The sequence below is a fragment of the Squalius cephalus genome (genome assembly GCF_949319135.1).
Source record: "Squalius cephalus genome assembly, chromosome: 17".
In the NCBI taxonomy this organism is placed as follows: domain Eukaryota; kingdom Metazoa; phylum Chordata; class Actinopteri; order Cypriniformes; family Leuciscidae; genus Squalius; species Squalius cephalus.
The window spans coordinates 7,973,681-8,045,769 of NC_137138.1; the positions used below are offsets into that span (position 1 = coordinate 7,973,681).

At 39.0% G+C, this 72,089-nt stretch overlaps 4 protein-coding genes and 1 pseudogene across 6 annotated transcripts in view; all 5 read right to left on the bottom strand.

Annotated features, from left to right (window-relative positions):
• Positions 1-1,026: 1,026 nt before the first annotated feature.
• LOC307144741 (proteinase-activated receptor 1-like) lies at positions 1,027-4,656 on the bottom strand (annotated as a pseudogene). The gene is made up of 3 exons: positions 4,578-4,656; positions 2,069-2,994; positions 1,027-1,132 (listed from the first exon to the last, which is right to left on the bottom strand). The product of its transcript is annotated as a proteinase-activated receptor 1-like (transcript).
• Positions 4,657-10,376: 5,720 nt separating this feature from the next.
• Positions 10,377-22,325, bottom strand: LOC307144796 (proteinase-activated receptor 1-like). 2 transcript variants are annotated; one of them, XM_079847357.1, is made up of 3 exons: positions 22,087-22,325; positions 15,135-15,227; positions 10,377-13,738 (listed from the first exon to the last, which is right to left on the bottom strand). In XM_079847357.1, exons 1-3 carry the CDS (start codon positions 22,151-22,153, stop codon positions 12,660-12,662), a joined length of 1,239 nt encoding a protein of 412 aa, XP_079703483.1. In that variant the 5' UTR covers positions 22,154-22,325; the 3' UTR covers positions 10,377-12,659. The 2 variants fall into 2 exon arrangements, with proteins under 2 accessions (XP_079703483.1, XP_079703482.1); XM_079847356.1 differs by having other exon boundaries at positions 15,135-15,233; positions 22,087-22,256.
• A 3,284-nt stretch (positions 22,326-25,609) lies between these two features.
• LOC307144795 (proteinase-activated receptor 1-like) lies at positions 25,610-29,864 on the bottom strand. The gene is made up of 3 exons (XM_079847355.1): positions 29,589-29,864; positions 28,357-28,476; positions 25,610-28,185 (listed from the first exon to the last, which is right to left on the bottom strand). The coding sequence occupies exons 1-3, from the start codon at positions 29,650-29,652 to the stop codon at positions 27,020-27,022; spliced, it is 1,350 nt and encodes a 449-aa protein (XP_079703481.1). The 5' UTR covers positions 29,653-29,864; the 3' UTR covers positions 25,610-27,019.
• Positions 29,865-44,730: 14,866 nt separating this feature from the next.
• On the bottom strand, positions 44,731-45,945 carry LOC307144742 (proteinase-activated receptor 1-like; the record flags this gene model as incomplete). The annotated part of the gene is made up of 2 exons (XM_079847303.1): positions 44,731-45,785; positions 45,930-45,945. The coding sequence occupies 2 exons, from the start codon at positions 45,943-45,945 to the stop codon at positions 44,731-44,733; spliced, it is 1,071 nt and encodes a 356-aa protein (XP_079703429.1).
• A 15,818-nt stretch (positions 45,946-61,763) lies between these two features.
• The window catches only part of LOC307144794 (proteinase-activated receptor 1-like), a 10,743-nt gene continuing 417 nt past the window's right edge, over positions 61,764-72,089 (bottom strand). The window contains exons 2-3 of the mRNA XM_079847354.1: positions 64,672-64,800; positions 61,764-64,495 (exon numbers count right to left, since the gene is read on the bottom strand). Coding sequence (XP_079703480.1) covers positions 63,330-64,495; positions 64,672-64,800 — 1,295 coding nt within the window. The 3' untranslated portion in view covers positions 61,764-63,329. The remainder of the gene's footprint in view (positions 64,496-64,671; positions 64,801-72,089) is intronic.

The window sequence follows — 72,089 nt, forward strand, 5'->3', positions numbered from 1 at the left end:
TTCATCATGTGGTGATTATTAAGTCACTCTTTATTTCAGGAATGCACATTTGAATGCGATGCATTACAGGTGGTGCGTCATAATCAAAGATTTCACACTTTCGAAAGAACAAAAAAATAATAAAGAAATGCAGCATAATAAAATGGCAAGCACTGTTAGTCTATCTAGACTGTGCTGATTATGTGTACACATTTACATTGTAATGTAAAGCATGTGAATCTCAGTCTATCAGTGGCAACACTGTTTGACCTTGTCTAGACATATGAATATACATCACCACCAAGAGGATTCATTTATCACAGCCTCTGTGATTATACTGTATAATAATGACCAATTGTAAGTTGAAATGAATATTTAATGTGTATTCTGTAAGAATTAGCCTACCTATTATCTATTCTGGAATTGCTTTTTTATTATTATTCTGGAATGTCTCCTAATTTTGCATTTGTTTTTCCCCCCTCATTTTTTTTTCTCTTGTAGATTTCTTTGAATGTTTTAAATTGAAATTTATCATCGTTAAAATAGTCCAAGTGACCTACAACCCAGAAGTGCTGCGCTGTTACACTACGTGAATTCACTCAGGCCCACACAGAAGAAAATTAATAGTTGAATAAAGTCGTTATTTTGTTTGTTTTTCCGCACACAAAATGTATTCTCGTCGCTTGATAAAATTATTAAACAATGTCTTTACTAACGTTTCTGGGCCGGCAAGTTTCAGTCCCATAGAAGCCAATGGAGGAGTGATCCAGCTCTCAGATTTAATCAAAAATATCTTAATTTGTGTTCCGAAGATGAACGAAAGTCTTACGGGTTGGAACAACATGAGGGTGAGTAATTATTGACAGAATATTCATTTTTGGGTGAACTATCCCTTTAAACTAGCAAAAGTGGATTTAGACACGCCCTAAGTGCACTTGCACAGTGTGCTTTATACCATACGCTTAGATCATTAAAATAGGGCCCGCAAGAACAGCTAAGGTCTCATAGATTCATTGCGCTTTTTGGCTTTCTTTTCCTTAGTACAGATCATAACTGCTTACTGTACTCAGATGATCTGTAGTAGTACAGAACAGCATATGATGAATCTCCCTCCCTGTTGTTCCCTCCAGTAGCTAAACGAACACAGTGGTAGGGGAGACCGGGGACAGTTGCAACAGGGGATGGTTGCAACATGTCATTTTTCTCCAATCAGAAACAAGCTAGAGTGATGACACTCACACTGCACATGCACAGTTAGACCCTCCACCTACCAAGAAAACAGTAGACATATTCAACATCTGCTGCTGCATTTATTGAACAAAACTTGTTTTGGAGGTATGAAAGTACATTTTTTCATGAGATGTATTTTTGTCATACTGTCCTGAAATTTTGTATGAATTAATCAAAACTTACTTTGTTTGAATTATTGTTTTGTTGACTTCTAAGTGACATGGTTAGCATGTGTCAAAGTCAGTGTGTCTAGCAGGCATGATGTTCTGTCATGGCTGATAGGGTTGGGGACGGTTGCAACAAGTTATAAATTGCATGTTTAATAAAAGTTTGTTGCATTGCAAATTGTTCTATTCTTCCTGTATGACACTTAAATATGGAGAGATTGAATAGCATCTGTAACACCTGCACACTGAATCTATGTAGGCCTATGTTCTACACATGAACAAACAAAACTCAATAACTGTTATTTGATAAATATGACTAAATAAATAAATAATAGGCTATAATAATATTATTGAAATAAATAATACTATAATATTATAGTAGGCCTAAAACAGTTAATATTTTCAGAATTCTTTGCTCATTGAGACAAAAAGCTTAAGTTAATTAATGAAATTTGAGGTATTTTTAATCATGTTGCAACTGTCCCCTGGGTCGGGGTCAGTTGCAACATCTGACTTCCATTCAAATAAATTCTGTGAACGATATGTCATATATAATCATCTTTAAATGGTATGGGTAATTAGCAGACAGATGCAAGTTTAATATATACAAATTTGGTTGGTCTAGTCCAAATAGTCTCTGAGTAATTGAGAGAAATGCAAAAAGTGTTGCAACTGTCCCCGGTCTCCCCTACAACAGGATGCCATTGGTTGGAGCAAAACACAAACTCCATCAGCACAGTGATAGCCATAATCACAGCTCTCCTTCGGTTGCCTGAAGATGATGATGTTGCTAAGTGTTCAGACTTTGCAATGAGCACATATATGATAGTAAAGTAACTCACTAAGGTGACAACCAGTGGCAAGAAGAAGTAGAGGCAGGAGAGGATGGAGAACAGGTACATGTATAGCTGATCTGTAGGGTCGTCATGGAACAATACATCATGACAAGTGACGCCCACATCCTTAATCTCTACCGTTTGTGTCATTGAGAGAAGTGGCACCGTACCAGCGAGCGCCAGCAGCCAGACCAGCACACATACACACGTGGCTTTCCTTGCACTCCTCCAGGTTCGATAGGCGACGGGAAGCGCCACAGCCAGCAGTCTGTCCACACTCATGCACATCATCAGCAGTATGGAGCAGTACATGTAGCAGTAGTAAGCAGCACTGAGCACACGACACGCCACCTCACCGAACACCCAATCTGAAGCGTTCAGCTGGTAGTGGATCTTCAGAGGCAGCAGCAGGGTGAAGAGCAGGTCCACACACGCCAGGTTAGACATGTAGATCACAGCTGGTTTCTTCACTCGAATCCTACAGGTGAACGTCACCAAGGCCAAAGCGTTCAGGGGCAAACTAATGAGGATGATGAAGATGTAGAACGAGGGCATGACACGTGTGACCATCAAGCCTTTGAGGAAGAGAACAGCCTCGTCTGAGACGCCGAATATCTCCAGGAATGTGATCCGGTTGCATTTTTCAGCATTCAGATCAGTGTCGTTACATAGATATACAACTTTGTCAGGCCAAGACTCCACTGTATGAGATGAGTAACAGCTGAGCTCTGCTTGGTCCCAAGTACAATTCTCATCTTTCTCATCAATAATTGGAATGAGGCCTGTATGAATATACAAAAGCACAACAACAAATGAAAGGTTACATAACCAGGGTGTTTCTCACCTTTTCTTAAAGTCAAGTGAACAATAAACACTTGATTTGGCCTTGTCCCACTCAAATGAGCAAAGATCCAGGGGATCTTGGATCTTACATTCTATGACATTCTCAGATCAAGTGTGCTCCTAATAGTTCATATTAATGTCAGACTGAGCTATTTTAGGTTTATCTTACTTGTCGCATTAGAAACCTCTCTTGTACTAGAGTAATATTTTATTAGTGTTTCTCTGCATTAACTTAAGTACAGCGTTTGTGTACACCATCCACCACAAATAAACATTTCATAATTAATTTATCTTGCCATTGCAGGATGTAGGCTAATGTTGTAGTGTCTATGCATTATAGTGAAGACAACTCCGAACATGTTTCCTATCATATGAAAGACCACTGAGCCTATCAGAATAAATATGGGGCAGAGCAACACATGTAGCCCCTCCCCAGGTGCAGCCTGTAGTGAAGTATAGGGAAGTATAGTGTTATTTGGGAGTGTGACCAGAGGGTTGTGACTGTGTTGTACAGCAGACAAGTGGAATTACACCAGAGGTTACAGTGTTTGAGACTTCATGTGTGGAGGAGCAGCCTGAGCTCAGAAGGTCCAAAAGGACGAGGAAGCTGCCCAGTTATTTCAAAGATTGCGCCCTAGAACTCATGGAGATGGATGCAGTCTACCCGAGGTCCCTACTGTGCCCTCTTCTATAATACTACGTTACCTTTGACAAGAAATACCACAAGCAAACATCAGAGTGAGAGTTATCATCAAAACTAAACAAAAAGTAATAAAATGCAAATCATCACACGATCAGTGTGTCATTTCAGCGGAATATATGGTGACAATTAGCCACAAAAGCAACAAAATTTCATGTAAGCTGACACATCATGACAGCAATCAGACCAAAGCATATTTGCCACATGCAGTTCCGCATGTTGATAATAAATCCTATCATTAGACTGGCATAGCAGCCGATTAAATGCATGTAATGGACAGTATTAAACTTGTGATTTGGGAAAAATGTAACTATTATGCAGAATTACAGCAAATGTGCATGGTGGCTAAGTTAGAAAATTTACTTAACTAAAGCTTAACATGTAAAATAGTGGCAGCCGCAGCCAGAATAAAATCAGTCATGTAATCTATTAGATTTTAAATGATTTACCCAAATAGCACACAATTCCGACAGTAAAACATTAGCTTCTTGATTGATGCTGTCATTCAGGGGTATCGCTTAATTTCTGTGTTTGAAATCTTCTAAAGAGCTTTGGCTTTCTGCACAAAATTAAGCTCCAGTGTGTCTTCTTTTGCCGATTAACTGCTTTTCTTTAAAAGTGAATCTTGAAAACGGCGTGGATGATAAATTTGCAAGGATGTCCTCCTCATTAATGCTGCTTGAGGTTTCCATAGCGAACTGAGCTAGCTATTTTATCTGCGTTTTTTTTTTCAAAAAGCTGACAAAATGTGAAGGTGATGTAGTGAATAATGTTATTTGGGAGTGTGAACATTAGAGGGTGTGCTTGTACAACAAGCCTTACCTGACATATCTATCTGAGTGACGTTGTAATCCGACTTGTTGTACGATAGGCCTACTATATCATCTGTAAATACAGACATGTCAAATATACAGAATCTCTCCTTCTCCATATTCTGCTGGCTGCACAAAAGCAGCCAGTGCTTGTACAACAAGCCTTACCTGTCAGATTTGTCACAGTGTAGTTGTAACCCGACTCGTCGTATTCTGTATCATCTGTAAATAAAAACATGTCAAATATACAGAATCTTTCCTTCTCCATATTCTGATGCACAAAAGAATATCACACTGTCCCGCCCCGCTCTGCAGGCTGCAGCCATGTCCGTCTCCTGTATAGTTTTTGTAAAAAAATCAAGACTTGATTTTGTCCAACGAGAATAGATTGGATCGTTGTAATTTGCTATTATTGCTTATTTGCTTGTGTTTTTATATAAAAATAAGTTTTTCAGGAAAAGCAACAATGTTTTCTTTTTGACAAAGATTTTGTTTGGTAAGCCTATAGAAGAAGAAAAAACTAATTATGATTAAACCATGTATGGTGTTCGGGTCTACAGGACCTAGAAACATGATACGATTAATTATTTTTCAACCTCAGACTCATTGGCCTTGGCTCATTTTCTGTGAAGAACATATATCAGAACACATTTTCAATGACCACACACTGTGTGACATCAGTGTCCTCATAAACCAAACGGCTTAAAAAAACATAGGCTACTAAATGGTGTTTTTTGAAATTCAAAAAAGGCCAAAAATTTTCTGTGATTGGTAGGTTTAGGGGTAGGGTTAGACTGTAGTGTAGAGGGATAGATAATACAGTTTGTAGGCTACTTTAGAAAAACCATTACGCCTATGGAGAGTCCCTGTAAACCACATATCTGAGTGAGTGAGTGAGTGAGTGTGTGTGTGTGTGTGTGCGCGTGCGTGAGTGAGTGCGTGCGTGCATGTGTGAGAGAGATTGTGTGTGTGAGAGACTGAGTGCAAAAGTGAATTTTGTTTCTACCCCTGCCGTTCCCGCACAAGGTTGCAATTCTTAAATGTGATCTAGCAAAGGTAAAGGGAAAATATTAATCATATATGCTGTTTATATTGCTTGTAATTGGGATGAAGTAAACATTTGTTGAGTATTTTAACATTAATTGTTTGATTATGTTGAATTAAATGCAGTGGGTCCACCAGACCCACAAACACTGGCTGAATAACAAAAATATGAACACCACAAAAGGCTTAAACTTTTTTATAAATTTTATAAATTTGTATGAAAACAAATTATGTAATAAATAAGTTCTGAAATAAATAAGATATATACAATGGTACAAAAACATTATAAATTGTGAAAGCAAATAAAAATTCCTTACACTCATAGGTTTCAGTCACACTGTAGGTTATTAAGTTTCGCATCAGCAAAATTTCAAGTCACTTTTTAATGCATATTGAATTGTTGATCTACTTACCGTCAATGGTGGCAGTGTGCATTTGTGCAATTACAACTGAAAGCAGATCTTTTTAATCCACATGACGATCAACTGTCTATATCTAACGCCAGACTTTTTACTCCAAATTATATAGGCGCGACTTCCGATTTGCTGCTCCAGACTAGTCGTTTATCACTGAATCAGATGAACTGAATGATCCGAGCCGACAGGTTTATAGCGTCTGGAAACTCCCCTGGTCGTTCAAACCTTAAAGTTACAAAAGTCAAAAGTCAAAAAAAAAAAAAAAAAAAATGTGGGCGTGTAAATCGGTGGACAAGTGGAAGAGAAGAAGGTAGGAAAAGGAGAGACACAATCAATAAAACACCTGGTAGCATCACACTCATTTATACAGACACATGAATATTAAAATATGAACATGAAGAAATAAAAAAAAATGTGTTTGGGGTTCATGACCCTTTAAAGCGGCTATGAGCTTGCATCATTTCTCAACTCTGACACTCAGCACAGGAGTCCAACAAGGCTGTGTGCTGAGCCCATTTCTCTATTCTCTGTATACTCATGACTGTATACCATATTATAACACACCATTATCCAATTCACGGATGACAAGACTGTGGTGGGGTTGATCACCAGAGGCAATGAGTCTTCCTACAGAGAGGAGGTACAAAGGCTGATGGTCTCTAAACCTCAAGAAAACAAATGAAATCATTATTGATTTCAGAAAGAAACAGGATGTTCACACATCACTGCACTTTAACAGGGAGATGGTGGAGATTGTCGAGCTTTAAATTTCTGGGCACACATATCTCATGGACGATAAACATCATGGCACTATCAAGAAGGCACAAAAGCGACTGTTCTTCTTAAGAACGCTCAGGAATGTAAACCTGTCACAACGGCTCTTCTCTTGGTGTCATTCTACCGCTGCTCCATTGAGAGAGTCCTCCTCACACATGGCATGCTGGTGTGGTACAGTATGGAGGCAGCTCTGCAGCTGATAAAAAGGCCTTGCAGGGAGTCATAAAGACTGCGAAGAAAATCATCACAAACCAACAGTTGCCTGCAGAAAACCTCCTGTTGCCTGCAGAAAACACAACATTCTGAAGGACTCATATCACCCTGCTCAACATTTATTTGAACTGTTGCATTCTGGAAAACACTACAGGTCAAAACTCGCAAGATTCATTTATCAGCATACTGAATACTGAACTAAAAACACAGCCTCCTCCAAACACAATGCATTCTTGACATGCAAGAACCATTCATGTGTAATAACATTATGAGCACTTTATTTCCTTTATCATTTATGTGCAATAACATATGAGCACTTTATTTAATTTACTTTATTTCAAAAATATGTGCAATCTCATTTGTAAAGTTTTTGTACAATGCTTTCTTAAGCTTGGTCTCCTAAACAAGATCGCTCCCACTAAAGGCATGTTATTATAAATGAAATGATAGTTTTGATGTACTTTGACTTACTGAAACCTGGCTTAAACCAAATGATTATCTCGGTTTTAATGAGTCCTACAACACTATACTGTTATAAGCACAGGCCCTGTACGATTGGCCATGGTGGCAACCATCTATAGAGATGTTGCAACAATATACAGTATATAGATATTCTTAAAGGAATAGTTCACTTAAAAATTAAAATTCTGTCATCATGTACTCACCCTCAAGTTGTTTCAAACCTGTATGAGTTTCTTTCTTCTGCTGAACACAAAAGAAGATATTTTGAAGAATGTCAGTAACTAAACAGTTGATGTACCCATTGACCTCCATGGTAGTTTTTTCCTACCATGGAAGCCAATGAGGTCCATCAACTGTCTGATTACCAACATTCTTCAAAATATCTTCCCAGTAAGCAATTCTGCTTTTAAAAGACGTCTAATAGCTGTCCACACACGGCCCACTTTGGGCTGTCAGTGAAGGTTTAATACACGTGTAACCAGAGGCCAAGAATACATCAATTAGAGAACAACTAAACGTATTGTAATCACTGTTGACTTTGCTTATATGGAATATCATACATCTCGCAAGTTATTTTGGCAAAAACGACATTTAACCAAATTCAAGGTTATTTTGTCTGGAAGTGTGTTACTCAAAGCCGGAGTTAACCTAGACACTGAAATGACGGATATTGCTTGCTGGGTTCCTTTGTGTTCAGCAGAAGAAAGAAACTCAGAGCCCTATGTTGATTTCCTAAAAAGAGTTTGCGGAATTTTCTCTCAGACCTATTGGTCAACGTCGATAAAGCATTGATTGTCTGAGGTTTTAACATTCACAGATAAAACAAAGGATGCGTTAGGGGTTTCTTTTACTAAGCTCCTTTGGGGTCAAGCAAAATGTCACTAGACCCATTCGTTTTAATCATACACTAGATTTATGGAACCAATCCTACTGATATACTGTAGATATTCTACCACAGTGATGATCACTACCTTGTAACATGCATACTGTGTACTGATGATATTTGCAGTATTTACATATTTACAGTGTAGTTGTAATGAACTTATGAATTTCTTCACTTAGAAAATCAAAAGCATCCGAAATACAATTGTAAATGTCCATTTTTTAAAAGTGTTTTATGATCCAGCCTCAATTATCGCCCCTTAAGAACAATTGCAGTGCTTTATAACGCGTGGGCTCATTGGCTCCATTCGGGTCTCCATCGTTAGTGGCTGAATCTCCGTCATTCGTCCCAAGGGTGCATACCATCAAGTCGGCTACACCATGGCTCCTCCCGCCTTCGACTCCGCCCTGGGGCCTCGTCCTGGCTGGTCTCTGGCCTAACATCTGGCTCCTCCTGCTCCTGGCTCCTCCCACCATCCACTCCTCCATGGACTTCTTTTATGTTTTCCCTGAACTCTTTTTGTTTTCTGCCTGCTCCACACCGTCCTCCAGAGCCCCCTCCCTCCTCAGTTGGACTATTTACGGCACAAGGACGCACCTTTTTGGGAGGGGGCGTACTGTTACATGTCTCCCTTATTTCATAGTATTTTTGGTTTAGTCCTGTGACCCAGTTAGTCATCTCCTTCACCTGTGTCCGTCCTGTTAATTATCTAATTTAGTTCCTTTTGTTTGCTCTGTGTATTTATACCCTGTGTTCTCCCTCAGTTTTTGTCCGTTCTAGTTAATGTTTAGTGTGGTTTTCTCCTGGTTCCTGAGTTTTGTCATTAAAGATCATCATCATCATCATCATCATTATTATTATTATCATCATCATCATCTTCCTTCGTGCTACTGTGTTTCCACTACCACGTTACGTAACAACCTCTAGACTAGATTACTGTAATGAATTACTAGTTGATTCTCCTGCATCCTCAATAAACAAGCTACAATTAGTCCAAAATGAAGCTGCTAGTTCTTACCAGTGAAGAGATGATTAGCTACAACTCCTTCGAAGACTACAGATGACGCAATCTCTGAATCAACATGAACAAATTTTCATTTAATTATGTTCACAACTTGTAATAATTACTTAACTGAGCTCATTGTTTCTGCCTTAAATTAATACATTGTTAGCTAACTGCGTGATTTGTATATTTAATTGGACATTTCTGAAATACATTACTTGGACACAGTCACATCTGATAACAGATCACTCTAAATTGTAACGTAGACATGCATTTTTGTAAAGCTGCATGCTTTGAAACAATATGTATTGTGAAAAGCTTTATACAAATAAATGTGAATTGAATTTGACCTTCACTCATTGTGTTTTGTGCTGGTCACAGATTCTGACTGCCTTCTACCTGCTCCATCTGGGTTTTTAGCCTCAAACACCAAATAAGGGCAATACTTCAGATGCAGCAGCATATAGTCACAACACTACACTAGTCACAGAGACACTGAACTGTGTACATGTAGCAGTAGTAAGCAGCACTGAGCACATGACACGCCACCTCACCGAACACCCAATCTGAAGCGTTCAGCTGGTAGTGGATCTTCAGAGGCAGCAGCAGGGTGAAGAGCAGGTCCACACACGCCAGGTTAGACATGTAGATCACAGCTGGTTTCTTCACTCGAATCCTACAGGTGAGTCACCAAGGCCAAAGCCATTAGGGGCTTCCAAAAGGTAAAGGGCCAAAGTTTTTTCCTTACCTCAACTGGAGGTGTGAATTTTAGATGAGCTGTTGGTACATGTACTGACTTTTTTATGAGCACTTTATCCCCTTTTTGGAAATAAGAATGACATACTCGATGCTTGTGCTCAAAGCGAGATTTCATGACATCCTGACGTGCTGAAACACACTTCTGCAGTTGTTTATGCTCATGACCAGACACAGTGAGGGTTTAAGGACATTGAGGAGGGTACGCATTTTCCTTCTATGAAGTAATTTGAAGGAGGAAACACCTGTCAATTCAATTCATTTCACATTTATTTGTTTAGCCCTTTTCACAATACAGATCGTTTCAAAGCAGCTTTACAGAAAATGCATGTCTACATTACAATTTAGAGTCATCTGTTATCAGAGGTGACTGTGTCCAAGTTATGTATTTCAGAAATGTACATATACAAATCACACAGTTAGCTAATAATGTATTAATGTAAACAATGTATTAACTTAAGGCATGGAATTAATGAATAAATGTTTGTTAACAAATGATTAGGATACATAGAAAAATGTAGCCTTGGTGCTTGATTCAGAGCTTGATTCATCTGAAGTCTTCGCATGGGTTGGCGCTCTGTCTTCACAGGTGTTGGGCATCATCATAAGAGGCTGGATCCAAACTGGAGCTGACAGTCTCTCTAGTTACCTCAGGATGGGCATCCCGAGATAAAACAGAAAAGCCAATGGAAAATAATTAGCATAGCTGCTGTTCATAACATTAAACAAAGATAATTATGTGGATTTGATCTGATATGACTGGAGTATAAGGTTATGAGATACATCATGTAAATGCTTGGCTAAAGAGATCTGTCTTTAATCTAGATTTAAACTAGTGAGTCTGAGCCCTGAACATTATCAGAAAGGCTATTCCCGAGTTTAGGAGCCAAATGTGAAAACTCTCTCCCTCCTTTAGTGGACTTGGATATTCTAGGTACTATCAGAAGCCCAGAGCTTTGTGATCTTAAAGAATGTGATGGATTGTAGGGCGACAGAAGATCAGTTAAATACGCAGTTTAGGGCCTTATAGGTCAGTAGCAAAACTTTGTAATTGATACAGAACTTAATAGGTAACAAATTAAAATTGGTAAAATTGGTGTTTTTCTTGACCTAGTAAGAACTCTAGCAGCTTCATTCTGGACTAATTGTAGCTTGTTTATTGAGGATGCTGTAATTCATTACAGTAATCTAGTTTAGAGGTCATGAATGCTTGAACTAGCTTTTCTGCATCTGAAACAGATAGTATGTTCTGGAGCTTATGTTTCTGAGGTAGAAGACAGCAGATATATGATTTTCGTAAGATAAGTTGCTGTCTAATATAATAACTGTAGAGGATGAAGTTACAGTACATCCTTCTTAATGCAAATGATTATATTCTAAGATATTCTGTGTACAGATTTTGGTCCAATAAGTAATACCTCAATCTGAATTTAATAGAAGAAAATTACAGGTCATCCAATATTTTATATCTTTAACACACTCTGTCAACTTGGATAATTTAGAGATTTCATCTGGTTGTGATGAAGGCTTGATCATGCTCCTTAGTGAGCGTCCCCACACGATGATGACGTAGATCATCTGCCTTGTTGGACGCCTCGCAGCCCCCATTTTCTTTTGGACCACAACAATCAGAGAAACCCATGGAGAGGAGCCAATCTTTTCAATTACATCTTTCCATGACCACATTTCTTTTTGGAATGAAGTGTTCTTCCAAAGCTTTAACAGTATCTGCCAGATCATCACCGGTATTGGGCAATGTATAAAACAGTCTCTGACCTTCAGTTTCGAGGCAGTGAAGAAGCAAAGCTCTTTTTTCTAGCTTCTAGCCAGGAATCTCAAGTTGCATTGATGAATAAAATATAGTGCTGAAACATCTTCAGTCATGTTACTAGCGGTATAGCGGGCTCACCGGGACAAGGCAAAAAAAAAAAAAAAAACCCCGGTAAAGGAGCACCTACTGATGCCATCCTCAGGAAAATACAGGGATACGCACAAAAAAGCGTATTCCTCTTAAGAAATTTTAATAACTATTTTGAACAAGCAGGATAACATGCACGCACATGCTCAGCATTCTCTCTCACTCTTCTTCTCTTCACATATATCCAACTCAAAATGCTATCTAGTGGTGCATTAATGTTGGGACATCACAATTACCATTAATAAACGTTCATGGACAACAAGCAGAAAATCACTCTGTCCTTGTAATTGTTTGAGTGTTTTTATAATATGCTCAGCCACCCATCCTCAAACCAAGCTCATCAAAGCATGCTGGGAACTAGCAATATCCTGCCCTGTTTCTGTTAATGGAACAGAAATAATTAATGTCCTCCCAACACAAGCAAACTTCTGTTTCACATATAACAGTGGATTGCATGTAATGACATACAATTTTGCCGAAATCTTAAAGAATGGTTGTGCTTTGTGTTTAACAGCTTAGAAGAGAGATAAACAGATGAACAGGATATATATTGTAATATAATATAATATATAGAAACTAGCAATTAGGAAAACCACATTCCTGATCTGTTTTTTTAAATGTTACACTTTACTGCAAGCCTGGTTTTGGTTGAAAGCTGTGTATTTTGTCTGCGTGTTACTTTGTGTGTTTGGCTTTTCCCTCCTCAACACAGATCTGATCTTCTGTCTGCACTGAGATGAGCCGTAGTAGAACAGAAGAGGGTCCAGGAAAACACTTGCGCTCCCAAAACACACAGCTAACAGGTAAACAACATATGATGAATCTCCCTCCCCACTGTTTCCTCCAGTAGCTAAACGAACACAGTGGTACAACAGGATGCCATTGGTTGGAGCGAAACACACCACAAACTCCATCAGCACAGTGATAGCCATAATCACAGCTCTCCTTCGGTCGCCTGAAGATGATGAAGATTTTGCAAAGTGATCAGACTTTGCACTGAGCACATATATTATGGTAAAGTAGCTCACTAAGGTGACAACCAGTGGCAAGAAAAAGTAGAGGCAGGAGAGGATGGAGAACAGGTACACATAGTTCTGTGTTTGAGACAGCGCATCATGACAAGTGACACCCACATCCCTAATCTCTACCGTTTGTGTCATTGAGAGAAGTGGCACCGTACCAGCGAGCGCCAGCAGCCAGACCAGCACACATACACACGTGGCTTTCCTTGCACTCCTCCAGGTTAGAGAGGCGATGGGAAGCGCCACAGCCAGCAGTCTGTCCACACTCATGCACATCATCAGCAGTATGGAGCAGTACATGTAGCAGTAGTAAGCAGCACTGAGCACACGACACGCCACCTCACCGAACACCCAATCTGAAGCGTTCAGCTGGTAGTGGATCTTCAGAGGCAGCAGCAGGGTGAAGAGCAGGTCCACACACGCCAGGTTAGACATGTAGATCACAGCTGGTTTCTTCACTCGAATCCTACAGGTGAAAGTCACCAAGGCCAAAGCGTTCAGGGGCAAACTAATGAGGATGATGAAGATGTAGAACGAGGGCATGACACGTGTGACCATCAAGCCTTTGAGAAAGACAGCAGCCTCTTCTGAGATGGACATTGAGGAACAGTTGAGCTCTGCTTGGTCTGGAGTAAAAATACAGTCTTCTTTAGCATAAAAACTGCTAACGTTGAAAACTGTAGATGAAAATACAAAAACACAACACCATTAGTGAAAGTTCACACAACCTGGGTGTTTCTTTTCTTTCATGAGGCCCCCCATCAAAAAGTGTCCTCATATTTTGATACCATTATGAATATATGGACATAAATTTGTCTTACCCTGCAGTAGAGTCATTCACAAACAATAATGACATGGCCGAGAAACATTGCTCTGCACCATTTCATTGCTTAGACAGAGAAATTGCCAAATGTACAGTAGAGAGCGCTGAGGACATTCTCTCTTTGCCTTATGTGGTTTGTCTAATATTGTTATGTGGGTGCATGCAACATCTCTTGAATTCTTGAATACAAGCTTTTTTGATTACAGCTATTTTTTACAATGCATCTGATACCATACCATGGTTCAGCTATAGGGGAGACCGGGGATGAAAGTAACACCTTTTGCTTGAGCATTGGTAACTCAGTGGTTGTTTGTGGTAGATCTCTCAAAAATGTATACATGTTAGCCACATTTGTTTACTACAAATATAACTTACTTGGACATATGCTACACAATCACAGATTATGTTAGTTAATTTCAAACAAATAGTTTCGTTGTTAACACAGATTGGGAATAGATGTAACAATTAGAGCCAATTTTCTGAAACAAGATCCACACAATCTAAAAGTATGCAAGGACGTCACTGAAGAACAAAGAATAATCACTTTTGAATAAATAAGTGAACAATTTAAAGTGACAAAAAACATCGTATTCTGTTACTTTTATTATTTAGCACAAAAACAACTACATTCGAGTGTCTGTACAGTATTCATGTCACAGTTCAGTCACTAGGCCTATATGTTGCCATCCAACTATTTTTATGTGAATTTTGAGAAATCACAAAAAAAAATACTGGATGGAAATGCCAAGATGATTTTTTATGGTTAATGCATATATCCGGCACATAACATACGATAAAGACGGAAGTTAAAATGTGTGTTCAAAACGCAACAGAAAAAAACTCATTGGTTCTTGTGCATCATATGCACATTTGTTTACCCTATTAATGCACTTTATGTAAGTGTGTTGATCATTGTTTATATGTGAATAAAAGCTTAAATTAAATCTGTTCATCATAGAAAGTGATTGTGTCTCTAAACAAGATGGATTGTTTTTACAATGCCTTTTATGACCTTTTTGGATCGTCCATCTTTTTGGTTGCATGGACTTTCAAAGGAGGGACATAAACTTCTCAGGTTTCATTACAAATATATTACTTTGTGTTTTAAAGATGAATGAAAATCTTATGGTGTGCATGAGGGTGAGTAAATGCTAAAAGAATGTTAATTTTCAGGTGAACAGTCATAGATTTCAGTAGGGTACAGTACAGGTCTGGTTTGATTTCACCCAGATCGGTACTGTTATACTCACATGTTTTGGGATCTTCCCAATTATAAAGTCCATCAGAATGGTTGTTGTAGTCTATTGGATCATCAGCCTCTTCAAAGCTGCTTACATGACTCTCTGTAACTAAACATGACAAAACACTATCAGTGATAGCACGCAAGCTACTAAAAGCAAAAGGCCTAGATTAAGATGTCCAGCTAATTAATTTCCTGCGAGCACTATTAGCAGCCCATCTCTTAGCAATCTGATCTCTGTCATTGCCATGAAGATTCAGGGATAAAACAGAAAAGAAAAACTCTCAGACATGCAGGCACATAGAGTCCAGTGCTCGCAGGAAACAGCCATATGATCCAGAAGGAACAGATGCAGTCATTGACCCTAAATGCAATGAAGGCCCACTTATGCAAAACATAATGTCAGAAAGAACCACATTACAACTTAACTTGCATAAAAAGGGCAACTAGCATGCGATACTACTGTATTTTGAAGAATGTTGGTAAACTAACAGTTTTTGTTACCATTGACTTTCATTGTATGGACCTTTCTCAAAATATCTTCTTTATGTGTTGCAAAGATGAAAAACAGGCATACAGGTTATCATTAACATGATGGTGAGTAAATGATGACAGAATTTTCCTTTTTGGGTTCCCTTAAATGTGTCCTTTATCCTTGTTGATACAAGACATTGAATTTGAATTCAAATTTCACATTAAATTTGTTGTTTACACTTTTTGTAGAACCACACAACCTGTGAACATATAAATTGTTATGCCATGATTTTTTTGTACCATGTTAATATTGTATGTGAAATTAATATGGTAATTGGAGTAGCCTACCAAGTAATTGTGACTCAAGTAATTATCCTCTTAAAGGATTAGGTCACTTTAAAAAAAAAAAAAGATGTCCATGTCTTTCTTTCAGTTGAAAAAAGGTTTTTGAGGAAAACATTCTGGGATTTTTCTCCATATAGGCTAGTGGACTTCAATGGTAACCAACTATCCAAATCTTCAAAGAAGGTTCACATGTCATTCTCAATGCAGCTTCAAAGGCTCAGCACGATCCCAGTCGGGAAATATAGTTCTTGTCCAGCGAAACGATCAGTACTTTTCACACAAAAAAACAACTATATACTTTTTAACCACACATGCCCGTCGTGTAACATCTCTGAGATGCGCCATGCATTGCGTCATCACGTTGGAAAGGTCTTAAGCCTAGTTTAAGGTCACCTAGCTTAAAGGGATGGTCCGGAGTAAAATCAACCTAGGGTCCTTTGCACCATGACCTCGAGCCAAACACCCCCGAAGCCTTTTTTCCTTTGGTTGAACATTATTAAAGTTAGAGCTTATTTAGAGATATCAGCCGGATGGCTTAGTGCAGGCCCTAATGGATCCTATGATGTATCTCATAAATTACCCCACTAATAATGCCCAGAATGGTACCAAACTTATACAGTAGTACAGATAGGCTCTGTACTCATAAAACGAGGCATTGGAAAGTTTGTAAGTACATCAGGAGTTTATTTAAATAACAGTCTGATGGCTCATGCTACCGCTAACCCGGACGTCGAGGTCACTTTCGTTATTTGGGAAAAGCACGTCAAAGTCCTGGCAGAAAGCGATGCATAAGGATGTAGTGTAACGACGCCCAGTTCCAGGAATACACTAATATTTTGTTGATAGTACCAGTTTGCAACAATTATTAGTTAGTTAACACTAAGTTGTCAACACTTCGGAAAAAATAATAATTCATTGTTACTTACAATCACTGATCACAAGATCAGCTTTCTTAGCCTCTTAGGCTCTTACTCTCTTAGTCCTTTTCTGGAATCCTGATGTGAAGATGATGCTGAACTAGAAGTTTTCTAAGGACCCCCAAGCTTGTGCCAGGCTGCGGCCTTGTCTTTCCATTCACCAAAGATACTCTGACTACCACTGGTTCTCTCTCATCAAGACCACGTCAGCAAAGATCAACTGGAGCCTCAACAAATTGCATCAGGACAGTTTAATTGAAAGACATGCAAGTGTCGAACTTAGTCTCATAATTTGATACATTAAGTACCCTTACCCCTTTTAAAGAAGGGCGTGTTAGAACTAAACTGATGGTTTGCTCAAGGCTGTTGATCTGATGAATTTCAAACAATGCTATAACTTATTGTTTTCCTGTATTCTGCTTCAGCTCTCTTTCCCTTGGTAAACTGCATGCATGTATGTATGTGTATGTGTATGTTAGAGTAGTTTAAGTGTTTAGTCTAGTTAATAAAATCTTGTTCATGTCACACATAAAGTTGTCAGTGTCTCAAGCTCATAGACCTTGACTACTTGCTCTTAGTAGTAGCCTACTGTAAAGTAAGAAAGACATTTCCCATGCCCCGGAAATGTACATTTCTTAGAATTAATAAACAATTAACACTGAGTGTTCATGGGACAAACAGGTTAATTGATTGTAATATTAATTTACAACATTAAGTTAATTATATTAACTGATCCAAATATTCATAATCAATTATAACAAGTGATTATTGATTATTAATATTTCATAGAGCATATTTGCTACATAGCATTATTAATAACAAAATGTAAGGTAGCTGCAGTATTTCCACTACCACAACCTTGTGGTTTTGTTCCACGCATTTCCTTTGTGCAATGCTGGTATTCATCCAAGACAGAATTAGTTCCTGTTAGTTGCCTTCAGGGTAAATGCATGTGTATCAAAGTGGAAGACAAATTATACAATTGCAGTTTTCCACACGTTTGTGTGTGTGTGCTGGCTAATGTTAAGTCAAGTTATGTTATCTAAAGATGTTTTGTCAATAATTGGAAGTAAAATGCAGTATGTATGGAAACAAACGTAAATGCCAGGTAAATGTTCTTGAGCCATTCTTTTTCTGTACTATTGTGGCTTTCATAAAATATTCGCTCCTTTTTATCTTTATCTTTGATTTAAAGCAACCTGATGTAAATTTTTTTAATAACTAGTGGTAGTATACCATGGAGCGAACTTAATAAAGTAATGTCCACAGTAATATCATGCATTATGTGTATTACTTAGGCTAAATAACCTCCTTCTTGTATTTTTTTTTTCTACAAGCCTGCTAAATTGAAGTTTGAAGTTTCTCTATTAGTGTAAGTGTAACCAGTGGACCAGGCCTGACTGATGTGCAGCTATATGTAGCTGGGGTTAGTGGCATAGTGCATTGTGTAGATTTAGAGTTGCGTGGACAATCAGAAATGGAGCAGCAAGCATTCGTTCTCTCCTGATACAACACACAAACAAGCAGACTCTTTGAGTGAATTGCCCTTTTCGTTCTTTCTCTCATGCACTTACCAGGCAAAAGGACAGAGGAGACTGAATCTTAAATTGAGTAAAGAAAAATCACTTTAAACAAGAATATAGTACAAAACAGAAAACATACAACAAACAAGCAGCCCCTTTGAATGAATTGCCCTTGAAGTTCTCTAAAAATTAAATATGATACACTGATCACCATGTGCTCTCATTTCCACGTTGATACAAAAATATAGGCTAACGCAAAAAACGGTACAATTACAAAAATAATCACACAGGTAAGTAAAATAATATTATACACACAAAGTGAGGCAAAAAATATGTATAAAAGCCATAATTACAATAAACATTAAATAATATTATCAGAATGTCCAAATAAAAATGGACCTCTCCCATAATAGGAGTAATATGCGGGTGAGACATGTCGACACAACTTTTTGCCTGGGTTGATATTGTCTCCACCACTTTTACAAAATGTATCAGAGCCATCGATGAAACATCTCTAGTTGACAAGCAGAGTTAAATAAGAGGCGACCTAGAGCTGGAATGTGTTGTTTTTGAAATTATGCAGAAGTACTAGATGTAAACATGAAACTATCATAGTAAACATGAGTTCTATGTCGATAAATTAAACTTAATGTGCTATTGAAATTGGTTTCTGGATATCGTAATGTTATTACGTGAGCATGCGCGCACATAAACACACACACACACACCTGTCCCACCCATTTTTTAAAACAAAGTTAAGTCAATGTCTCCCATGCGGTTACAAGGCAAAAGTTATGTTGGCCAATAAATGAACATTTTGTGTGAATTCTAATAAACAATGCACATATTTAACAATATAATTTATTTACAATAATGATAAACTTAACCGTCACATTATAAAACTGAAAAAATGTTATGTCATTTTTAAATCTATTTTGGTGTTGTAATAATTGTACAAAAAAATCTACATCTAGATTACAATTAATTATGTGTACATTAAAACATTATCATCAAACCAAAGAAAACACTACATTTATTGGAGTCTTAATGGTTCATACTGGTGTCCAGTAGATACCAACATGTAACCTATATATAAGTTGCCAAAGGTGTTCTATTGGTCCTTAATGGTATCCAATACAAAAACATGCCACCAATAGAAAAAAGCTAATTACCAATAGAGACCCACTAGGACCATTACAGTTTCCATTAAAAAACAATAGTTCTCTTTATAACCATTAAAACCATTAGCAATTCTGTAATGGTTTCTACTGTTTTTTTCAGCAGGCTGTCAGCTGGTATTATTATTAAAGGTTAAAAATAACAACTCAAATTAAATATAATGTGTTGTTTACTAGGCTATAATAACAATGTTACAATATTTTAATGAATACATATTTAATATAGTGCACATATTTAGCCAAATACTCCTCTCTCTATAATTTGTCTTGCCAACTAACGTGCTATTAAATGGCTTTCCGGAGGTAAATGTAACGTTATGTGACACACTGTTCTCCAGCTGTTTTATTGACCTCTTTGTTGACCTCTACACATACTGACCTTGCCAGTGTTCTGGAAAAGGAATGGCTCAGAATCCCTCTGGCCACTGTGAAGCACTTGTATCTGTCATTTTCAAGTCTAATTGATTCTGTACTGCAAAAGGAGGCCTAAAAACATAATAAATCAATGTGGTCTAAAACCAGTTTCAGTTTCATTGTTTGTTCAACCCCTTAGCATTCTCGGGTTGAGGAACAGTTAACCCATCCATTAAAGGACAAGTTCGGTATTTTACACATAAAGCCCTGTTTACAGATCGTTTCTGATGAAATAGAACGGTTAAGATTAAACTTTTGACAGATGCTGCTGTCGCGAGAATTTTAGGTTTATTTCGCTTTCCCCCCACCTACAGAATGGTAGTCTATGTGCACTGGAACAATCCTTCCTAAAACACATTAAACTTTCATTTAAAAAGAGATGAAACTCACCGAGTGGTCAGGGGTGTTCACTGATACGCTCATACAAAAATCGCTGCAAAAGATGCTTTCCAACAGGTTTTATCATAGTTTTTGTCCAACTCCATTGACTTGCATTGAATGTGCTGTGTGAGGTACGGTATTACTCCGCCGCTTCTTCTTCTGCTTCTTCTGTGTATTCAGTGAAATGCCAGTGGTTTGCTTGCAATTGGTAAATGTGCATTATCGCCACTGGGCTGGAGTGTCTATTATTCAAGCTCTCAACGGAAGAATCTACGGGTGTGAGACGTTTGGAAAAATAGATCCACAGTTTTACAACGAATGGTAAAACACCTGTTGGAAAGCATCTTTTGCAGCGATTTTTGTATGAGCATATCAGTGAACACCCCTGACCACTCGGTGAGTTTCATCTCTTTTTAAATGAAAGTTTAATGCGTTTTAGGAAAGATTGTTCCAGTGCACATAGACTACCATTCTTGAGGGGGGGGGGGGGGGGGGGGTGGGAAGCGAAATAAACCTAAAATTCTCGCGACAGCAGCATCTGTCAAAAGTTTAATCTTAACCGTTCTATTTCATCAGAAACGATCTGTAAACAGGGCTTTATGTGTAAAATACCGAACTTGTCCTTTAAGGGTTAACGTTAAAAAGTGCATTAGCATACAATGTATATAATGTAATGTTAAAAAATAAAACAAAATAAACAATAAATAAGTACTACAGCTGTCATACATACCCCTGTATACAGATGATTCTCTCTCTTAACAGGGTACCAATGATTTTTGAGCATACCTTAACAATGTCGCCCAAGCTCTTTTTGTCCTTCACAGATAGTCCATTAAACCAACACAAGAAAGAATAGGCTCTCAATGAAGGCTTAATAAAATGTGCATAGAATTATTTTACAGACCCCAAAAGAGTTAAGCTTCCTCAGTAAGTATATTGTTTGCTTTGCTCGCTTAATAATGATATCAGTGTTCACACTAAATTTCATATTTCATATGGAAATATTATATTTCCATATGAAATATCAGATTGCATTTCATATTTTCTCTCCAATCTCTGTTCTTCTAACAGTAAAATCACCTGCAGATATATTTGTAATATAATTATTGATTTTGCCTTGTTAACCAATAAAAGAAATAAAAAATCTAATTGTGATCAAGATCAAAATCTGAGCAAGTCCGCTTTATAAATGTGTATTGAACACATTCATAGTAAAATATATGTGTTAGGCTACTTGGTGATTTGTGTTTGTCGTCCACATTGCATGACTTTAATATACTTACATTTAGCATATTTAAACTATTTTAATAAACATGTATGATAATTCTAAATTATATCTCGCATAAAAGGAGTTAAAAGGAGCACATTCTGCTTTGGCAACAAAGGCAGGGAAACTCTGCAACGTATCACTGTTTAGACTGACACATTGCCAAACGTACAGCTATGAGGACCTAATCTCATTTCCTTATTTGGTCTGTCTAATATGTGTGTTTAACATCTCTTGAATTCTTGAATAGGCTACACGATTTTTTGATAACAGCATTTTACAAAGCATACCATCACAGTAGGCTACCATGGTTAAGGTATGACACTCATGATACAATTTTAAAAATTCCTGACACTCATAATATGATAGATCAAGGTTTCAATCACACCACTGGCCATTAGTATTAGGCTACATTTCGCATCAGAAAGACATCAAATTACAAGTCACTTTTAAGCCTACTTACCGTTAATGGTGGTGGTAGTGCACGTGTGTGCCATTAGAACTGAAAGCAAGATTATTTTAATCCCCATGACGACTAATTCAATCTCCAGACGTTTTACTCCAAAATCTGGACACTAGTAGATTTGCGACGTCCGATTTGTGAGCCAGTCATTCATTTGAATCTTTCACTGCATCGGATGAACCGGTTGAGCAGAGCCGATGAGGTATGTCCGAACCAATTCAAGTTTTGAAGTCAACAACTCAGTCTGGACTCAGGACCCTTTCTTATCAACAAAGTTGTTTTAAAACCTAAACACCCGATGATGTGTGAGGCGGCGATACGCGTTCAGTTATGACAGCATCCCTCACAAATGACTCATTTAAATGTGATTCATTAAGACATTTCATGACGATTTGATTGATGTGGGGAAAGTTACGAATAAAATGTAGTTTTTGTAGACTTGGTAGCCACAATACTTCTAGAATTTGTATATTTTAAATAGGTTCTTTGAAATGAACCGACTCGATAAAGTGCTAGAGATCTTGCAGATTTGAACTGGGAGAATGAGTCTGAGACCTGAACATTCTCAGGAAGGCTCTAGAGTTTAGATGCGAGGAGAATCAACTAATGCATTACAGTAATCTAGTCTAGAGGTCATGAATGCATGAACTAGCTTTTCTGCATCAGAAAGAGTTTTGGTCAGATAGCATCCCTTACAGAACAAAAATATATACGGGAATATACTGCAAAATATAATGCTTATAATTTTCAATAGGCTACTGCAAAATATGCATTGACCAACTATGGTTATAATATATGAATGAATATAAAATATTTATAAATGAAGACAAAATAGCATTACATGTAATATTCACAAAGTTTTATCCTTTATTGTGGACATATATTGCACATACATTGTGGGGACATGACCAGACCAAAAAGGCAGGAGACACTGCTTGCAGTCAATTCAAATTTTTATTGACTTCAGGAAAAGAATAACAAATCAATAACATAAACAAAGACACTAAAGGTAACCCTCCTCACGGAGGTCCCTCACCAGAACTGACTCGAACAGAGAAAATAAATTATTTTATACTGAAAGGTTCAACCATTTCATATTAATAGGGAATTGAAATAATATGTACACATGCATAATACATAAATAAACTGAGTTACAACAGATTTCTAGTTCCCATCATGCTTTGCTTCTGACTGTTAAAGGTTAAATGTTAAAATTAAGCATTATTTAATGTGTTTTGCTCAATATTAATATAGGGGAGATCTGTTAGTGTTTAATGCTCTATTTTTATTATTATTATTATTATTTAAAAGGTTTCCTGGTATGCCTGTGTTTTGGGGGTTTGTGCTGAAGAGTAGAGCCTGTGGTTTGTTTGATGATTGGCTTAATAATACCATTAAGACTATAATTATTATATTTTAAAAGTAATGGTTGTGCACTTCTCATCACAGTAATAATATTGTGGTCAAATACTTTAATATATGCAGATGTGCTTGTGCTATTGTCAACTAGCTTAAAAAATATATGTTACATTTAAGATGTAAATTAAATTTTAAAAATAGAAATATATTACACTACATTTTTAAGTGTGTTTATGTTGCATGAGTAAACAATCACAGTTCGTGCACGCCACAGATCCCCCTCCCCCCTCGCGCACGTTTGTTTACCAACTGAGCAAACAATGTAAAAATAACAGAACAATCACAGCAGTGTGTATATGTCAAATTTCCATATTATTAACAATAATCCTCATACTATTGCCAATTATGTCTTCTCCATATAGACATTTGTAAATAAAACCCCCATGAGTAATTTTAGTTTTGTGGTTGATCAATTTGATCAAACATAATTGTTGTGGTAAGCTTGTAGAATTGAACTAAAACCTTGCAGAGTGCAGCAGGGTTGCTAATTTCACCATCTCACCATGATTCTAACCATCTACAGGGGGCATGGCCACCAGTTTTAGATTAAAATATATGTCAATGGACTTTACAGTTATATTACAGAATGGAGGTGTGAACGTAAAGATATTAGAAATTCGATATTTTATTAAGATATTACATAAGAATGGGGTTGTCATGCCACTATCTTATATCGTTGGATTCTTTATTGGATTAATAGGCTATATTCTAACACTGAAAAAAAAATATTCGTTGAATTTAATAAAAAGATTACGTGGAATCCGACACTATGTTGCTGTCTGGGTTGGTATAGCTACTACAAGACTTCTTGAATTTGTATTTTGAATAGGTTCTTTGAAATGAACCGACTCGATAAAGTGTCGATGCCAGGATGTGCTTTATAATATTCACATTTCAATTCACATTTATTTGTATAGCGCTTTTTTACAATGTGCCTTGTATTGTCAAAGCAGCTTTACAAAAAAAATAAAAATAAAAAAAAATGCATGTGTCTACATTAGCCTACAATTTATCAGAGGTAGCCTATAAGTCAGGTGACTGTGTCCAAGTTATGTATTTCAGAAATGTACAGCTATACAAATCACGAAGTTAAATGTATATTAAACAATATATTAATTTAAAGGTTGTATCAGCGATTTCAGGCCCATAAAGGCCCAAACATAAATTATCACATTCATTTAAAGATCCGCTAGCTGCCAGCCCCATAAGCAGGCCGTCAAAACACAGCGTCTCTGTAGGCAGCCTAGGCTCTGAGATCTGAAAAAGCTCACAACACCCACCCCCTGTCGATGATTGGTTGGAACACTTTTTATTTTGGTTTTGAGTGGTTGGTGAAACCAATTGTTTTTGTGTGCAGATCTCAGAGCCTAGGCTGCCCAGAGATGCAGTGTTTTGACGGCCTGCTTAAGGGGCGGGCAGATAGCGGATCGTTAGGAAAGATTAGATGAATGTGATCATTTATGTTTGGGCCTTTTTTGGGCCTGAAATCGCTGATACAACCTTTAAGGCAGAAACCCACTGTGAGCTCATTGACGTAGTGAATACATGTTGTTAACAACTGATTAGAATGTATAGAAAATTCACATTGATGCATTTTGATTCAGCGTTTGTATCATCTGAAGTTCTCACAGGAGTTGTAATCATCTCTTCACAGGTTTTGGGCATCTGAAGTCTTCATAAGAAGCTGGATCCAAACTGGAGCTGACTTCCGCCCTGTCCAAATACTCACACTATAGTTAGATAACCCTCATCACATTGTAGCACAAAGTTGTTGGATAGGCAATATGTGTTTTAATATCACCATCTAGAGGAATAAGCACAGCTTCTGTGAAAGGAATAACATCAATATATTATGATAGGCCTATACCAGCTTTAATCACATTATTGGAAACTGTAGGGTATATCATAATCAATAAAAATATTATTTATGGAGAGTGTTGATATTAAACCTTATGTTTTCACATGTCTGTGTGTGTGAATTAACAACAGGCCACACTGGATAAACGTCTGGATATTGCCTAATAAGGCATCTAATAGATTTTTTTTCCACTTCCTCTGTGAGCCTCCATGTGAAGAACAAGAAATACACTCCATCCATATATTTCACAGGTTTCTGATAATAATATTACCATTTTTAATCACATTAGTTAAGAGTGATACACATTTTTTTTAGGGACAGTGTCAACACAACTAAATACATATTTAAAAATATTGAAATACAGTAGTTTATTAGCATGGTAAAATAACATTCAGATCTGAGAATAGTTATGGAATAGGGAAGTTATGCTTATCTGTACAAGAGCTAAATATAATGCAACAGAAAAAATGACTATAGGCAACCTTATCACACCTCCGCTGTACGAGAAGATGTTAGCATTTCACTTTTGACACAAGGAACTGAGAAAAGTACATTATATACAATAGGTGCTTCAGTAATACAAGATGACATAGGAGAGACCATAGTGCAAGTTTTTACACCTTTTACTCCAAATAATATTTCACGCAATAGTTCATTAACTTGACAGTTTTGAGAACATAATAAAAAATTTGAGAAAATAATATTTACAAAAATTAAATAAGCTTGTTTGACAACTAGTCCCTATATTGTAAGTGTGTGTGTGTGTGTGTGTGTATGAAACTTTTTTGATTTAGGTGAAGTAGGTGCTTAACTTTCAGAAAATGTTGACAAAATATTAAAAGATGAACATAAAATATGATCTGTTTTATTATATATTAATTTCAAATGTACAAGTATATTCATTTTCTTGCAATCAAATAGATGTAAAAGTATCAAATAAATGTTTCAAATAGCCTATTTGTTGAAAGTGCTGCTATTCAATGTTCTGTCCTGTTTTAGACTTACAGGGGTAGTTCACCCAAAAATGAAGATTATCATCATTTACGCACCCTCAAGTTGTTCTAATCTTGTGTTCTGTTGAACACACACACAAAAAAAAGAGATAGTTTGAAGAATGTCTGTAACCAAACGGTTGCTAGTCCCCATTGACTTCCATGAAAAAAATAAAAATAAAATTTGGTTTCAGATAATCTTTAAAATATCTTCTTTTGTGTTCAACAGAGCAAAGAAATTCATTTTAGAATGAAGTTTAGAACGACTTGAGGGTGAGTAAACAACATTTTTATTTTGGGGTGAATTGTGAAAGCTTGTTTTCTAATTTTGCAGCCTGAAATCTAATCACATTCTCAAGAGATGTGATCTTAATATGGCAATGAATAAAAATGCTTTCACTATCACCATGTTTCTTAAACACACTCAGTCACAAACAGGAAATGGAGTCCCTTGATGATGTGATAAAGCTGGGTCAATTTGTCAAAAGCAGCGCTGGATTTTTAACACCAGAAGGAAAATGGATAATGCTTTATCATGAATCAGGATTTGTGGCCAGAAAGAGACTGTTTCGGATTCAATTTTCTGTCAGTGGCACAATGAGCAACAGTATAAAAAAAGTATACAGTTGTTGAAACAAAAAGTTAAAACAATTTTCTGAATAATTCAAGTCTTTACACTAACACTAGCCTGACTATACTTACAACTCACGAAAGAGGATCCTGTCTGAGTGTTTGTGTTTGATAGTTTAGTTTTTGCTCTTCTCCACCAAAACACAGATCTGATCTTCTGTCTGCACTGAGACGAGCCGTAGTAGAACAGAAGAGGATCTAGGAAAACACTTGCGCTCCCAAAACACACAGCTAACAGGTAAGCAACATATGATGAATCTCCCTCCCCACTGTTTCCTCCAGTAGCTAAAAGAACACAGTGGTACAACAGGATGCCATTGGTTGGAGCGAAACACACCACAAACTCCATCAGCACAGTGATAACCATAATCACAGCTTTCCTTCGGTTGCCTGAAGATGATGATGGTTTTGCTAATAGATTAGATTTGCCACTGAGCACATATATTATGATAAAGTAGCTCACTAAGGTGACAATGAGTGGCACAAAGTAGTAGAGGCAGGAGAGGATGGAGAACAGGTACATGTATAGCTGATCTGTAGGGTCGTCATGGAAAAGCACATCGTGGCATGTGACGCCCACATCCCTAATCTCTACCGTTTGTGTCATTGAGAGAAGTGACACCATACCAGCGAGCGCCAGCAGCCAGACCAGCACACATACACACGTGGCTTTCCTTGCACTCCTCCAGGTTAGAGAGGCAATGGGAAGCGCCACAGCCAGCAGTCTGTCCACACTCATGCACATCATCAGCAGTATGGAGCAGTACATGTAGCAGTAGTAAGCAGCACTGAGCACACGACACGCCACCTCACCGAACACCCAATCTGAAGCGTTCAGCTGGTAGTGGATCTTCAGAGGCAGCAGCAGGGTGAAGAGCAGGTCCACACACGCCAGGTTAGACATGTAGATCACAGCTGGTTTCTTCACTCGAATCCTACAGGTGAACGTCACCAAGGCCAAAGCGTTCAGGGGCAAACTAATGAGGATGATGAAGATGTAGAACGAGGGCATGACGCGTGTGACCATCAAGCCTTTGAGGAAGAGAACAGCCTCGTCTGAGACGTTGAATATCTCCAGGAATGTGGTCCGGTTGCATTTTTCAGCATTCAGATCAGTGTCGTTACATGGATGTACACATTTATAGTTAGACTTAGACACCTTTGGGTGGCCGCGTCCAGCCAAACTAAAAAAACCGTACTCTGTAACCGAAAACAACACCATCAGTGACATATAACATCAGTAGACAACTGAACATGACTAAGAGGTTTTAATGAAAATGTTAAACTAAAGAATCAGAGTCAAAACAAACACAAGGCCATTTCCTTCATTGTAAAAGTGTTGTTGGCAGTCTGTCTATGAGGATTTTGTACCTCCATGGGTTTTATTTGAAGTCGAGGAAGAGTTGGGTAATGTCTCATCCATATTGAAGTCAATCGGCTCATCGGTTTGGGTTATATAGACAGCAAAACTGCGTCCAGGTGGGGCTGTAACTAAACACAGAACCATCAGTGATAGCTCTCGCTGCCAGACAAATAAATGATAAGTTATATAATTTGATAAGTTAGTCCTAGCTAAATGCAAACAGTCATTGTCTTTATAGAGCTCTCTACTCTAAGAGCAGCCTTCTACAGCCTATTGTCCGGCTGCTCTTAGGTCAAAAGTATAGACAGTATTTAGAGGATCTCTTTACTACACCTCTGGGTTTCTCATGATCAGGTGGATAAACCGGATTAACAGTTACTGCAGTATCAGCTAAACTGTATTCAGCACTAACTGTAATCAAACATACAAAAGAAAAAAAAATATAACACTACTAGACAAATACAGGAAACGACCACATGATCCGAGATCTCGATAAAGGCTGAAATGACTCCCAGCCAATACAAACACAGGACGCTTCCTAGGAATTCTGTGAACAGCCTCTCTAGCCTCTACTGGGCGATGCGCCTGGAAGGATTAAGTATGAGTATACATTTAAATGACAAGTTATTGGTTGATACTGGTGTTTTGGAACATGTATAGATGCTTTTAGCTGGTCTAAGATAGTCTTTGTAAAAAAATACAGCTTGACCACTTTCTCTTATTTTTTCCCCCTTAAAGTTTTCTTAAGAGCCTGGAGTAATGCAGGCACTTTGCTTTCACAGCTTAATTTATTAATTAATTTATTTTAATATCTAAAAATAGCCCCATTATGGACTGGCCATACATGCCGGGTTTTTAAACCGTTATTTCAGATATAAATAGTACTCTGTTTTAGTATCACTCTTTTTTAATTAACCTAAAAGTTATAAAGTATAGCCTATATGAAGAGTTCAGATGCAAAAGCCTCTAAGTGCCATCTGAAATTTTCTTCTAGAATGATCTTTTTTATAAAGCTTGTATATTTAAGTTAAGTAATTTCACTTAAATGACAATTAATAGGTAATTTGCATTGCAATTTACATGAAATTATTGAACTTAAATATACGAGCTTGATAAAAATGATCATTATAGAAGAAAATTTCAGATGGCACTTAGGCTTTTGTATCTGAACTCTTCATATACACACCAGCATTTTTTCATATTTTTCATTTAAATCATAAGCTCATTTTCTTGAACTTACCGTTAAAGATGGCAGTGCATGTGTGCGCATTCAGAATTAAAAACAAGATAGTTAGGATTTTCATGATGTGTGAACTTGCTATTGTCCGTTTCTAGAACAAAAAGTGAATTTCCGTACGAAAAAAAAAACAAGCTCTTCAAACTGAAGAAAGGAAATGTTGCTTTGAGAATCAAACTCGCGCGTGAAGTCTTCAGTCGCCGCCGTCTGAACAGTTCTGTGGCTCGAGCGAGGATGTGCGTTATAATGTGGTGACATCACGGACCCTACGTCCCATATGGCTGTTTTTATAAAACCCACACAGTGTGTCTGACTGTCCCACAGCGCCCCTGGGAAAGTAGGCTGTCACTTACACTTTACAGTTCAACATAGACATACAGACAGAGAGAGCAAGCGCAAAATGCGGCACTGGCATCTCGAAGCGGCACTTCTGGCGGCATCTCCAGCGGCCAGGACTTTCTCTGGCAGATGCCAGTGCAGCGGCATCTCTAGCGGCTTCTCCCGTAATCACTATTTTTTATTTTATTAAATGCATTTTAACAGTTAACACTTAACAGAGGAGTAGCTACTAATAAGTTGTTAATAAAGTTTTGAGTTTCTGATTCTCCATTAGCCTACATCAGAGAAAGCTGCAATTGTTCTGAGTAGCCTATGGCTATGTGTATACAGGGGTGCACATAACTGGTGCTCACGTGTGGTAAAAATAAACGACGCGCAGCAGAAAACATGGAAGGAAGCGCTTTTGAGTACCAACATTTTGGCCCAAAATGTTGGTACTCAAAAGCGCTTCCTTCCATGTTTTCTGCTGCGCGTCGTTTATTTTTACCACACGTGAGCACCAGTTATGTGCACCCCTGTAAATATCCAGCAAGAAGTGTCAATATCACTTTCATGTTTCAGAAAATGCTGTTTATTAAATATTAATTTGAAATGTAAATATCAATATAAACGGTTATTCAGTTAATACAGAAATAAGTTTCTGATGTGCTGCACAATTCTGATATTAAATCAAATAAGCTGTAGCCTACAAAGCTGAAAAGCTCCAACAGCCAATACTTTCTCCGGCTGTGGCTGCTGCCAAAGTTAAAGTTAAGTGTGATGATACCACTTTCTGATTATTACAGTTATGTTTCTGCGCAGTGGAAAATAAATCTTTTTTTTTATATATAAATATATATATGTAGGCTAACTGAACATCATGTAGGATTACATCAATATGTTAAAAATTATAAAATTATATAAGATTTTCTTGAAATCACATAACCCACGGCTTAATTCTGTACATATTTGACTTTAATTAATGATGAACCAATCATTTTCAAAACATTCATAAATGATTAGCAAGTGATATGCTAACATTTGATGTGTGTTTTGTGGATTCAGTTATAATTTGCAAGTGATTAGAAAATGATTAACTAATCATTTACAAAACATAAATATACGTTTCATAACTGTTTAATAAATTATGTTTTTTTTTTTGTACCAATCAGTTTCAAGCTTTATGCTCTAAAGGTTAACTCTTTAAGTTAATGCCCCCCCCCCCCCTTTTTCGCAAAGACAAAAAAAAAAATCACTGTACAAACTTAAATGGTTGTAATTCAAGAATGCTTTGGAATATAGACATATGGTTGGTCTTGTTTTAAAGAAGACATATGCCAGATTATTGTAGAAGTGAAACAAATTATGACAGTGAAACAGAAAAAAAGTTATATAAGTTTGAGTTTATGAAAATGTACAATGTAAAAATATAATTATTTATATTTTATATAAAATATATATATTACAAAATATATTTTACTCTAAAACTGCTAGAAAATTAAAGCCAAAAAACTAAACAAATTGTGTTCCAAATTTTAGGTTGATATCTCAAAAATTTTTATTTGGGCGCAGTACCACACTTTTTCACTAGATGGACAGCCAGCTTCCTTACTGACCATATAAGGGCGCCTCCATTTTCATATATGTTTTGTGTGATCTGAATGTATTTCCATAATTTCATACAGTTTATGAAGTATACATCATATTCAGAAATAGTATGGGTGTTTTGGCAGTATTTGATTTGATTTCAACCTCTAATAAACATAAAAAGAGCACATATGTGCGTTATAGCTCGCTGCCGCATCACAAATCGAGAATCCATAATATTTTTCTTTATATTCAAAACATTTTCAGACCCTTTTTTCTCATAAAATTGAATTGGTGTTATCTTTTGAACTCTTGGCATAAAAACAAACTGAAGTTTCTACCAATCTTTCATGATTTTTCATGTTTATTAATATGAATGAATATGCCTAATGAATATGAAATATTCTTGATGCAAATTGATAAATTACTGCTCCTCTGTAATTTATTTTAAAAAACAGCCACCAAATATGAAAACTAGAGATTGTAAGCTTTCAAATGATATATAGTTTGTCAATATTACTTTAGGTTTTTACAAAGACATTATTGTTCTAAACATATATGGGCAAACGTCCCACCTGTGGGACGGTGACACTTCACTTGCAAATGTGTTACACATCTTTCGTAGATTACCACTTCAAGAATCAATCTCATTGATTCAGCACCTCAGAAACTCATTTATGTATTAACTCAATAACCGTTTCTATTCTAGCTTGTTATTTTGTTAAAATGCAGTTTATAAAATAAAAAATAGGCTATTAAATCAAAATATATGTCCAGCGGCATGTGCTGCCAGAGAATCTCCAGGCCGCTGGAGATGCCGCTGCACTGATGGCCGCTGGAGATGCCGCCGCACTGGCATCTGCCAGAGAAAGTCCTGGCCGCTGGCCAGTGCCGCATTTTGCGCTAGCCCTTACTGCACAATAGACTGACTAAACTTTGCAGGCAGCTTTCGCTCACGAGACATTATCAGATCCCAGCATGCTATCTCGTATTTATCCATCAACTCCTCCGTCAATCTGAGAACTTTGTCAAAGTCACCATCTGAATCATCTCGAAAAGTGGCAAGGGTGGCTTTCAATGTTTCAATTAAGGAGATGCAGTCTGTCACGCAGATTGCTGGACTTTGCAGCCCCTTTGTGGCAAAATCGCTGCACTGAAACAACTTGCAAAACACAACAAGCATGAAAATGAACTTTTTTGTTTGCATCTGTTGTAATAGGTTATCTGCATCTAGTTTTGTCTGTCCGCTTGTCTCAGAATACTCAGCAAGAGTCTCAAGTAACACGTCTAGCATTTCTAAAACTTTATGAACAGATCCTGATTTAGAGCTCCACCTGGTGTCACATGACCTTTCCAGTTCCTTGTATGGGCGTTCTGGGTGCATTTCCTTCTGAATTTCCACAAACCGAGCGTGCCTCTGGGCCCCAGTGAAGAAGTTGTGTATCTGATTGATGACAGTGAAAAAAGTACTGACGTGTCCAGATGATTCCGCAGCAGCACAAAGCACTAAATTCAGTCTGTGGGAATTACAGTGTACATACACAGCTTTGGGAAATGTCTCTTTCAAGATAGATTGAACGCCTCCTCTGTGCCCAGACATGACCGATGCCCCATCAAAACAGAACCCGACACAGAGAGAAGGGTCCAAACCAAGTGGTTCTAGAATTTCAAGGATCCTCTGCGATATTCCTTGAGCAGACAGGTCAGCTGTTTTGACAAAGCCCAGCGCTCGTTCTTTGATTGTCCCACTATGGATAAATCGAACACAGACAGCAACTAGCTCGCGTTTCGAAACATCTTTAAACTCATCTGCAAGTATGGCAAAATATGTGGGCCTAGGCTGTTCTTGCATCTCCGTTTTTATCTTCCTGAGTAGAAGTGAAGCGGCAGCCGCAAGCAGCTCGTCCTGAATGTGGTGGGACATGAGTGTAGCATTTCGTGGCAGTTCAACAAGTTTTTTTTTAAATTTCTGGGTCGTACTTCGATATAAACTCGAATAGCTCCAAAAAATTCCCCTTGTTTAACGCTTCCTGAGTTTCCCGGTGCCCTCTCAGGGGTATCTCCATTTTGGCACACTGCATGACAACATCCAGCACAACTTTGATGTGCTGTCGATTACTGTCAATGAACAAAATGGAATCTCCGTGCATCTGATTTAATACAGTACCGCTGCCTTGTTGCGCATGACTTTGTTTGTAGGAGAGTAATTTTACAAGTGCAGAAGCATGTAGCTTAGACTGATGCTTCTCACAGACCTGGCCGATACGTTTCCAATTTTTGAAACCCTCTTTAGTAAAAGTCCCCTCAGTGTGCTGTTCAGGAAAATGCCGACAGGCTTTACAAAAAATCAGGTCTTTCGACTGGCTATATTCAATCCAGTTGAACCTTTCATACCACTTGGCGTTGAAGCTTCGATATTTCCCATCAATTATGGTACTCGGGAATGCCTGTAGATGAGGTTGGGTAGCAGGTTCCCCCAGAGCTGACAGATCCGACGGCAGTGGCGGTGCAATTAAGTGTAGCAGTGATCGTCGATTAGCCATAGGCAGATCTGCTTGCCGGTTAGTGGAGGTCGTCTGTTCGGAGTTAATCTCCGCTCCATTCTCAGAGCCAGCGGTTGTTCCATTACGATCCACAGATTGGTCCTCCAAATAATTATTAATCTCAATACGAGGTTTTTTTAAAAAATGAGTGAGAGTAACTTGTTTGGCCATACTAAGAAAAGTCAAGATACCGTACACTTCTAGCGACCGTTAAAACCGTTGGTTGTTCCCGTCATAGATGGTTCGCGCCAGATTACAATAGAGCGTGCTACGTTGATGTTGCATTGAGCAATGAAAACACATCACCAACACACTTAAATTTTAAATAGTTATCAGGCTTACTTATAATTTTATTGTTTTTAACATAACATGTTATAGATTAAATACACCACATAAAGTAGTATCCATGTTTAACAATGCAGAGTAGTATTTTATTTTATTTTTTTATTTCTGATTGGGCGGGCCAGCTGTCAATGTGGGCGGGCCCAGGCCCGTCCAGGCCCACCCACAGCTCCGCGCCTGCTCCTTACCTCTCCAATTTCTTTACTTAGACCTTTTGTAAGTTGTATCGGATTCCACTCTCTGAACGTGGTACCTTCTTGCCCCAACTTAACAAATACCTTATATTGTTCCCCACCATCCTTTAAAAATGCACTTCCACCACAATCAGATGTACAGGGTGGGCCATTTATATGGATACACCGTAATAACATGGGAATGGTTGGTGATATTAAAGTCCTGTTTGTGGCACATTAGTATATGTGAGGGGGCAAACTCCTCAAGATGGGTGGTGACCATGGTGGCCATTTAGAAGTCCACAAACAGGACTTTAATATCACCAACCATTCCCATGTTATTACGGTGTATCCATATAAATGGCCCACCCTATATTATTCTTTTTCTTTTTACTTTGATTTATATTCCACTCTTTGTTACCCTCGCTGTCTTCCAACTCTCCAGTGCTCCCCAACTCTCCTATCTCACTTACTACTCCGTCACTTCCTTCCTCCATCTCCTGACCATTCCCAGCCCAGCTGTTGCCATCCACCTGACACGGAGTCAGTTTCCGTTTGCGCTGACGTCCACTCGCAAATTTTCTATGCTTGTTGAACATGAACGTTTATTAATGGTAATTGTGATGTCCCAACATTAATGCACCACTAGATGGCACTCAAGCTTTTTGAGTTGGATATATGTGAAGAGAAGAAGAGTGAGAGAGAATGCTGAGCATGTTATCCTGCTTGTTCAAAACAGGCGGGTAATCCATCGACCGGAAGTTGAAGCCGGCCGCATGCCGCCATCTTGTAGCAGAACTTCACTTGCGTTAGCATTCCATTGACTCCCATTCATTTTGTCGTCACTTTGACAGCGAATAACTTTACATCTGAGGCGTTTAAAGACTCTATTTGTCCATTATTTATTTCTAAAGAAACACGACAATGTATAAAGGGCTCCATTACCTTCTATGTTACATTATGGCCCCGTAGAAACAGTTTTTGTAAAAATAGGCTAACGATTGCGTCATAACCACTCGACTCTCTGTCGCACAGTAGAGAAATTACCGTACAAACAGGAGGAGAAGCTCGCAGGCAATCGGGGGGACGTCAAGGGAGAAGCCCATAGATATATTATACTGTCAAAATAATTAATCAGAATACTTACTCCTGCTCAAAGAACTCTTTGCTCAAGCTCGCCGTCTCTGCAAGATTAACGTTGGCAGTTTGCACACACAGCTACTAGAGGATTTACATCTGTCAGACAGGTTGCTCATGTCATCAAGCTTAGTTTGAGCCGGTTTGAGTCTGCGCGTCAGGAACGGAAGTGCTAAAAAATCGCTAAAAATGGGCTTCACTTGTCTCAATTGAGTTCCAATGAGATGGCTCTGTCCACTTCTTATACTGTCTATGGTTCAAAATAGTTATTAAAGTTTCCTAAGAGGAATACGCTTTTTTGTGCGTATCCCTGTATTTTTTTGCCCGGTGAGCCCGCTATACCACTAGTAACATGGCTGAAGATGTTTCAGCCCTATATTTTATTAATCAATGCAACTGGAGATTGTCAGAGACTGTTTTATACATTGCCCAATACTGGTGACGATCTGGCAGATACTATTAAAGCTTTGGAAGAACACTTCATTCCAAAAAGAAATGTGGTCATGGAAAGACATGCCTTCAGGAAACAGCAGTACAGAGGACGGATGAAACGGTAGTGCAATATATTGCTGCATTGAGAGATTTGGCTACTACTTGTGAATTATCTGATAATCTGGATGATATGCTGCATGAACAACTAGCTGGAAACATTGCTAACCCTTGCATTCGTGAAAGATTATTAGTGGAATCTAAATTGACACTGGAGACTGCAATTACAATTGCCAAACAGCTAAAGGCTAGCCTGACGTCATCATACTCAGATTCTAGTCAGAATATGAGTCTGATACTGCTCCATTGGGCTGTGATTGTAGAGGCTGTAATGAATCTTATGTTAAATCAAAAATGCAAGATGCAATTAATGAAGTGGAAAAATAAATGGGGATTTAGATTATCAGTGTCTAAAACACAAGTCATATGTTTTTCAAAAAAGCATAAGATCACACCTGTATCCTTAAAATTGTACAACTCTTGAGCAAATGAAGATTATTAGATTTCTTGGGATGTGGTTAGATGAAAAATTGACATAGAAGATTCATTTGGAAAAAATGGTTAATAAATGTAAAAAGATTGTTAATATCCTACGCTGTCTATCAGGACAAGCATGGGGAGCAAGCAGGGCATCTTTACAAAATATATATTGGGCACTAATGAGGTCTGTCTTTGATTATGGGTGTATAGCATATATGTCATCAGCAGAGTCTAATATCAAAGCATTGGATGTCATGCAAGCTCAGGCTCTAAGGATATGTAGTGGATCTTTTAAAACATCCCCAGTGTCTTCTATGCAAGTGGAAATGGGTGAGATGCCTTTGAGGATCAGAAGGGTACAACTGAGTTAGCATACTGGGTTAATGTGAAGGGACAAGTTGATAGCCACCCAGCTAAAGCTATCTTACTGTAAAAGACTGCTGGGAACATAGTAAGTCCAATTACAGAAGTTTTGGGTGGATTGGCGAAGTGAAAGCTGAGAATATAGGGTTACATAAGTTACAATACTGTTCAACGGTTTCAGTCCCTTCTATTCCTCCATGGTTTTTCCCTATACCAGATGTAGATTTAGGCATTCATAAGGAAATCAAAAATAAATCAAAGGAAGTAGCAGTGAGGGATATTGTTAAATATTATCTGGATATGCATTTTTCTGACCATACATTCATATTTACAGATGGTTCCAAGGATCCAAAGACAGGACACGCTGGGTCAGCAGTATATATTCCAAAGAATGGGGTAATATGTCAGGAAAGAATAACAGATAATATATCAGTATACACAACAGAGCTGGTTGCAATTTTGTTGGCCTTGGAATGGGTAGAGGGAAATGATTTAAATAACTCAGTGATTATATCTGATAGTTATTCAGCTTTAGAAAGCATGAAATCTGGGAAATCTATAAGAAATTATATAATTCATAAAATTTGTATGGTTTTGTACAAGTTAAATGCAAAGGATTTAAAAATCAGGTTTCTTTGGGTACCTGCAACCTCTTTTGGAGTGAAAGGGAATGAGGAGGTTGATAAACTTGCAAAACAAACACTGAAACACAATAGGCAAGGCAAGGCAAGGCAAGGCAAGTTTATTTATATAGCACATTTCATACACAATGGTAATTCAAAGTGCTTTACATACTATTAAAAATAATCAGAAGAAATAAGAATATACAAAACAGTTTAAAATAAAGAAACAAGAAAGAACTAAAAATAATTAAAACAGTTTAGAATAAAGAACAGTTTAAAATAAAGAAACGAGAAAGAACTAAAAATAATTAAAACAGTTTAGAATAAAGACTAAAATAAGACACAGTATAAACAGTCGGACAAACAGTGACACAGTGCTCATTCATTAAATGCAAACTTAAACAGAAGTGTTTTGAGTCTGGATTTGAATGTGACTACAGTAGGAGCACATCTGATCTCCTCTGGAAGCTGGTTCCAGCTGCGGCTGGCATAATAGCTAAAAGCAGACTCACCATGCTTAGAGTGAACTCTTGGAACTTCTAGCTGATATGATCCTAGTGATCTGAGTGATCTGTTGGGTTTGTATTCCGTGAGCATATCTGCAATGTATTGAGGTCCTAGGCCATTAAATGATTTATATACTAGTAATAATACTTTAAAATCAATCCTATAAGTAACTGGCAGCCAGTGTAATGACCTGAGTACTGGTGTGATATGATCATATTTTCTGGTTCTGCTAAGAATCCTGGCGGCAGCGTTCTGTATGAGCTGCAAATGTTTTATGGTCTTTTTGGGAAGGCCAGTGAGGAGTCCATTACAGTAATCCACCCTGCTGGTGATGAAAGCATGCACTAGTTTTTCTAAGTCTTGACTGGAAACAAAGCATCTAATTCTTGCAATATTTTTCAGATGATAGTATGCTGATTTAGTTATTGCTTTGACATGACTATTGAAACTAAGGTCTGACTCTAAAGACACACCAAGATTCTTGACCTGATTTTTAGTTGTTTGACCTTTAGAGTGAAGGTATGCGTTCACCTTGAGAACTTCATCTTTGTTTCCAAACACAATGACTTCAGTTTTGTCTTTGTTTAACTGTAGAAAGTTTTGGCACATCCAACTGTTGACTTCATCAATGCATTGAAGCAGAGAGTCAATGGGGCTGTAATCATTAGGCGATAGGGCTAAGTAGATCTGTGTGTCGTCTGCATAGCTGTGGTAAGAGATTTGGTTTTTTCTCATTATTTTGCTCATTGGGAGCATATACAGGTTGAACAGGAGTGGCGCAAGAATTGAGCCTTGAGGGACTCCGCATGTCATGGGCGTCCACTCAGACTTATGGTCTCCTATACTCACATAATAACCTCTCCCATCTAAGTATGACCTGAACCATTTTAGAACTGTCCCAGAAAACCCCACCCAGTTTTCCAGCCTGTCTAGAAGTATTTTGTGATCGACAGTGTCAAATGCAGCACTGAGGTCGAGTAGAACCAGCACTGATAATTTGCCTGAATCCGTATTTAAGCGAATATCGTTTATTATCTTAATGAGCGCTGTCTCTGTGCTGTGATGCGATCGGAAGCCAGATTGAAAATTATCAAAGTATCCATTTGAGTTTAAGAATTTGTTCAGCTGGTTGAAGACAACTTTTTCAATGATTTTGCCTGTGAAAGGAAGATTTGAGATCGGTCTATAGTTGCTTAATATAGTCTTATCCAGATTGCTCTTTTTCAGGAGGGGTTTGACAACAGCAGTTTTAAGGGAGTTTGGAAAACTTCCATAGAAAAGTGAGGCATTTACCACTTCTAGGAGATCTGCTTCTAAACAGTCTAACACACTTTTAAAAAAAGATGTGGGAAGTGTATCAAGAGCGCAGGTTGATGTTTTAAGGTGCTGAACGGTTTCTTTCAGAATTGTGCCATCAATTTCTTCAAAATCAGACATAGTAACTACTTTCTCAGGTTGTAGTCTGATCTGACTGACCCCAGCGCAACTCAAGGATGTGCTGATCACCTTTCTAATATTATTGATTTTCTCAGAGAAAAAGGTAGCAAACTCACTACACTTGCTATCGGAGAGCATTTCACTGGGAATCTGGCTTGGGGGATTTGTTAGTCTGTCGACAGTAGCGAAGAGATTTCGAGTATTATTTAGGTTTCTGTTTATGATATCGGAGAAGAAAGTCTGTCTAGCTTTGCCTAGTTCCATATTGAAAGCACGAATGGTGTCTCTATAGATGTTATAGTGGATTACAAGTTTTGTCTTTCGCCACATGCGCTCTGATTTTCTGCATTGTCTTTTCATAATTTGCACTGCTGTTGAGTTTCTCCAAGGTGCTTTTTGTTTACCATTCTTCCTGACTTTCACAGGAGCAATATCATCAATTACATTTTTAACCTTCGAGTTAAAAGAATCAAGGAGAGAATCAACCGAGTCAGCAGATATGCTCGGTCTTAGGGATATGGCCTTCATAAATAGTACACTAGTGTTCTCATTTAAGCATCTCTTCTTGACAGACACAGATCTAACTTCAATGGCAGGAGAGATCAATATATCAAAGAAAATACAGTAATGATCAGAGAGTGCGACATCCTTAATATCATTCAATGAAATGTTTAGACCCTTACTGATAAGTAAATCTAGAGTGTGTCCACGATTGTGTGTGGGCCCATGTACATGTTGAATCAGATCAAAAGTTTTTAAAACAGTATTGATTTCTTTTGCCATATTATTTTCTGCATTATCTATGTGAATGTTAAAATCTCCAGCAATAGTGAAACTGTCAAACTCTGAGGAAATTATTGATAACAGTTCTGTAAAGTCTTCAGCAAAGGCTGAAGAGTATTTTGGAGGCCTGTAAATAGTGATAAGTAAAATCCGTGGAGCACCTTTTAACACAATACCCAGATATTCGAAAGACGGGTAATTACCAAATGATATTTGCTTACATTGATAGACATCTTTAAAAAGAGCAGCTACACCCCCACCTCTCCTTCCAGCTCTGGAGACACTCATAAAGGTAAAGTTCGGAGGAGATGTTTCATTGAGAATTGTTGCACTGCAGCTGGCTTCTAGCCAAGTTTCATTTAGAAATATAAAGTCCAGGTTGTATGTGCTTATAAAGTCATTGACTAGAAGTGATTTATTTTTAAGTGAGCGGATGTTTAAAAGTGCTAACTTAACAGTCTTGCTTTTTGTGTCCACAATCTTAGTTTGTCGTGTGATAGGCACCAGATTAGATGGGTTTGCTGTACGGCTTTTAAAGGCCTTAGACTTTCTAACATGTGAATGAACAGATGATACAGGAACACTGGGTTCCCGCTTGTTCTGTAAACATTTGAGAAAGTTACTGTTATCACAGCGGGGACCCGGCACAAATCACTTGGAGCTGGTATCGGTTGATTTTGTAACACCTCGAGCAGACGGTGGAAGTTGTGGGCCCTGGCGTTGTGGAAGGGGCCTTAATGCTCGGGGAGGAGGGGGAGGGGGGAGAGGGCGAGCTGCGCCCATAGACTTTGGTGGTAGTGATGTTTTTCTGGTTGATATCTGGGGGCTTCCAGCGAATTGGGTTCCAGCATACACTAGTTTTTCCATTTTCTCTGAGAAACACATCAATGGGGATGTAGGAGATAGTGATAGCGGTGAGAGTGGCTGTGGTGTTAATGGAGGCTGTAATATGCTGTCTTGGCTTTCCTGGTCGTGTTTGGGTGCTGAATCTGTTGTTACTGGTGGCTGTAATGTACTGTCCTGGCTTCCCTGGTCATTCTTGGGTGCTGAATCTGTTGTTATTGGAGGCTGTAATATGCTGTCCTGGTTTCCCTGGTCATTCTTGGGTGCTGAATCTGTTGTTATTGGAGGCTGTAATATGCTGTCCTGGCTTCCCTGGTCATTCTTGGGTGCTGAATCTGTTGTTATTCGAGGCTGTAATATGCTGTCCTTGGGAGCTGAATCTTGTGACATTTCTAATATGTCACAGTCTGACTCTGGTGAGCTCAGTGGGCAGGGCTCAGCTGAAGTTGTGTCCGTGAGCAGAAGTTGTTTTGGCTGCATGGTGTTATCATTGTCTTTGTGAGATGTGTCAGCCGCATGTCCATTCAAGTCCTGAAGTGAAGTCCTGTGGTCATTCAAACTGTGTCCAGGTGAGTGTGTGCCATTCTGGTTGATTGGATTGGCAGAAGGATGGTGAAGGGAGAAAAGGATATTGTCCTTTAGCACTCTTGAACCCAGTTTGTTTGGAAGATGGCCATTTTGTTGAAACAGTGGCCTCTGATTCCAGAAAAGATTAAAGTTGTCTATGAAGTTCACTCCTTTTATATTACAGGTTTTTTGCAGCCATGAATTAAGCCCAAGCAACCGTGAGAACCTGTTACTTCCTCTAGCTGGAAGTGGTCCACTGATGAATGTTTGTACTTTCAGTCTTTTGAGTGTTTCAAAAAGTTCATTGAAATCCTTCTTAAGCTGTTCTGACTGCTCTTTATGGATATCATTCTTCCCCACATGAATGATGAGTCGATTTGCAGTCTTATGTTTCATCAAAATGTTTTGAATTTCTCTGTTTACGTCAGAGGTTGTTGCTTGTGGAAGGCAGCATGTAGTTGTATCTTTCGAGCTGATATCTCTGATCGTAGAGTCCCCAACTATCAATGTTTTGACCTCGGCTGCGCTCTGAGCTGAGTGCCGCTGTCTGCTTGACCTTGAGCGCCTGTTAGTATCAGAGTGAGCTCCTGGCTGTCTGTGTTCATCCACATTTAACAAATTTGAGCATTCCTCATTCAATAATACTTCAAATCTGTTCTTAAGATGAATAGGTTGTGGAAGACGACCAGTGTTTGTAATCCTTGTAGCTGTGTATGGTGTAGATGAAACTATTTTTGCCTGAGAGAGTCTAATGCCTCTATTTTTGGGTTTTGCCCCCTCTTTGTACCAACGGTTTGTAGGTCGATCGGCTTGTTTCTCTGCACTAGGTATGTTCTGTTGAGGAGCATTAAATTCATGACACTCACCGGCTGTGCGCTGTATTTGTCCATGATGAAACTCTGTTGTGGGTTCCGTCTGGTTTGATCCTACCATTAGCTTTGTTTCAAGAACTGTAATCCTTTGTAAAAGTTTTTGGCAGTTAGTACAGCAAGTAGAATCAAAAGGACGCATTTTCTCTTATCCTTGTGAATGTTTTCTCTTCCGCCAGAATGTAAGCAGTTCAGTTTTCTCTTCCTCGGAATGTAAGCTTCAGTGAATTCTGAAGGAATGAAACTAATTCTGCTTTTTTATAGTAATCCAAGCGTCCTGAGCACTGTGCTGATTCACTGAAGTTAAAATTAGGTGATAAAATGTAATAATAACGAAAGCGATAGAGCAAAGTGCGGAGCAGTAGGCAAAAGCGTCCGAACAGTAGCAAAGCAGGAAGCAGAACAATAGAATATTACAAGTTCCATATATCAAATCTGAAGCTAAAATGTTCATTAAAGCATATGCAAGATCAAAATGACAGGAGTATTGGGTGGATCATGATAAAGGGAGATACTTATATAATATACAACCAGAAGTGGATAGGCTATAGGAAGGACAGAGTGTAGGAGTAGAAGAGAGGAAAGTATAATTACATGGTTAAGAATAGGACACACAGGGATCAATTCTTCATTGAAGATAATAGGGAAACATCCAACAGGGAAATGCCAACATTGTAGTCATTTAGAAACTGTAGAGCATATTTAATTTTGTTGCACAAAGTACAGCCAAGAAAGAAACCAGCTTTTTCAGTCTCTCAGAATGGTCAATCAGAATAATTTTACAATGCAAGGTTTATTAGGGAAAGCATCCAGTAACATTTATCACTTTGTTATTAAGTTTCTGAGAGACACAGACTTAGCCAAAAGGATTTAATTTTTTTTTCTTCTCTTTATCTCCTGATTCACACTCCAGCCCAGTCGGTGGCGGTAATGCACGGTTAAGTTGGTTTGCCAGCCGCCATAAAAAACAAAAGAAGAAGAAAAAGTCCAGACCGAACTTCCCGACCTAAAAATGTTGTGGGCGGGGCTAAGTTCGGCTGGCATCCAGGCTAATTGTACTATTTTCTCTTTTTTATCCTCCAAAAAAAAAAAAAAAAAACTTTACATGGACTACTACTCACTAGGCTATTTCACACAGCAATGGATCACAAAATTAAGACTTTGTTTCTATGCAAATCATCTGGCCTTTCCTCATGTTATATAAATGCTTTGTCAGAATTCAGCAACATAATATGAGTGTTATTGGTGAAAGAAACATTGACTAGATATTTGGCATTTTTTATTATCTGGAAGTAAAACTTAGCAGTACATATCTAAATATCTATGACTTGCATGATCTTTCTTTACACAAGACTTTACACAGTTTATTGAAATGAATCAACACTGAACTGGCTTAAGCTGGATAATGCTTTTAAAGTTGCTTTACAGCAGAATGAACCTTCCACCACAGATAAACAGGATATTAGGGATGAGCGAGTACAGCATTACCTGTATCGGTATCTGTATCTGTACTCGGACTGGGCGGGGCCTAACCCCGAAGTGGACGGGATTTAACCCGGAAGTGGGTCGGGTTGTCTTGAAATGGGCGGGGCTTTAACCGGTATGTTATTTTAAGCATGCAATTGATATGGGTTGATCAGAAATTGTTATATTTATTGCTGATTAGAAAACTATTTATATGACAGCATCAGCATTGAGCTTCAGATCAATGGTTTTGATCACGATAACAAACGAACTATTTACAGAACAAGTTTTGCAACAATGAATAGGCTACAACATGCGGTTGCAGTTATGAAGTAAAATGTAATGAACAAGAGTTTTCATCTCAACATAACTTTCTTTTTTTTTTCACTCGAGCACAGATATTGACTCGTATTACTCGTATAATACTCGTACTCGGCAAAAGTGCTTTATCCGTACCGGATACTCGTTTCAGCCAAGTATCCGGGTCAACGCTACAGGATATATAATATAATATAATATAATATAATATAATATAATATAATATAATATAATATAATATATAGAAACTGGAAAACCACATTCCTGATCTGTTTTTCTTTTTTTTAAATGTTTACTGCACTTTACTGCAAGCCTGGTTTTGGTTGAAATGTGTATTTTGTCTGCGTGTTACTTGGTGTGTTTGGCTTTTCCCTCCTCAACACAGATCTGATCTGCTGTCTGCACTGAGACGAGCCATAGTAATACAGAAGAGGGTCCAAGAAAACACTTGCGCTCCCAAAACACACAGCTAACAGGTAAACAGCATATGATGAATCTCCCTCTGTTTCAGTAGCTAAACGAACACAGTGGTACAACAGGATGCCATTGGTTGGAGCGAAACACACCACAAACTCCATCAGCACAGTGATAGCTGTAATCACAGCTTTCCTTCGGTTGCCTGAAGATGATGATGTTGCTAGAGATTCAGACTTTGCACTTAGCACATATATTATGATAGAGTAGCTCACTAAGGTGACAACCAGTGGCAAGAAGAAGTAGAGGCAGGAGAGGATGGAGAACAGGTACACATACTTCTGTGTTTGAGACAGCGCATCATGACAAGTAACGCCCACACCCCTAATCTTGACCGTTTGTGTCATTGAGAGAAGTGGCACCGTACCAGCGAGCGCCAGCAGCCAGACCAGCACACATACACACGTGGCTTTCCTTGCACTCCTCCAGGTTAGAGAGGCGATGGGAAGCGCCACAGCCAGCAGTCTGTCCACACTCATGCACATCATCAGCAGTATGGAGCAGTACATGTAGCAGTAGTAAGCAGCACTGAGCACACGACACGCCACCTCACCGAACACCCAATCTGAAGCGTTCAGCTGGTAGTGGATCTTCAGAGGCAGCAGCAGGGTGAAGAGCAGGTCCACACACGCCAGGTTAGACATGTAGATCACAGCTGGTTTCTTCACTCGAATCCTACAGGTGAACGTCACCAAGGCCAAAGCATTGAGTGGCAAACTAATGAGGATGATGAAGATGTAGAACGAGGGCATGACGCGTGTGACCATCAAGCCTTTGAGAAAGACAGCAGCCTCTTCTGAGATGGACATTGAGGAACAGTTGAGCTCTGCTTGGTCTGGAGTAAAAATACAGTCTTCTTTAGCATAAAAACTGCCAAGGCCATCTGTAGATGAACATACAAAAACACAACACCATTAGTGAAAGTTCACACAATATGGGTGTTTCTTTTCTTTCATAGGCCCCCCATCAAAAAAGTGTCCTCATATTTTGATACTATTATGAATATGTGGACATAAATTTGTCTTACCCTGCAGTAGAGTCATTCACAATCTGAATGGAATAAAGTGCTGCTTCATCACTGACAAACAATAATGACATGGCCGGGAACCATTGCTCTGCACCATTTCATTGCTTAGACAGAGACATTGCCAAATGTACAGCAGAGAGTGCTGAGGACATTCTCTCTTTGCCTTATGTGGTTTGTCTAATATTGTTATGTGGGTGCATGCAACATCTTTTGAATTCTTGAATACCATCTTTTTTGATTACAGCTATTTTTACAATGCATCTGATACCATACCATAGTTCAGCTATAGGGGAGACCGGGGATGAAAGTAACACCTTTTGTTTGAGCATTGGTAACTCAGTGGTTGTTTGTGGTAGATCTCTCAAAAATTGATACATGTTAGCCAGATTTGTTTACTACAAATATAACTTACTTGGACATGTGCTACGCAATCACAGATTATGTTAGTTCATTTCAAACATAAATAGTTCCGTTGTTACAACCTACCCCACTACTCGGGTGAGTTGTAACACAGATTGGGGATGGATGTAACAATTAGAGCTAATTTTCTGAAACAAGATCCACACAATTGTAAGAATTGATAAATTAGGAAATTCTGGACAGTCTGTTTCGGGGGTGACCAGACCCTGAGAGGACAAAAGGACCTCTCTGGAGATTACCATTTGAACTGGCCCTTGTGCACCATCGAGACGAAAGTCTCACCTCCGAGTCATCCTAATCTACATCTCTTTCCCTCTCCCCTCACCCCCTCTCTCACATGCTCAGATGATCACCTGATTTCACCCAAGAAAATGTATAGTTTAAAGTCCACATGAAATCAAAATTGACCATTTTTACTTTGTTTGCCTAAATTGATCGTTTTGTGGTGAACAATTCATCCATGCAAGTCAATCCACACAAAAAAAATTTTTGGCTTCGTAATCTTTAATCAAAATCTGAAAATGCCCCTCCCCTCTGCTTTGGAGGACCTTCCCTGATGACGTAGGTTTGAGGACTTGGGTTGTGAAACGCTTAACCACTCCCCTCAAACCGTTAGTCTGTTATGAGCAGAGATGGAGAGGAGGAGCGCTAGAGTAAAACCCTGCCCTCTGTTCAATATTCCGTTTCACTAGGAAATACGTCACAACACTGGAGAAAAGTCGTTTGCAACTTCCGGTTCACGCGGACTTTAATGTGAATGATTATCACAGAGTATATTCATGTTTGGTATCGTTTCAAATGTCACAGTGTGACTGGTACAATTCTCTCATTTCAGAATAAGTAAAACAAAAGGTAATAAGGTTTTAAGAGTTTACACACAAAGAGAGACAGTCTCTCAAGCAAATGGTCTCCCACCCCCATGATGGTGTGATCTCTGAATGCAAATTGACTATTGTTAGCACATGTTTACATGTGAAAGAGGTCTGTCTATTTAATGGAGTACAGCAGGGAGATCGGGGCCTTTTCTGTACTTCAGATCGGTCCGTTAGGCTGAGAGATATAGATCTCTCAGCCTCACGTATTTCTTAATGTTGGGTTTGCATCTTCTCTCTATTCCAGAGCATTTGATGTTTTGTATCGATTATCTTTGAATTGATTATGAAATTGGCATGATACATTTACCTGACATAATAAATTGTTACATTTGATTATTCTAACTGACTTTGATATTATTTTCATTGAAGAGTTAAACGGAATAGTCAAACATTCACTCATGATTAATGATCCACAGATATCATTAAAACCTTTTCATTTATGGAGTCAGATGAAATAAACGAGAGAATACATAACTAAATGTATTGTAAATTTAATCAACCAATACTTTGCACCAGTGAGGACAGAACACGTGATAACCTTCCCCGTGTATTGGAGGACCGGCAGATTGGACCAATTTCACGGGCCTTACACAATCTAAATGTATGCAAGGATGTCATTGAAGAACAAAGAATAATCAGTTTTGAATAAATAAGTGAACATTTTAAAGTGACAAAAAACATTCTGTTCTGTTACTTTTATTATTTTGCACAAAAACAACTATGTTTGTGTCTGTACAGTATTCATGTCACAGTTCAGTCACTAGGCCTTATGTTGCCATCCACCTATTTTTATGTGAATTTTGGGTTATCACAAAAAAAAAATTAAAAAAGAAATGCCAAGATGATTTTTTATGGTTAACGCATACATCCGGCACATAACATACGATAAAGACGGAAGTTCAAATGTGTGTTCGAAACGCGCTAAAATAACCTCATTGGTTCTTGTGCATCATGCATGCACATTTGTTTACCATATTAATGCACTGTGTGTTAATGCACTCATTGTTTATATGTGAATAAAAGCTTAAAATAAATTCTGTTCATCATAGAAAGTGATCGTGTCTATGAACAAGATTGGATGGATTGTTTTTAAAATGCTTTTTATGACCTTTTTGGATCGTCCATCTTTTTGGTTGCATGGACTTTCAAAGGAGGGACATAAACTTCTCAGGTTTCATTACAAATATATTATTTTGTGTTTTAAAGATGAATGAAAATCTTATGGTGTGCATGAGGGTGAGTAAATGCTAAAAGAATGTTAATTTTCAGGTGAACAGTCATAGATTTCAGTAGGGTACAGTACAGGTCTGGTTTGATTTCACCCAGATCGGTGCAGTTATACTCACTTGTTTTGGGATCTTCCCAATTATAAAGTCCATTAGAATGGTTGTTGTAGTCTATTGGATCATCAGCCTCTTCAAAGCTGCTTACATGACTCTCTGAAACCAAACATGACAAAACACTATCAGTGATAGCACGCAAGCTACTAAAAGCAAGAGGCCTAGATTAAGATGTCCAGCTAATTAATTTCCTGCGAGCACTATTAGCAGCCCATCTCTTAGCAATCTGATCTCTGTCATTGCCATGAAGATTCAGGGATAAAACAGAAAAGAAAAACTCTCAGACATGCAGGCACATAGAAAGCATTGCTAAGAGTCCAGTGCTCGCAGGAAACAGTCATATGATCCAGAGGGAACAGATGCAGTAATTGCCCCTAAATGCAATGAAGGCCCACTTATGCAAAACATAATGTCAGAAAGAACCTAATGACATAACAGAAACACATTACAACTTAACTTGCATAAAAAGGGCAACTAGCATGCGATACTACTGTATTTTGAAGAATGTTGGTAAACTAACAGTTTTTGTTACCATTGACTTTCATTGTATGGACCTTTCTCAAAATATCTTCTTTATGTGTTTGTTGCAACGATGAAAGACAGGCATACAGGTTATCAATAACATGATGGTGAGTGAATGATGACAGAATTTTCCTTTTTGGGTTCCCTTAAATGTGTCCTTTATCCTTGTTGATGCAAGACATTGAATTTGAATTCAAATTTCACATTCAATTTGTTGTTTACACTTTTTTTTAGAACCACATCTATATTAACCTGTGAACATAAATTGTTTTGCTATGATTTTTTGTACCATGTTAATATCGTATATGAAGTTAATATGGTAATTGGAGTACCATGAAAATACCATAGCATATGAAAATACAAATTATTCGGCACCATATATATCAAAACCCCATGGTAAATACAATGGTTCTGCCACAGTACTTTTTTTGCAACAGGAGAAATAACACAATCTGGATTAATGTAGAAAATTAGCAAATGTGTACATTTTAAGCCATCACACCATTTAAATCTGAAATATAAATGGTTACCATTTATTGGTTAAATTTAAACCGAAAGCTTCCAATATGATGCAATCAAGGTTTCACTCAACTATCTGCATAATTTAAACAAAAAAAGACTACAATTAAAAGTCAAACTTCTTTCTTGCACAACTGGACTGATGTAAGCCTACTTACCGTTAAAGGTAACAGTGGATGCATGCATAAGTGTAAATGAAAGCAAGATAGTTTTGACCTCCATGAGAAGCTTCCGATTAGGGGTCACTTGAAAAACAAACTAATGAAAAACAAGGAATCTCTATATTGACAGTGCTTCTTCCCTCTCTGAGTGCTCTGTCTCTTCTGTGTGGAGATGCTACGATTTATATTTGGTGACATCACTGGACCCACCAACTTTAGTTGAGCCATTCTGCTGCTATTATACAACAACATACAGAGTGCATGAGAAATCATGCTGTAATTCACAGACATTGCAGCACACAATAACCAATAGATGGACCACGATGGTTAATTTGGGCATTTGCCCTAAAGCTCAAACATTTGTTTAGACACTAGGCTATTTATTATGGTTGTGGCTAGGGCTGCATGATTTGGGGACAATGTCATATTGCGATTATTGAGCAATGCGATTGCGATATAATAAACAAATGGTTTCATGAGTCAGCTTGCTTGGTTCTCTAGGAAGTTGCACACAGTGATAATGCTGAAATGTGTATTTCTCAACTCAAACTACCAACAACAACTAAATGCACAGTGTTTTCGAATTAAAATAATATTTTTTACAAAATTAAATAATGACATATTTGCATTACTGCAAACTTGTTATTGTCTCAATAGTACAATGGTATAAAATAAATGGAACAATAAATAAGCACATTTATGCTCATGAAAATAAGATATTTTGAACATTCTGTCCAGATAAGCAGGGACATTTAAGCAGGATGTAACATATGCTTTGTATAAACAGTCTGTGGATCATTTTTGGTGTAAGTGTATTGTGACTGTCAAAACAAATTAAAGTATTGCTTAAAACAAATTTCACGATTTCAATTCAAATCTTGAATTTGATTCCGATCTTGATTCAATATTGATTCATTTGGATAAATATTAGGTACAGTATGTTAATTTTTCTCAAGAAAAAAAAAACTCAACTGATGCTGTAAACATACAGAGAGCCCTATCTGCTGGTATTATTATTAAAGGTTAAAAATAACAACTCAAATTAAATATAATGTGTTTTTTACTAGGCTACAATAACAATGTTACAATATTTAATGATATAAGTAAAAATATAAAAAATACTTAATATAGTGCACATATTTAGCAAAATACTCCTCTCTCTAATTTGTCATGCCAACTAACGTGCTATCAAATGGCTTTCCTGAGGTAAATATAATGTTATGTGAACGAGGTGTTCTCCAGCTGTTTTATTGACCTCTTTCCATGGTTGAAAAAAACTGATTGATCGATATTAGGCATAAACATTTTGGTAAGTTGTACTGTATCTTTGAACACATCTATTGTTCATTCATGTTTATTTACTATTAAATAAAGAGTAAGAGATGTTAGCATCAAAATGCTATTGTTTGAATTTCCTAATAAAATTGACAGAATCTGAGAGCTGAGAATTTGTTTCATATCAAAAGCAACCTGCTCTGTCTAGTCTGTCGGTGTCAGTGTCCTCTTTGCTTTGCGATTTAAAAAAACAAAACATGTAATATAAAAATTCAAATTCTTGCAAAGTCAGTTATATACAAGTAACATAGATTTAAATGTAATATTGATGTGGTTTAGTTTCACTTTTAATGCAGTTGATGGTAATATAGACATGCACCATTTCAATTACCACAAGAGGTAGTGTTGTCAGGAGTAGCAACAAAGTAATATAGTTCATTTGATGTTTAGTTTTTTGACCATTCATGCAATGCTATCATTATTATTTTTGGTTTATAACACAGAATGGCATCTACACTAATATTAATCTGTCTGTCTCATCCTTATCCCGAGGTTACTGTAGTCATCAGCTGGATCCAGTCCATATTCAGATGGTGGACCTGCACCCTGAGAAGACCACAACAGCCCTGAATGTCAGCGGATTGTATGTATCTCAATCTTCAAGATTGGGCCCCAATTAAAAGGGTCTAGTGACACCCCTGCACAACTGTGCCAGACAAATATAGGCAATTAATACATTTGTAGAACATTTTTTTTTTTTAATCGTTAAGCTGTTTTAGCTGATGCTTCTAAATCAGATTATAGAAGGCCTACTTATACAAAAGTACTGATATCCCACCTACAGTATATTGAGGTTCTGTGCACTTCTTGCTGGATTTGTACCTTCAATTTTCTTTAATTACTGTGCCACACCACCCCTAACAGGAGAAGTTTCATCATTTGATTTCATTAGCCTATTAATATTATTACTATCAGACTACTATAAGGTAAATTTATTTAAAAAAATTATATTGCTCAAAAATGCATCTATGTGAGGTGCACAAGCAGGGGTTAGACAATGAAACTGAAAGACTGGCCGCCAGGCCTTCAACACGGCCAATCTTCACCGATTTTATATTCCATCAAGAGTGAGTGAAGGTTGAATTAGCAGAGCAATAGCACAGCTGTACATACAATATTGCAATAATGGGAGACATATCATAGTTCAAAAGAGGACAGATTGCTCATCTGTGGCCAGCTAGTCTTTGTGGTGTATTGAGAGCTAAATGTTGGCATACCACCATGTAGATTGAACCACATCCAACTGTCGACGCAAAAGGAAGCTGTCTGAAAGTCCAGGTACTAACCTGGATTGTATAAAAAATGTGAAACATGTATTGTTCTCTGATGAGTCCACCTTCACTGTCTTTCCCACATCCGGGGGAGTTACGGTGTGGAGAAGCCCCAAAGAGGTGTACCACCCAGACTGTTGTGTGCTCAGAGTGAAGCACAGGGGTTTAGCAGGGATGGTTTGGGCTGCAATATCATGGTATTCCCTACCATGCTTGATGCACACGTCACTGCCAAGGACTACCAAACCATTCTGGAGGACCATGTGCACCTAATGGTTCAAACATTGTATTTTGAAGGGGGTGCTGTGTATCAGACAGCACACAGCATCAACACAGAGTTGATGAACATAAAAGTGAAGTTGAACATCTCCCATGGCCTGCACAATCACCAGATGTAAATATTTTTGAGCCACTTTAGGGTATAGGGAGAAATTCAGAAAACATTCTCCTCCACCATCATCACATATTGACCTAGCCACTGTTCTGGAAAAGGAATGGCTCAGAATCCCTCTGACCACTGTGAAGCACTTGTATCTGTCATTTCCAAGTCTAATTGATTCTTTACTGCAAAAGGAGGCCTAAAAACATAATAAATCAATGTGGTCTAAAACCACATTTTCCACAAGTTTCAGTTTCATTGTTTGTTCAACCCCTTAGCATTCTCGGGTTGCGGAACAGTTGGTCTTTCTGGGGTCCGAGGAATAAATACTGAATATTTTCTCACCAATTTCTGTTAACTACAAAATCACCAGATAATTTGTAGGTGTCATGAAACGGAAGTTTCAATATTTTCTTCCCTAATTGTGAGGTATATCTGCGAGAAATGGCTTCTCGAATTGATTGGTTTTTATAGAAAAATCTATTTTTTTTAGTAAGAGCAGATAGTCAAAGATTTTTTGATTTTGCCTTGTTAAATTGTGATTAAGATCAAAATCTGAGCAAGAAAATTTATAAATTTGTATGAACACATTCATAGTAAAATATATGTGTTACTTGGTGATTTGTGTTTGCCATCCACATTGCATATGACTTTAATATACTCACACTTAGCATATTTAAACTATTTTAATAAAAATGTATGATAATTCTAAATTTTATCTAGCATAAAATGAGTTAAAAGGAGCACATTCTGCTTTGGCAACAAAGGCAGAGAAACATTGCTGTTATGTGTGTTCAATATCTCTTGAATTCTTGAATACACGATTTTTTGATAACAGCATTTTTACAAAGCATGATAGCCTACCATCACAGTACCATGGTTTACAATTTTAAAAATTCCTGACACTCATAACATGATAGATGCCACCACTGCCAATTATATTTCACAGCAAGACATCAAATTACAAGTCACTTTTTATGCATATTATTAAACTGATCTAGCCTACTTACCGTTAATGGTGGTAATGCACATGTGTGCCATTACAAATGAAAGCAAGATTATTTTAATCCCCATGACAACTAATTCTATCTCCAAAAACTGGACACTAGTAGATTTGCGACGCCCGATTTGTGAACCAGTCATTAATTTGAATCGGATGAGCCAGTTGAGCAGTGTAATATCGTTTGTTTTACTTAAATCAGATGCAGGTTGTTTCTGAACTCCACAGTGTGTGCAGAATTATTAGGCACGTTGATTTTCTGATCATATTTTTTTTCAGGCACATTTTACCAATTCCAAACCACATTAATCTTAATAACTACTATTCATTTTGTATTTAATCATTTATAAGTGACATATAATGACTTATAATAATAATAATTATTATGTTCATAATAATAAGGCTGGAAATGAAAAACGCTTTATATTCAGGTGTGCAGAATAATTAGGCACATTTTCTTTTACAGATAAAATAAGCCAACAAAGAGATTCAGTCAACTCATTCTGAAAAGTCAAAAATTATGAAATCTGGCTGAGAAGGATGCAATACTAATGCAATACTAGAAATTGCAGTAAAGGCATGACCAATGGAAAGTGAAATACTCATTGGGTCAGCAGGGTCAGACAAAAACAGGTGGAGAAGAAAAGATATCCTCCCTCATCGGGCTTAATTTAGTCCTAAATTGTAAGTCGCTTTGGACAAAAGCGTCTGCTAAATGACTAAATGTAAATATAAATGTAACTGCAAAATAATAAAGAATTAAGGTGAAGAATTAAGTGTGAAACCATCAGGAATCCTTAAGTCTCCAGCGCCACCATTTTCCAGAACTGCAACCTACCTTGCAGAAGTGCAAGGTGTCAGGGTCTCAGAGACTTAGGTTAGGTAAAGAATCCTAAAAAATGACCCCCACTTAATAAGAATCACAAGCTTGAAGTGTAGTAAAATACATGAAGACTGTTTTTAATAGGCTTTATAGACAGACTGATTGAGAGTGACTCTTGAAGGACCAGCACCACATCCTCTTCTACCACTATTTGAAGAATTCTTCAATGGTCATGCCTTAACTGCACTGTAAACCCTAATGTTGTCTTTACTTAAACAATCAAGTGTACTTGACTAAACATTACTTTAAATTTTGCATTTTGGTCCTGTCACTCAAAAATATAAGTTCAAATAACTTGTTTACCTTCAAAATACATAAACTTAAGATTTCAAGTGCTGTGAGCTCAAAATCATGATTAATCCTTACAAAAGGTCATTTTCACAAATGTTGTTTTCTTGACATGATAATACATTCATACATGCTTTCTTCAAGGAGTGCAATGAGTCATTCTTATTTTGACAGAAAACATTTCATTATTTTACAATTATTGATCGTAATGGAAATTGATTTTTATTAAAAAAAAAAACTAAACTAAAAAAAACCCTGATACTTTAAACTTGATAAATAAACTTTAATACCCAAATACAAGTGTTTTTGTAATACTGGGGGTTGCAGTTTTCACTCAGTAGCCTTTTAATACAAGCTCATACATTTGTAACAAGCACGTGCACATATGCCACATGCCAAAATGCATGAAAAAGTTCCTCACAGCCACCGTCCAAGTCTCATTAAAAATATACAAAATAAGAGAAATACAGAGCGACGACACATTATGTTTAACGTTAAATCAAATTAATTTCAAATCGGTCTAATTAAAATGTCTCTCTCTGGTCTTCCTTTGATGCGATTGGCCACGCAAGCAGTTCTGCCTGGCAACAAGATAACTAATGCACTGATTGGTGGATTACAAAATTGGGGATTTTCGCATCTGTTGCTGACACCAGTGCAAATTTCAAGACGGTTACGGGAGTTTTTCTTTGTGCACCATTCTCGGTAAGTACAATTATTAAGCCATAAAGTTATTTTGTGTGACTTTTTAAAACTGAAATATGTTTATTTAAATCCTTGCACGGTTCTATAATAAAAGAGAACGCAGCCATAACTTTTATTACAATATATCCTGGTCAAACTTTGCCAACATAGCTGCTAACGTTTACGCGTTAACTATAACTGCGATATTATGTTCTTTATTTTATTAGTAATAGTTAGTTAAATATAAACTTAATCTTTGTGTAATCGTGTATTTCTCGGCAAAAGAACATGGCAGCTAAGTTCCTTGAGACCAGTTAACGTTAGTGATGTTTTTTTCCTGTCAAACTTTGACAACCTCGACATTAATTAACGATATTTTCTTCATGATTTTGTGATGGTATGATTATTGAAATGTCAACAGCTTATTTCTTTACCTGTGAGATACTATTTGATGATCTTTTTTTCTGTGCAAGAAAGAACATGGCAGCTACTGCTTAGACCATATGGGTTATTTTTCCCGGGCAAACTTTGTTAGTTTCACCAGTAATTGATAATATTTTCATGATACATTTCTGATTGATTAATTTGTGAGCAAGTGATGTGATGCTACAGTTCTCCAAATCTTTTCAGATGAAAAAAAAAAAAAAAAAAAAAAACTGCCCAAGTCTTCAAATTAATAAACTTATACGTATACTGCATAATTACAAAAAAGTATTGTCTTTGCTGGAAACATTTATATTTTCATAAAGTCAAATGCATACTTGTCCATTTAATTTGGGATTAGGGTTAGTGATTTGTGTTTTTAATAAATGTAGTGCACGTTCTGATAAACATGCATTGATAAACATTTGATTCCTGATAGCAATAATCCATTTATGCCTGTTTTTTCACTAGGTGTCTGATCATCGCAATTCCATCCTTGATGTGCCAGTGGGCATCTTATTTGAGGACACTGAACTCCAGCCCCCCAATTCCTTGCATTTAACTACTACGATTGGGATAATACTTGAAGGTCAAGTGTTGATGGAAAAAATGCAGGACCTCCCACAGGCTATGTGTCTCCTCTTCTGTTCTGATCTACGCACTAGACCTGAATTACCCAAAATCACTTGGCAACATGTTTGATTTCATCCAGCGTACGTGCTAATGTCAATGGGACAGAATTCTCCCAAGCCTAAATTGCAGTCTCTGGCAAACCAGCTTTTTGTTTAAAAAAGCATCACTGTGAGACTTTAACACCACTGTGAGAATGTTCTTCAAATGATTTGTAAGAAATAATATGGTATATCGTTACCATTGTTACTACCTCTTCAGTTTGTGACCCAGAAAATGTTTAAAAAAAGCCACTGTGAGACTTCGCTGACAATGTTTTGTTTTTTCCCCTCAATTTACTCCATTATCCATTTATGAAGGAAAAAATGGTTTAAATTGTTAAATGCTCAAAATTCTATAATTAATGTGCAGTAGTTAATTTAGTATTTTGTCACCATTGTTGCTACCTCTAGAGTGTGTCTGACAATATGCCAATTACAGTATAGTTTGTACTGTATAATAATATTGTGCAAATTTGGTCATTACATTAACACAAATGTGAGACTTAAGTGTAATGTTTAAGTGATCAGAGTTGTACAATTGATGTAAGTTCACTACTTAATGTTGCACATTGTTGCCATCTTTAGAGTTATGCACAGGGTGTGACTCATTTCCATCTGACATTTTGGTCAATAAAGACTCAAAGGTTCAATATGTTGTTCATTGTTTTATTTAAGTGCAGTGTGCACAAAGCTTACAGTCAAAAATAATAACTTTAATTATTATTAATTAAATAACTAATTAAATAACTAAATTTAATTTTCAGTTAAATTTTCTTGTTGAGTTTACTTAAATATACAAGTACACTTGAAATTAACACTAAGTTAAGTGAACTTTATTGTTTAAGTACATTAAATAATCGTCAAGTTTGGTGAACTAAACAATTCAAGTCAAGTCTACATAAGCACCAAGTTAAGTAAACTTAAATATGCACGTTTTGGGAGAGCCCATTACTCAATTAAATTGAGGGAACGAGTTTACTCAAATCAATTGAGTTCAATCAACTTATTAGGGTTTTCAGTGTGCAATTTATAGTATTGCATTAGTATTGCATCCTTCTCATGGAGATTTCATAATTTTTGACTTTTCAGTCTGAGTTGACTGAATCTCTATGTTGGCTTATTTTATCTGTAAAAGAAAACGTGCCTAATAATTATGCACACCTGAATATAAGGCGTTTTTCATTTCCAGCCTTCATGAACAAGTATATATTACTTATAAATGATTAAATACAAAATTAATTGTAGTTATTAAGATTAATGTGGTTTGGAAAATGTGCCTGGAAAAAAAATATGATCAGAAAATCAACGTGCCTAATAATTCTGCATGCACTGTATGCTTCTTTTGTCCCTCTGCTTCTCTCGTACGTTACATCATCACGTATCACAGTTTACATCATCACGTACGTATTACACGTTACATAGAATATTACATTCCTTTTTTTTCAACTCTGTAACTAGTTTCAACATTTACTAATGCTTTCACAAACAGGCATTATTACTCATGTCAATAAACATTTACTCTGATGCATTGTACTCAGTAATTATGCTAGTGCATGTTATAGTCTCTAAACCTCAAATTAATTTTAATCTCTCTTCCTGATCTCGTGATGTTTGTCTTTGTCTGTTCTTCAGGTGAACCATTTTGATGTGCTTGTTTCACCATGACAGGTAAATCAGGATTCATCTCTCTTTCCGGCTTTGCATTTGTTTCTGGCTCGATGTTAAAGTCATCCTGATCACTTGTCTGTGGAAAGTTTTGTTCTTTTGTCTTTAACAGATGCTTTCTGTTTCTTCTGTAGATCCTTCTGTAAGGCCCGCTATATTGGTCCAATTGCCGATACACGGGGAAGGTATCACGTGTTCTGTCCTCACTCATGCAAAGTATTGGTTGGTTAAATTTGTAATACATTGATCATATGTATTTACTCGTTAATTCATCTGACTCCATAAATGAAAGGTTTTAATAATATCTGTGCCTCACTAAAATTGAGTGAATGTTTAACTATTCCTTTTAACCATTAAATGAACAATGTCAAAATCGGTTATAATCACATGTAACAATTTAATATTTCAGATATCAGAGATCAATTCCACAATCAATTGAAATATCTAGAACATGGTCATACATTGGTTACACCAAATAATCTTACCCAACTTGTACGAGAGAGAGAGAGAGAGAGAGACAGAGAGAGAGAGAGAGAGAGAGAGAGAGAGAGAGAGAGAGAGAGAGAGAGAGAAAGAGAGAGAGAGAGCCCTATTCCATTCCTGTCCAGCGAAGAAGAGCCCGAGAGAGCGAGAACACCTTCCTTTATTCTCTCTTGACCAGGTGACATGGGGGATGGGGGAGACCACCCTCAAATGGCTTCTATTCAATGAAAGGGGGGTTGCCTTATCTGGCCTTATCTCTAAACCAGTTTTCTCTGAACTTCTATAAACCTTATTACCTTTTATTTTATCTATCTGGATATGAGATATCATGTTAACGATCAGCCTAACAGTATTTGATTAGGTACAATTCATTCATATCGAACATTAAGCAATCTTACCTGTAGGCTACGCTTGTGCCAAGGGTCCAGAAATGAGCTGTGTCCAGTGCTGTAAGTTGGTGTTGATCTCTCGGTCAACCAAAAATCGATAGATTTTCGATCACATTTCCCGGTCAACTATATATCGATGCATTTTCAATCATATTTCCCGGTCAACTATATGTCGATGACTTTTCAACAATGCGTCGTTTCCCGGTCAACTATAAATCAATGACTTTTCAACACATTCAGCGATCGCCCGGTAAACCAAATATCAATGCTTAATCAATCATAAAGATAACTATAGATCAATGTTGTTCCAATATTGTTGCCATCAACATTAATAACATCAGGTTTTCATCGATATGGTAATGGTGATTCAACATTTATTTTACATTGAAATTTCAATATCAACCATAATGATGATTCAGATGGAAAAACAATGTTTATTCAATGTTGGCTTGCTGTCTGGGATATTATGAACAGACTAAATGAATTATTTTATACTGAAAGGTTCAACCATTTCATATTAATAGGGAATTGAAATAATATGTAAACCTAAAACATAAACTCAAATGAAAATAACATTCAAAATACATTAACATAAATTTTACAAGGAAAGAAATACAAATAATAAACAATACATTTCTACATAATATCAAAACAAACACAATAAATTTTTTTTTTTACATTTAAGATGTAAATTATTTAAAAAAAAGAAAAAAAGAAATAATATTAGGCTACACTACATTTTTAAGTGTTTATGTTGAGTAAATATATCTGCTATAAATTACACATGTAGTATATCTGATATCATATACATATTATGAAGTCTATTAATGAATATAAAATTACATTCATTATGATATATTAATAAATATATTTGTCACATATTTTTAAATATATGAAAAGCGGCAATTCCTTATCTGTTATTCAATATATTGTAATATATTAGCACAATATATTATTCTGTATATTTTCAAATTTACTGTTAAACCATTTAATAAATTGATCATTCATATATGGGAAATGTTCGTTCCGTAGAGGGATGCTCTGTAGCTTTATAGCGATGTTTCTGAGGTGGAAGAAGGCTGTTTTTTAACATATGAAATATGATTACGTCTTTCTTTTTCAATATACCTTTATGTTTCAGTGACCACTATAGTTAGATAATCCTCATCACATTGTAGCACAGTTGCTGGATAGGCTATATGTGTTTTAATATTGCCATCTAGAGGAATAAGCACAGCTTCTGTGAAAGGAATAAAATCAATATATTATTGGCTTCAGATAATAATATTGGATGATAGGCCTACCAGCTTTAATCACATTATTGGAAATTGCAGGGTATATCATAATCGATAAAAATATTATTTATGGAGAGTGTTGATATTAAACCTTATGTTTGTTTCACATGTCTGTTTGTGTGAATTAACAACAGGCCACACTGGATAAACGTCTGGATATTGCCATCTAATAGATTTTTTTTTTCACTTCCTCTGTGAGCCTCCATGTGAAGAACAAGAAATACACTCCATCCATACATTTCACAGGTTTCTGATAATACTGTAATATTACCATTTTTAATCCCATTAGTTAAAGCGTGATACACATTTTTTTACCCGTTAGGCAAATATTTTGATTTAAAGGGGGGGTGAAATGCTCATTTTCACTCAATCTCCTGTTCATCTTGAGTACCTATAGAGTCATATCTCCAAAAAGTCTTTTGTTTTATTAAATTTTTAACAGAAAGATAGACTGAACCGAGTCTTTCCGGAAAAAAACGAGCGGCTGGGGGCGGGCCCTGTGGGCGAAGCTTAGCTGTGCTAACGCGCCAAGCTAGTGACAACACACAGAGACATTTGTTCAACAAACAGTTTTACTCACCGTCCGGTTCCAACGCACGACCGCGAACCTTTATCATTGTGACTGCTCGATCCTTAAGCATTAGACGATCTGCAAATCCGTCGATATGGGCTTTGTTTATAAAACAATCATCGTCGAAATGCAGGGAACAAACAGTCTAACAGTTACACAACTCCGTTTATGCTCAGGAAAACAAACTCCATCCACGGGTTCCTTAACGCTGGGTTCTTTGGGAATCTGTGCAGGGTTGTCTTGCCCTGGCAACCAAAAACACACTTCTTTGGTGACACTGACTTCCCAAAAGCCGGGCAGGGCGCTTTGATGGCGAACTGCTTTCACTCTCTTGCTCTAGTCTACGAGTGCGCGCGCGGCCGCGATCTTACCGGAGAAGTGCCCTTAGGACCCATATAAGGAAATTCCGCCCTATCTTACGTAAGACAGAGCCATACTCGAAAAAAACTTTCCGAAACTTGTGACAAACCGGAAGGAGTATTTTTGGAACAAAAATACTCCTTCAAACGTACAACTTAGTTTTTGAAACTTTGTCCATGTTTAGCATGGGAATCCAACTCTTTACCAGTGTAAAAAACTCAGTATGCATGAAATAGCATTTCACCCCCCCTGAATGATTTCATGGATGACATTAGTTTCATTAAGAAACAGAGGGACAGTGTCAACACAATTATATACATACTTAAAAATGTTTGAAATACAGTAGTTTATTAGCATGGTAAAATAACATTCAGATCTGAGAATAGTTATCTCTATGGAATAGGGAAGTTATGCTTATCTGTACAAGAGATAAATATAATGAAGAAAAAATGAAGAAAAAATTTACAACAGAAAAAATGAAGGAACTGAGAAAAGTACATTATATACAATAGGTGCTTCAGTAATACAATATGACATAGGGGAGACCATAGTGCAAGTTTTTACACCTTTTACTCCAAATAATATTTCACGCAATAGTTCATTAACTTGACAGTTTTGAGAACAGAATAAAAAATTTGAGAAAATAATATAAAAAAAAATTAAATAAGCTTGTTTGACAACTAGCCCCTATATTGTAAGTGTGTGTGTGTGTGTGTGTGTATGAAACTTTTTTGATTTAGGTGAAGTAGGTGCTTAACTTTCAGAAAATGTTGACAAAATATTAAAAGATGAACATAAAATATGATTTTATTATATATTAATTTCAAAATGTACAAGTAAATTCATTTTCTTGCAATTAAATAGATGTAAAAGTATCAAATAAATGTTTAAAATAGCCTATTTGTTGAAAGTGCTGCTATTCAATGTTCTGTCCTGTTTTAGACTTGCAGGGGTAGTTCACCCAAAAATGAAGATTATCATTATTTACGCAACCTCAAGTTGTTCTAAACTTGTATGAGTTTCTTCGTTCTGTTGAACACACACACACACACACACAAAAAAGAGATATTTTGAAGAATGTCTGTAACCAAACGGTTGCTGGTCCCCATTGACTTCCATGAAAAAAAAAAATTGGTTTAAGATATTCTTTATAGAAAAAGCCACCGCTCATCCGTCAAGAAAGTCTTATAGTGAGGTGCTGCTAAACTAAATCATCATTGAAAATTGTAAAAATACAGCAGCCGCACACTCAAACACTGTGCAAGATCAATTTATTAGCAAGCTTTTGGTCTTGCGACCTTGCCTGAAGAAGGTCGCAAGACCGAAAGCTTGCTAATAAATTGATCTTGCACAGTGTTTGAGAGTGCGGCTGCTGTATTTTTACAATTTTCAATTAAGATATTCTTTAAAATATCTTCTTTTGTGTTCAACAGAGCAAAGAAATTCATTTTAGAATGAAGTTTAGAACGACTTGAGGGTGAGTAAACAACATTTTTATTTTGGGGTGAATTGTGGAAACTTGTTTTCTAATTTTGCAGCCTGAAATCTAATCACATTCTCAAGAGATGTGATCTTAATATGGCAATGTATAAAAATGCTTTCACTATCACCATGTTTCTTAAACACATTCAGTCACAAACAGGAAATGGAGTCCCTTGATGATGTGATAAAGCTGGGTCAATTTGTCAAAAGCAGCGCTGGAGTTTTAACACCGGAAGGAAAATGGATCCTGCTTTATCATGAATCAGGATTTGTGGCCAGAAAGAGACTGTTTCGGATTCAATTTTCTGTCAGTGGCAAAATGAGCAGCAGTATAAAAAGTATACAATTGTTGAAACAAAAAGTTAAAACAATTTTCTGAATAATTCAAGTCTTTACACTAACACTAGCCTGACTATACTTACAACTCAAGGAAGAGGATCCTGTCTGAGTGTATGTGTTTGATAGTTTAGTTTTTGCTCTTCTCCACCAAAACACAGATCTGATCTGCTGTCTGCACTGAGACGAGCCGTAGTAGAACAGAAGAGGGTCCAGGAAAACACTTGCGCTCCCAAAACACACAGCTAACAGGTAAACAGCATATGATGAATCTCCCTCCCCACTGTTTCCTCCAGTAGCTAAACGAACACAGTGGTACAACAGGATGCCATTGGTTGGAGCGAAACACACCACAAACTCCATCAGCACAGTGATAGCCATAATCACAGCTCTCCTTCGGTTGCCTGAAGATGATGAAGATGTTGCTAATCGATTTGACTTGCCACTGAGCACATATATTATGATAAAGTAGCTCACTAAGGTGACAATGAGTGGCACAAAGTAGTAGAGGCAGGAGAGGATGGAGAACAGGTACATGTATAGCTGATCTGTAGGGTCGTCATGGAAAAGCACATCGTGGCACGTGACGCCCACATCCCTAATCTCTACCGTTTGTGTCATTGAGAGAAGTGACACCGTACCAGCGAGCGCCAGCAGCCAGACCAGCACACATACACACGTGGCTTTCCTTGCACTCCTCCAGGTTAGAGAGGCGACGGGAAGCGCCACAGCCAGAAGTCTCTCCACACTCATGCACATCATCAGCAGTATGGAGCAGTACATGTAGCAGTAGTAAGCAGCACTGAGCACACGACACGCCACCTCACCGAACACCCAATCTGAAGCGTTCAGCTGGTAGTGGATCTTCAGAGGCAGCAGCAGGGTGAAGAGCAGGTCCACACACGCCAGGTTAGACATGTAGATCACAGCTGGTTTCTTCACTCGAATCCTACAGGTGAACGTCACCAAGGCCAAAGCGTTCAGGGGCAAACTAATGAGGATGATGAAGATGTAGAACGAGGGCATGACACGTGTGACCATCAAGCCTTTGAGGAAGAGAACAGCCTCGTCTGAGACGCCGAATATCTCCAGGATTGTGGTCCGGTTGCATTTTGCAGCATTCAGATCAGTGTCGTTACATGGATGTACACCTTTATAGTTAGACCGAGACACCTCTGGGTGGCCGCGTCCAGCAAAACTTAAAAAAACGATCTCTGTAACCGAAAACAACACCATCAGTGACATCTCTTATAACATCAGTAGACAACTGAACATGACCAAGAGGTTTTAATGAAGATGTTAAACTAAAGAATTAGAGTCAAAACAAACACAAGGCCATTTCCTTCATTGTAAAAATGTTGTTGGCAGTCTGTCTATGAGGATTTTGTACCTTCACAGGTTTCATTTGAAGTCGAGGAAGAGTTGGGTAATGTCTCATCCATATTGAAGTCAATCGGCTCATCGGTTTGAGCTATATAGACATGATTAACAGCAATACTGCGTCCATATGGGGCTGTAACTAAACACAGAACCATCAGTGATAGCTCTCGCTGCCAGACAAATAAATGATAAGTTATATAATTTGATAAGTTAGTTCTAGCTAAATGCAAACAACCATTTTCTTTATAGAGCTCTCTACTCTAAGAGCAGCCTTCTACAGCCTATTGTGGAAATATTAATTAAAGTTCAATACAAATTTATGGACTTTCTTTGAAAAACCAAAAATTCTGTCCAATGTAAAAAGCAGTGAGTATAGAAATAATAATATACTAATAATTTATTTATGCCGATTCAGAGTTGTAAGGGCAAACAGTTATTTCTTAAGACTGGTCTTGTCCAGCTGCTCTTAGGTCAAAAGTATAGACAGTATTTAGAGGATCTCTTGATACTATACCTCTGGGTTCTCTTACGAGAGGTTCTCTCGTATTGCGTAAGTTTGCTTATGCTACGGGTAAAGTTGTCTTTTCTCGAGATCTGAAGCCAAAAAATTATCCTTAATTTTGTATTTATTGTCAACGCAATGCGGCAGCCGGCAGACCATGGCAGGCTACATAAGCATGCTCATTGGCTATTCAGCGGCAACTGCTGCAGCCTACCAGTGAGCCCTGTGTGACGTCACGCCCAGTGCCCTCCACACCCCTCTAACCGTCAGGATGGGTGTGGCTAGCGTGTATATAAGGAAGGGCTCACAGGCTGAAAAACTGATTTTCTTGTCTTCAGCGAAGCTCTTCGCATCGCTGGATCTTGAGAGTCGCCGCCGTTGAAACAAGCGACCAGCAAGCGACCAGCAAGCTTAGGAAAGCGCCTGAGGAAGCCGGCCGCCTTCGCCGCCTTCAGCCATCTGCTACGCCATCCGGCGACATATACTTTCATTGCTGTGTGTGCTCGCCCTGCGACACACACTTTCTCTCTCTCCTTTCCTAAAAGAGCACGAGGCGTTTTTCTCAAAATGCCACGGTTTTCCTGCGGCTCGTGCCAAGCCCCGCTCAGCAACGGAGACCGCCACCTCATCTGCGCTCTCTGCCTGGGCCGCGAGCACGCCGCCACCGCACTCTCTACGGGCGGCTGCCCCGAGTGCGAAGAACTTTCAATGTCGACCCTGCAGGCTCGACTTGAGGTTTTCGACCAAGCTGTCGCTCCACCTGTCTCTGCCGGGCCGCGCAGGAAGAAGTGCCGCTCGCAGAGACCACCGGAGACTGATGTGGCACCGAAGAGCTCGCCGGAACCTTTCCCTCGAGCTTCTCTCTCGCCCTCTCCGCCCCCACTCCCGGCTGCTCAACCGCCGGCTCTCGCCCTCGCCGCCGCCGTGTCAGGGGATGAAGCGGATGAGTTAGACGAGGATGCCGGTGCTGACAGCTGTTCCATCCTGGCTTCTGACAGCGAGGTGTGGTCTACCGCCTCCTCGTCAATCCAGGATTCCGGCCGCACTCGAGCAGGCAAGGACGCAGAGCTTTTGCGCCTCCTCACCAAGGCCGTTGACCAGCTGGGCCTCGAGTGGTCTCCTCCTAAGGAGTCAGCGCCGAACAGACTCGACGGCTGTTTTCAGCATCACCACCAGCATCAACACCAGCATCCAGGACTGCACCTTTCCTGCCTGAGCTCCACAGCGAGCTTTCTAAATCGTGGAATGCACCATTCTCCGCGAGAGTCTCCTCCCATACCTCATCGACGCTCTCACAAGTTGACGGCGCCACTGAGAAGGGGTACAATGCCATTCCCCCCGTAGAAGAGGCGGTTGCAGCGCACCTTTGCCCGCAGTCTGGATGGAGCTCAAAGGCTGCCCTCCCGTCGAAGGCTTGCAGGACCATATCAGCCCTTGTCGGCCGCGCTTTCACCGCCGCCGGACAGGCTGCATCTGCCCTGCATTCAATGGCCATGCTGCAGATTCTCCAGGCCGATCTTCTCCGCGATCTGGACGAGAGAGGCTCGGAGTCTGCTTCCATCACGGATTTACGAAGCGCGATGGATCTCTTTCTTCGCGCCACGAAATCTGCTGCACAGGCCCTAGGAAGGTGCATGGCCTCTCTGACTGTTACAGAGAGGCATCTCTGGTTAACACTCGCCGACATGAGGGAGTCCGAGTGCTCGGAGTTTCTCAACACCCCTCTCTCCCCCACCGGCCTGTTCGGCCCAGCGGTAAACAGGATCGTGGACCGTTTTTCGGAGGTGCAGAAAACCACACAGGCGATGAACCTCTTTCTGCCTCAACGCTCGAGCTCAGCTGCACGCCGTCCTCGCGACCAGCCTGCGCAAAGCTCCACCCAGCGTCCTGCTCAACCTCCGTCCTTGCAGCGACGACAGGGCGGCCGCCCTAGATCGCGCTCGACCAGCCAAAACAGGCCGCCTACCCCGCGGGGACCCCGGCCGAGGATAACGGTGAAACCCGAGCCCGCGAAATCCTCCTAGCCCGAGGGAGGAAAAGACGGTTAAGTCCCGCTGCGGCCGGACCACCGTCAAAGCTTCACGCTCTGTCAGTCCCCGTTGCCACGGCTACTGCAGATGTTTACCTCGCAGCCAAATGATATTTACTTGATGTTTACGCAGCCAAATGATGTTTACCCAAAAGATGTTTACCTCGAGCCGGTAAATCTACCCTCTCGCCTGCACACAACCGCCGTTTTCACGGCGACCCAGAGAAATCTCAAAAAGAGTATAATGTCTGGTTGCACGGCTCACGCCGCATGTGTTTCAAGTGTAGTGAATGTGCCCACGTTTCTGTGTTCACCCCTGCACACAAGCACTATAAATCCCGTGTCTCCCACAGAGCCCACTCTCATAAAGCGGGCAAAAGCCGCTCGAGTGCTAGAAGTAGGTCACGTGTCCACCCCCCGTGCCCACACCTACTCACTGCCCGCTCTGTTACACGGCCTCTCACTACCGGTCATGTTTCAAATGTAAGTCCTGTGCCCACCCTCGAGCGCTCACACATACTAACAAACATTTCGCCCCCGACGCCGCCCTCGCGCATCGCGCCTCACACTATATGTTTCCCGTCCAAAGCCACCGGGACACTGTGTGTAAAACGGCCAGCCATCGCTGCATGCGAGCCGCCATATGTAAGCACAGAGAGCGTGCGCGCTGCACCCGTGCCTCCGTTTCGAGCGCGATGCGTGGCAATCAGAGCCCGGAGGCCATTCTGCCCCTATAGCCGCACACGCGAAAGCGTGGGAAGCTATTCCAGGCGCGTCAGAATGGGTGCTGAGCACAGTAAAAAAGGGATATACTCTGCAGTTCGCTCGCCGCCCCCCACGCTTTCGAGCGCGAACCGAGACGAGAGTGAATGGGGAAGTAGCACATCTACTTCGAGCAGAAATAGCGACGCTTCTGTGCAAAGGGGCTATAGAACCGGTACCCCCTTCTCTGAGTGAGTCAGGCTTTTACAGCCGTTATTTCCTCGTTCCCAAGAAGGACGGAGCTCTCAGACCGATTTTGGATCTGAGATATTTGAACAAAGCTCTTATGAGAAGACCGTTCAAAATGCTCACAACCAGGCAGATCCTCGTGCAGATTCGCCCGAGGGACTGGTTTATCTCCCTCGATCTGAAAGACGCTTACTTTCAGATCCAGATAATACCCCGTCACAGGCCATTCTTGAGATTTGCCTTCGACGGTCAGGTATATCAGTACACCGTCCTGCCGTTCGGCCTGTCTTTAGCACCCCGTACATTCACGAAATGCATGGACATGGCTCTCGCTCCCCTGAGAGGTCAGGGAATGCGAATTTTGAACTATTTGGACGATTGTCTGATTCTAGCACAGTCAGAGGAAGAGCTCATCGCTCACAGATCAGTGCTTCTCAGCCACCTGGAAAGCCTGGGTCTCACGGTCAACTGGACCAAGAGCTCATTACTGCCCAGTCAGTCAACCTCTTTTCTGGGTTTGGATCAGGACTCTGTGGCAATGACGGCCCGCCTGTCGACACAGCGTGCGCGCTGTATTCGACGCCTGGACGCGTCTTTCCAGCCGGGCAGCACCGCACCTCTCAAGACATTTCAGAGGATGCTGGGTTGTATGGCTTCAGCTGCAGCAGTGCTTCAGCTGGGTCTACTGCGTATGCGCCTGCTGCAACGCTGGTTGAATGCCCGAGTGCCTCACAGAGCCTGGGCTTCCGGCGGCTTTCGAATCAGAGTGACTCAGAGCTGCGTTTCAGCACTGAAGCCCTGGTTAGTGGCCGACTGGTACCACTGGAGTGACAATGGGAGCCGTCTCGCACCGCAAAGTTATCTCGACGGACGCATCCAACTTAGGTCCACATAAACTGTTTGGAGATGATAGCGGTCGAGAACGCGCTTAAACGCTTCCTCCCATTCATACGAGATCACCATGTGCTAGTCCGCTCGGACAACATGTCCGTGGTGTCCTATGTGAACCGACAGGGCAGTGTCAGATCCAGGAACCTCTGCAAACTGACAGAACGCCTTCTCGTGTGGGCTCATCACTCACTGCGCTCGCTGAGAGCCGCGCACGTGCCGGGCCACCTGAACGTCGGCCCAGACAGACTGTCCAGAGACATCATTCCCCCGGGAGAATGGTCTCTGCACCCTCAGACAGTCCAATCACTTTGGCGCCTATTCGGCAGGGCGGAAGTCGACCTCTTTGCGGCGGAAGTCGACCTCTTTGCGTCGAAAGACAACACTCACTGCCCGACGTTCCTCTCAAAGAGCGAGGACGCGCTGGCCCAAACCTGGCCCAGCCTCCCGCTGTACGCTTTCCCTCCAATCTCCCTGTTATCACAGGTCATCAAGAGGATCAGGGAAACACACCACCCAGTGCTCCTTATAGCCCCGCGATGGGAGAACCAAATCTGGTACCCAGAGCTAGTGAGGCTGTCGCACTTAGCCCCATGGCCGATCCCGGTGAGAAAGGATCTCCTATCTCAGGCCGGTGGATCAATTTGGCATCCCCATCCAGAGCGCTGGTCTCTGCATGCGTGGATAATCAACGGATACCCGTTGACAAGCCAGAAGGGGTCGTAAACACGATCACGCAGTCTAGAGCTCCTTCCACGAGAAGGCTCTACGCGTCTAAATGGTCTGTGTTCTCTAAATGGTGCGCTACTAAGAGCCTGGATCCACGTACATGCGGGGTTCCACGGGTGCTCTCCTTCCTACAAGAGCTGTTGGACAGGGGCAGGTCCCCCTCCACGCTCAAAGTGTATGTTGCGGCTTTTGCAGTGTTCGCTGGGACGACGCGCGGCCGTGCAATAGGAAGGAACGAGCTCATCATCCGTTTCCTCAGAGGAGCCAGACGGATGAATCCCCCGCGGCCCCCCTCGGTTCCTATTTGGGATCTGTCCTTGGTCCTGGAGGCCTTGAAGGCTTTTCCCTTTGAACCGCTTGAATCCGTGGATTTAAAATACCTTTCGTTCAAAACCGTTTTTCTGATAGCTCTGTCTTCAGTAAAAAGCGCGGGGGATCTACACGCGCTATCTGTTAGCCCCCCATGTCTTGAGTTCAGACCAAATTACTCCAAAGTCATCCTCAAACCGAGACACGGTTACATCCCCAAAGCGATTGGTACCCCCTTTAGGGCGCAAATCATCTCCTTGTCGGCTCTGCCATCATCCGATAGCGAGGACAGTGATAACCTCTTATGCCCCATCAGGGCGCTGAGAGTTTACATCTCGCGCTCCGCCGCCTTTAGGTGTTCTGAGCAGCTCTTTGTTTCGTTTGGTGGGCGCACCAAGGGTCCCGCCGCCTCGAAACAGAGTCTGTCCAGGTGGATAGTGAACGCGATCTCAGCAGCCTACGCCTCCAAACACCTGCAGTGCCCTATGGGCATCAGAGCCCACTCCACTAGAGGCATGGCCTCGTCATGGGCTTGGTCCAGCGGGATTTCTATTCACGATATTTGCATGGCGGCGGGCTGGGCCTCCCCATCTACATTCGTTTTATAACCTAGAAGTCCCCGCCTTGCAGGCTAAACTATTATCAGTATAAGCGATATGTATGCTCTGCCCAGTTGCTCATGTGCAGACTACGTTCATGTACTGTTAATATTTCTGGTAAATGGCACCAAGGGAAGAGTTTTCTGTACACAGACCGGCCGTGCCGCTCTGTCTTCCTGTCCCCATTACGCGCCTGTGGACTGGTGCTGGCCCGCGCCGCCTATCCTTCACTCAGTTGCGCTGGGGATTATTCTCTCTACACATAGACCGGCGAGACCGCTCTATTTTCCCCTATGATGTGCTTATGTACTGTGCTGGCCCACGCTGCTGGCCGCATTGCCTACAGTGATACATAGACCGGCACCGCCGCTCTATTTTATATGAAGTGCTTATTATATGTGCTGGCCCGTCTTCCGACCGGCCACCTGTTTCAGCATCTGGTTTTTCCCCGGTTTCCCTGGGATTCATGCAAAGGGTTGACAAAGGGTTCCCGTAGCGAAAGCAATACGAGAGAACCTCTCGTAAGAGAACGTACTCGGTTACCTAATGTAACCTCCGTTCTCTCTAGAAGAGGGAACGAGTATTGCGTAACCTGCCATGTCGCGCCACGAGCTTTTGCGCTTCAGACTATGAAAACCAGTTTTTCAGCCTGTGAGCCCTTCCTTATATACATGCTAGCCACACCCATCCTAACGGTTAGAGGGGTGTGGAGGGTGTGAAGCGACAGTAGACATATTCAACATCTGCTGCTGCATTTATTGAACAAAACTTGTTTTGGAGGTATGAAAGTAAATTTTTTCACGAGATATATTTTTGTCATACTGTCCTGAAATTTTGTATGAATTAATCAAAACTTACTTAGTTTGAATTATTGTTTTGTTGACTTCTAAGTGACATGGTTAGCATGTGTCAAAGTCAATGTGTCTAGCAGGCATGATGTTCTGTCATGGCTGATAGGTTTGGGGACGGTTGCAACAAGTTATAAATTGCATGTTTAATAAAAGTTTGTTGCATTGCAAATTGTTCTATTCTTCCTGTCTGACACTGAAATATGGAGAGATTGAATAGCATCTGTAACACCTGCACACTGAATCTATGTAGGCCTATGTTCTACACATGAACAAACAAAACTCAATAACTGTCATTTGATAAATATGAATAATTAAATAAATAATAGGCTACAATAGTATTATTGAAATAAATAATATTATAATATTATAGTAGGCCTAAAACAGTTAATATTTTAAGAATTCTGTGCTCATTGAGACAAAAAGCTTAAGTTAATTAATGAAATGTAAAGTATTTTTTAACATGTTGCAACCGTCCCTGGGTTGTGTTGCAACTGTCCCCTGGGTCGGGGTCAGTTGCAACATCTGACTTCTTATATATATAATCATCTTTAAATGGTATGGGTAATTAGC

Coding starts and splice junctions, on each gene's coding strand:
- LOC307144796 (XM_079847356.1), bottom strand. CDS start 22,153: ATGGGGATTAAAATAATCTTGCTTTCAGTTCTAATGGCACACACGTGC. Junction 15,234..22,086: donor CACTACCACCACCATTAACG/GTAAGTAGGCTT, acceptor TGTCATGTTTAG/TTACAGAGAGTCATGTAAGC. Junction 13,739..15,134: donor TTGGGAAGATCCCAAAACAT/GTGAGTATAACA, acceptor TTTCATCTACAG/TTTTCAACGTTAGCAGTTTT.
- LOC307144795 (XM_079847355.1), bottom strand. CDS start 29,652: ATGAAAATCCTAACTATCTTGTTTTTAATTCTGAATGCGCACACATGC. Junction 28,477..29,588: donor ATGCACTGCCATCTTTAACG/GTAAGTTCAAGA, acceptor TTCTGTGTTTAG/TTACAGCCCCACCTGGACGC. Junction 28,186..28,356: donor TTCAAATAAAACCCATGGAG/GTACAAAATCCT, acceptor TTTCGGTTACAG/AGTACGGTTTTTTTAGTTTG.